Here is a 72,089-nt window from a genome sequence, read left to right on the forward strand (position 1 = left end):
TCCTTGAGTGAGTCCTGTCTTTCTGGTTATCCTCTTGCTCGTGATCTATAGAATGCTTGGGTTCTCCTTAATCCTCCTTACCAAGGACTTTTCATGGCCCCTCCTGGCTTTCCTAATGCCCTTGAGTTCTTTTCCAGCTCCTTTACAATCCTCAATTGCTCTGTTTGATTCTCGTTTCCTAAGGTTTACATACTTTTTATTCCTTTTTGACTAAATTCATCACTTCTCTCAACATCCAAATTTCTCTTACCTTTCCATCCTTGTCCTTTCTTCTTACTGGAACATAGTGTCTTATCCACCATGTGACTGTTTTCGGTCTGTCATGTGACATCAAGTCAAAATCATGGCCTTGTCCAGCTATCGATTAACATTTGACCTATTTATCCTGTGTGTGTGAACATTTTCATTGTTTCTGGGTGACTATGAGTTAAGCAGACCCATTCGGCTGCACCGTACACGGTAAATGATCTGTTCCAACCTCCCAGGTTTTAATTGAAACATATACTCATCTTGTGCTCTGTGCAGTTGGTCTTAAACAGCCTCCACGTGTCAGATCTTCCCAATAACTCTCCCGTTTCTGCCTAATGCATTCGTAATTTAAATGTTCCAATTTAAAATTCACCCACAAGGTTCATACTTAACCTCAACTATAGACATCTTAAACCTGAAGTTGTGATCACTGTTCCCCAACTGTTCACCCACTGAATGGTTGGTCACCTAGCCAGGTTCATCACCCAACACTAGGTCCAGTATTGCTCCTCTTCTTGTTGGACTATCTACATATTGATTTAAGAAATTTCCTGAATGCACCAAACAAATTCTGCCTATCTAAACCACTTGCACTGAGGATCCAGTTTATATTAGGGAAATTGAAGTCCCCCATGACAACAACCCAAATGCTTTACACCTTTCTTTAATTTGCCTGCATACATGTTCAGCAATCTCCCAGTAGCTATTGGGGGTCTGTAGTAACAATCCCATCAGAATGATTTCACTCAATTTTTGAGTTCCACCCATACAGAATCAGACAAGCCATTCATTATATCCCTTCTTGAGTGCAGCTTTGACCTTGTCCCTATTTAGTAGTATAACTCCCCTACCTCTTCTACCTCCTCTGTCTTTTCAAAAACATCAAAATCCTGGGATATTAAACAGCCATTCCTGTCTCTCTCTCTCAAACTAGTCTCTGTAATGCCACAACACCATTGTTCCATGTACATCAACTTTACCCACAATACTCCTGGCATTAAAATAGGCATCCGCTAGTCTCGTGAGACCATGGATTTGCGCCTTGGAAGGTTTCTAGAGTGCAGGCCTGGGCAGGGTTGTATGGGAGACTGACAGTTGCCCAAGCTGCAAGCCTTCCCCTCTCCACACCACCGATGTTGTCTAAGGGAAGGGCAATAGGACCCAAGCAGCTTGGCACCGGTGACGTCGCAGAGCAATGTGTTGTTAATGCCTTGCTCAAGGACACAACACACTGCCTCAGCTGAGGCTCAAACCAGTGACCTTCAGATCACTAGGCCGATGCTTTAACCACTAGGTTATGCGCCAATACTGGCATTGAAATATATACATTAAAACTATCTGAACCTTCATATCTCTTACTTTGCTCCTATCTGTTTTTACTGGCCCTGATATCTAACTTACTCTCCATCCCTTCACTTTCTGACCTGGTGTTCTGGTTCCCATCCCCCTGCCAAACTGGTTTAAACCCTCCCCAGTAGCACTTGAGAACCTCTCAGTGGAGTTACTGGTTGCCCTCCAGTTTAGGTGCAACCTGTCCCTATTGCACAGGTCACCCCCAGCCCCAGTAAAGGTTCCAACCTGAAACTCTGTTTCCTGCACTAGCTCCTCAGTCACTCATTCATGTGTACTATCATCCCATTCCTGCCCCAACTAGCATGTGGCACTGGGAGAAATCCAGAGATTACTGCCTTCAAGTTCTGCTCTTCAGTCTCTTCCCTGACTCCCTTTACTCACTGTGCAGGACCTCTTCCCCCTTTCTACCCATGTCATTGGTGCCAATGTGCATCATGACTGCTCACCCTTCCTCTTGAGAATCTTATGCAGTTAGATAGGAGACTTGGTAGGGGGATGGGCAGGATGTTCTGTGGCTGCAACTGTGCTGAGACATCCTGGACCCTAACACCTGGGAGGCAATACACCATCTTGGAGTCTCTTTTGCAGCCACAGAATATACCTGTCCATCCCCTATCAAGTCTCTTATCTATCTGACTTTACCCTAGTGCGACTAGCCTGGCTGCTGCTGCTGTACCCAGACATTCCCCCACCCCCCCCCAGCAGTATTTTAAGGGGTATCCTTGTTGCTGTGGGGTATTACCATAGGTGAACCCTGCAATGACTGCTTACTCATCTTACTTCTTCTGATGGTCACCCACTTGCTCTCTGAAGCCTACACTCCCGATGTGACCACCTGAATAAAAGTCTAATCTATGATGTTTTCAGCCTCCTAGTTGGTCTTGAGGAAATCCATCTCTAGTTCCTTGGTCTTGTCAGTCAAGAGCACTTCCTGCAGATGTAGTCATCAGGGTATCCTGCAACCCCACATCTCACAAAAGGAGCATTCCACTGCCTTAACTACCATCCTGCCTACATTTGTGACACTTCCTAAGCTTAAATTCTACAATCAAGTAAATTATTCCAAACCCTTGACTCCCCTGCTCTCGCTGACGCCTGTTGAGCCAAAGCCTGACCATTCTAACACTGGCCCACTCCAACAATGGCTGCTACCACAACGGGCACTCCATTTACAGCGCTTCTCCCTATAGATGCTGCCTGGCCTGCTGCGTTCCACCAGCATTTTGTGTATGTTACTCCACTTACACCTTGCTTCTTTTTGTTGGCTGTTGCAAAGTTACTAATAACTCAAGCAATCTCCAGCTATCCTTTTAAACCTTAGATATAAAGTCCACAAGGAACTACCTCCAACTCACTCCATATTCTCCTACTCCACAGACAGGTCCCGACAAGCCTTGGTCAAGTTTTAAATCTGACACTTAAAATCCACATGGAACTGTCTCCAACTCATTCCACAATCTCTCCCTCTGCAGACATCTGACAGTTTGGAAAATCTGTTAGTCTGACACCACTAAAGTCTCCAGTGTACCATTATCTGTAGTGTTTCTGTGATTGGTTGTGAGTTCAAAATTTAAACTGAAACTTCACTGAAGACACAGTGAAATGCTGCATTTTTGGAGCTGCAGTCTTGCAGATGAGATATTGAAACAAGGTCTTTTTGCATTTTGAAGTTTCTTCAATGTTCTAGCCACATATGATTTTCAACTAACACCACCAAAACAGGTAATCTACTTACATTCACACAGTTACTTGTAGGAAAACATTTCTCACAGATTGACTGCAGTCTTTCTAAGAATTTCATTGTACTTCAACAACTATAAAATATTTTGGGAGGTCCTGAGGTTGCAAAGGTACACAGTCATTTCTTTTTCCTCCTTTAGTTGATCAACATTGATTTTCCAAAGCCTAAAGATAAAGTTCAAGCAGATTTCCAAACTGCTGATAATTTTAAGCCCAGTTCCTAGTATTTATCACCATCTTGTATCACACATTATAAATTAGTAAACACGATGTTTGACAATATTTTGGACAATGTAAAAACAAGACAATGCTACAGTCTGCAGTGGGTTAATCATAGCTTTATTTACTTTGACACAGTCGATGGTGAAGCAATGCACATGACAAACTTCGGCTTAAATACTTGTACAATGCTGTCAGGTATCTGCTTTGGCTTAGACCGAGCACATAAACAAGGGTGTTAAAATAAGCTCACTTCTGAGGGCTACTCAAACCAAAAGAAAACCACAATAGTTTTGAAACAAAACATGGAAGTCAAAGTCTTTGCATTATTATTTATCAATAAGAGCCAGATTTCCACTGGCCATCCAAGTATGCTTCATGAAATGGGTGGGGTCTACAAAGGGGACAGGCTGGTTAAAACCTAACTTCTGCCATCTCTGCTCTACATAAGGCAAGATTGGCAAGAACAAGGCAATACTGTGTTGCATTCTTACTGTTCCCACAAAGTTGGAATTTATATTGATAAAGAGTAACCACCAGGGGTATGAAACACTCTCTGATTTATAGCTGTACTACATTCTAACTTCAAGCTGCTAGGAGGTTTAAATAAACTTTTTTTCTGAAAAAGCATTATTCTTTCCATTTTTAACTCTAACAATGATATTGTAAGATATAAGTTACAGAATAAACTTGCTTGTTTTCATAGAGCAACATGAACTATGCCTATGGAAGCAGATACAATGTGCAAAACTGCAATGGTAAAAGACAGTTTGCATTGGTCCAACTGTTTCATTGTGCTCCATTTTGTGTGGTCCTCTTCCTTACTGACTATAAACTTGAATTCCTGATGAAGGGTTTTGGCCCGAAATGTCGTCACTACCTCCTCCCATAGATGCTGTCTAGCCTGCTGAGTTCTGCCAGCATTTTGTGTTTTTATTTATTTCCAGCATCTGCCGATTCATTCATATAAACTTGATTTTCTTGTTTTTTTTAAAAGAACAATTTCCATCTCTTTCCTCCTCCAGCTAATGCTGCAGGCTTAACTCCTGATTTACAAAATCATCTGTGCCAAGTAACCGCCATACCACCTCCCAAATGGATATCAAGTAGCCATTCCCCAATAGTTATCCTAAACACTCACACTTTTCCACAGAGGATTTTGGAGAGCAATTAGGACCACGCAGTGAAGAAAATGTCTTTGGATTTGAGAAGTATAATCCAAGTCATTTGAATCATAGATCCAACCGACAGAAAAAGAAAGGCAGAGATTCGTACTATACTTGCAAAACAAACTTTCTTATAAACTTCGGAACTATAGCATTTCAGGGCTCTTAATTCAGAAGTGCAAAATGGAAGTAGCGCAAAATCAACATGAAAAGGTCAACAGATCTGAGTTTTCTTAAATCTTGAGCATCCAAATCGGAAACTTCAAGGAAGAGCAAGTATAAAGTGTGTTCAGCACATACTATTCCCATTGTAAGTCTTTCAATTATTTTGCAATTTGTATTAAAAGGTTAATAATGCTGAGCTCCTACCGTTTTACGTTTACATTCTATACTTAAATTTGATACTAATATTCCATTGGCTTACAAATACTCCCTATGTAAAAAATAAACTTTAAGACTGTATTACTCAGTTTATACTCAACATTATTAAACTTACAAATTTAAGGTCACAAGTAAAAATACTTGCAAAACTGTATAGTTATAAATTTCACAAAAATATTTATCACTTGCTACCAAACAAATGTTACAAAATAAATAATTGAGGTAAATCTTTCCTGCCTGACGAATTCTTCCCTTAGCAACACGTTGTCACTAAGAATAACCAACCGATCTTAAACAATGAATTTCAAAAGACCTGAGCTGATTATATAACCCCCCTTGGCATCTTCTTTAACGTCTGCAGATATCCAAATCTGAGGTTTCATTCCTTACATCCATTGGAGGCATCCGTTCAGTCACAGTCTCTGGTGTTCAAGATCCTGTGTCTTCCTGTAGTTGAACAAGCTTGATCAAAGAAAAATACAGAGTTCACTTAACATACAGAATTTCACAAGGGATAAGAGCATCTCTTCACAATTGTCTTTTGCCTTGCTCCCTTCTTAAAGAGTGCAGTGACATCTGCAATTTTCCACTCCTCCTAGAAAGATCACTATTAACTGCATACATAGTCTTTTCAGCTACCTTTTTCAGAACCCTGGGGTGTAGTCCATCTGGTCAAGATGACTTATCTACCTTCAGACCTTTCAGGTTCACAAGCACCTTCTCCTCAGTAACAGCAATCACACGCACTTCTGCTCCTGACACAGTCCAATTTCTGACATACTGCTGGTGTCTTCCATAGTGAAGACTGATGCAAAACACTTATTGAGTTTGTCTAACATTTCTTTGTCACCAATTACTACCTCAGCAGCATCATTTTCCAGCAGCCTAATATCTCATTTCACCTCTCTTATTCTATATATATTTGAAGAAGCTTGTGGTATCATCTTTTATATTATTTGTTAGTTTACCTTCATATTTCCAATCCTCTAGCTACCTACTAATTTTTGCTATATTGTATGCCCTATCTTTTGTTTTTATGCTGTCTTTGACTAACATTATCAGCCCTAACAGACACTACTGCTTGGCAAGGAAGCCGTGGGTGATTACAAACATAACCCTTTGCTTATTTATTAATTCAAGCTCTTGGAAGGCAAGTCTTTCAGCCATCTGAAAGCCCAACAAAATGGTTTGGGTGATATTGGCCCTTTCTGAACACTGGTTCATGAACCTATTTGTTCCTGAAGTATAATGATACTGAACTTGCAGCATTTTGCCATTTAGGGTTTTACTGGGGTTTGATCATGGATCTGGCATATTGCATTTTTGGATGATTTTCATCTATATACCAAGGTTAAGTACATGCCACAGAACACAACAGACATTCTCCAGCCACTGGATGAAGGTATAATTGCATCTTTTAAAGCATACTATATTTATAAAGGATTTTCTCAGGCTATTATAATATCGGTTTCAAAGCAGTACTGTACAAGTCCTTAAGTGAATTCTGGAAGTCACACAAGTACATTGCAAATGCACGCAAGGACTAAAGTAAAGTTGGTGTATGGAAGAAATGTTGTCTTAACGTTAACTTCCAATATTTTTTTAAGACAATAGAAAATATGAAGGAGAAACTGGTGGCTGCTGGTAATCAACCTCAGTATAAGAGTAACAAGGAGGACATCACTAACACAATGACAATCAGAGCTATGAAGACCTTAACGAACTGGAAAAACAGCTAGAAGTTGAAATCCCAGAACATGAAAAGGGATTCACTACAAAAGGGTTGGCAGCATTTCTGAAGAAATCTGTAGAATAGTTGGTAATGCTAGAACAGCAGGACCCTAACTTAGGAAGGTTGACCTAGGCCTGTAGAGGTACTAATGAGAGTATTTGCTACTATAAAGACATTTTAGAAAGGAGACTATTAAGACACAGGAGCAGAATTATACCATTTGGCCTATCAGGTCTGCTCCATCATTCCATCTTGGAATGCAGGATCTCCCAGTGGCCACCCATTTTAATTCCACTTCCCATTCTCCATTGTTGTGATGAGGCCACACTTAGGCTGGAGGAACACCTTATATTCCACATGGGTAACCTCTAACCTGATGGCATGAACATTGATTTCTCAAACTTCCGGTAATGCCCCCCCCCCCACCACCCCTTCACAATTTCCCATCCCCTTTTCCCTCTCTCACCTTATATCCTTACCTGCCCATCGACTCCCTCTGGTGCTCATCTCCACTTTTCTTTCTTCCATAGCGTTCTGTCTCTTTCACCAGTTAACGTCCCAGCTCTTTACTTCATCCTTCCCCCTTCAGATTTCACCTGATGCCTTATCTTTCCCCTCCCTTCACCTTTTAAATCTACTCATTCTTTTTTCTCCAATCCTGCTAAAGGGTTTCAGCCTGAAAAGTGGACAATACTCTTTTCCAAAGATGCTGCCTGGCTTGAGTTCCTCCAGCATTTTGAGTGTGTTGCTCGGATTTCCAGCATTTGCAGATTTTCTCGTTTGTGATCGGATTCCATTATGACTGATTTATTATCCCTCTCCGTAACCTTTGATGCCCTTACTAATCAAGAACCTATCAACCTCTGCTTTAAATATACCCAATGACTTGCTGAAAAACAGCAGTTCAATCTTCACTTGTTAAGATTTTTTTTATAAAGTTTGAAAGGACATCAGAACCAGTCACTTCCACCTCAGCTCAATGGAGATGTGGTTATCATATAGAGTGATTTTGTATAAGTGCAGACATATTTTCCAACTTATTAGCAAACTTGACTTGTTCCATAAAAGTGGAACACTTTAATAACCCAGGGACTACCTGCACATTCTCAATAGATGGAGCAGCCTATCCATGTACAAAAAACCCTGGCCACATTACAGGACATTAATAGTTCTGAAGACTGTGCTTAAAATTATTCTTTCAACTGGCTTGTATGTAGTCCTATAATGTGGGAATAAACAGTTCTTCATCAGGACTGGGAAGGAAGGGCAAAGAAGACAAAATAAGAAGGGGAGAAAGGAGGGGAGGAGTACAAACTAGCAGCTGAAAGGTGAGACGGAAGGTGGATGGGTGGGGAAGGGGGATGAAGAGAGAAACTAGGGGGTGATAGGTAAGGGACTAAAGATGGGACCATGATAAAAGGGGAAGAGCAGCATTGGAAGAAGGTGATGCACAGGTGAGAAGGGATGAGAGGAGTACCAGAATGGGGAATCGAAAAAGAGAGAAGGGAGAGTTGGGATATATAATATCAGAAGTTAGAAAAGTCAGTCAGAATTCAAGCCATCAGGTAGGAGGCCACCCAACAGAATATGAAGTGTTGCTCCTCCAGCCTGAGTGGGGCCTCGTTGTGGTAGTAGGGGAGTGCCATGGACCAACATGTGTGAATGTGAAGTGGAACTGAAATGGGTGGCGGATGGTACTCGATGAAAGGTCCCCCAATTTAAATGGGATGAATTTGATGTTCTACTGTTGCATAAAAATATATGAAACTCAGGGTAATAACTATTTAAGAACTTGATTGAATTCTTAATAAAATTAAAGAATCAAATTTATTTCTTCAGTTACTAAATAATGAATCTGTGCACACTGGAATTCTTTCGGGGTGGGGGGGAGTGCCGCAGAGATAAAATAGGATAATACGAGACAGAGAGAGAGCTGAGAATAAAATGACCATAGGGTACCGGGAGCTATACTGGCCCAAGAATACATAAGGGATGCGTGCAATAATGACAAATGACTTCAGATAGGTGACTCACTTTTCACTCTTTAAACCAGGGCATTGCTGGGAATATAAAAATGTGGTGTGGTTAGATAGGAATGTCAGTACATACTGTGTGTCATAATTATATCATTTGGGAGTGTGTGGAGACCTGTACAATACTAAATAACACGTCCAGCAGTAACTGTGTGCTTCGTGCAGTCTAGCTTAATGTTGCTGAGTTTAACAACATGAACATTACTTCATTATTCCTTCTTTTTGCACTGTTTACAATTGCAATCTATAGGATTTTATACCTTTGCACTGTACTGCCTCTGCAAAACAACAAATCTTACGCTATATATGACAGTGATAATAAACTTGAGTACGATTCTGAAGTTGAGTTCAGGTCACTCCAATGCCCCAGAGAGACAAAAACAATTTGATCTGGAAGCAATCACTCTTGTGCATTTAGTGGTTTAGATATGATTAATGGTTAGAGACGGGAGAATGTGGCTGCAAGTCAGGTGGGGATAAATACCCAGGATACAGAAGTATCAGCTTTTCATAGAATTAAACAGTATGGCAATAGGCCGTTTGGTCCTACAAGTCCACAATGACCATCAAACACTCATTTATCCTAATCTGATTTTGCTCTTATCCCCAGATTCTACCACTTACTTACAAGTGAAGAGTGATTTACAGAGGCCAATTAACCTACCCAGTCCCACATCTTTGAGGAGAGGGAATAGGAGCACCTCATGTTTGCAGGGAGAACATTCAAACTTGACACAGATGACACTGGAAGTCAAGACTGAAGCTGGGCTGCTGGATCTGTAAGGCAACTGCACCATTGTACTGAACAAGACACCTACATCAGCTACGCCCCCTCCCACCCAGTCCTCTGCAAGGACGCCATCACTTTCTCTCTGTTTCTCCATCTTCATTGTATCTGTCCTCAAGATGAGGCTTTCTACTCCTGACATCTGAAATGCCCTCTTTTTTCAGGAATATGGCTTTTCCTTACTGTGGTTGACGAAGCCTTCACTTCCATGTCCACCATTTCCTAAACTTCTCTGATCCAGCACCCATCAAAGATCCCCTGGTGCTCATTTTTTACTCGAAGAGCCTGCACATCCTGCACATCATCCACAACCAGTCAGAAGTTCTTGATTTTCGTTGGGACCAGTCTCTCCACAGTAGATGCAACAGTTGGGCCTCAATAGCCCTTTCAAGTGAGCCAGACATTCATGTGCACCTCCTCCAACCTCAACTACTGCATTTGGTGCTCATGACGTAGCCTCCTCCACATCAGTGACAACAACCACTGACCAGCCAACCACTTTACACTCTATCCTTCTTGACCAGCCTGTGCTCAAGGTGGCATGTCATTTCAACTCCCCTCCCCATCCCCACACTTACCTGTCTGCCCTCAGCCTTAGTCACTGCTAGATTCAGGCCTCACACAACTAGAAGAACAACATTTTATATTCTGCCTGGATAATCTACAAGCTAATAGTATGAATACTGAAATTTCCAATTTCAGGCAAACTGCAGGCTATGTTCCCTTCTTTCTCCCTCTGATCCTTGTGGTTAGTTACATCCCCTTTTCCAAGGCTCTTCCTCTACTACCTAGTTTCATTTCCCTTCCCACCTGTCATCCCACCCTAGTTCCCTTATCACCTTCCAGCATCTTCAGCTTATCTGAGATGGACGGAACCGGTGTAAAGTATCTATGTCTATGGAAGAAACAAATGGTCTATGGTTAGGAAGAGACTTCTGAGGATGATGTGAAATATTTGCAAAGAGATATTGTCAGCGAAATGGTAACAAATGAGGGGGTAATAGAGACACAGAAACAGGCTCTTGGGCTCAACACATACAGGGTGACTAAGGTATCTTCATGAGCTATTCCCCTTGTCTCCATTTGGCTCATATCCCTCTAAACATTTCCTACCCATAAGCCTGTCTAAGTGCTTTTTAAAATTTTTAAATTGAACCTGCCCCTACCACCTCCTCTAGCAAATGTAGACAATGCTCCATCTACAGTTCTCCGAAAATAAGGTAGACAAATAAAAGATAATTCTATGTGGTAGAAAGAATGGAAAGAAGTAGTATAGGAAGTGCTAATATACAGTGGTCTGCACTTACAGAAGGCAGAAAATTAACTGGAGGTCAAGTGGTCAGGAAGACAAATGATACACGAACTTTTATGCATAGGTGTTAAATTCCAAGGAAAATACATATTGCTGCAATTTAATGGGGTTTTGATCAGTCTACATCGGGACTGCCACATGGAATTCTGGTCCATGCAGCAGGAAACATGTACCAGCTTGCAGCCCCAATAGTAAAGGTTCATTAAAATTATTCTACTCGTGATGGGAATTTTGCAGAAGCACATACTGAGTATGATATGTTTGCACTGTTGAGGGTGATGTGACCTTTTTGATGTATGAATTATAAAAGGGATGATACTCAGGTTGGTGAGTCTGAAGCTAGAGCTATAAAATCAGAAGGGATGGACTATTTATGGTTGGGAAGAAAGTTGTTCAAAATTCTCTGTGCTGCAAATGCTCTGCCATGGAATGTACTTGAAGGTAGGATTGAAAGGAGTATGAGAACTGGAATGGAATGGAATGTTGGTAGGCTAAAGAATAAGTCATGTGCTTAATTAATGTCTGGGCCAGCTCAAGGAAACTTATGGCCCAATACTGATCACATTCCTTAAATTCTAATCCTTCAGTTTAAAAAGATCCATGTAGTGTCAATGTAGCCAAAAGCAGAAGCTAACCTGGTGCAATGAATGGAAACTTGGCACAGCGATTTGTTTCATCTACAGCAGGGTCCCAAGTTTTGTGCACAGGTTCAGTGAATTTCCAGTGTAGAATTTTTTTAAGCAGAAGAGGCTACAGAAAATTAATTTGTGTGAAAGTAATCAGCACTTAAAATTAGACAATCTTTCCTGCTGATTTGAATGCTTTTGGACGAATGCTTGTGTGAGAAGACACTCTACAACTTCTGGATTGAAAAAAAGATAAATGATAGATTAGATCCAGAAAGTAGAACTGTAACTTTTTCACTTCATCTGAGATTCACAGAGAACATAACAATAAGAAATTAAACTTGCTTTTCTCCTTCTGTCTTCAGGAGGGTTGAGGTCTTCTATGGACTCTGCAATTTGTTTGTTTAAGGTTTCTGGGAGAAGAAGTCCCAAAAATCCTCCTGACATTCCAGCAATCCCAAAGATGATGAATGGCATAGATGGATTCAAAGATTTCTGAAAATTAAAAATACTCACCTCAGTACTGTATTCAATTGTTAAAGCAGATGTAGCAAATTAACTTCAATTACATAGACACTTGTGTGCAGCAAAAATATTCCAAGACATTTCACAGGAGCATTAACAAACAAAACTTTAGGGCAGATGTAATTAAAATAACACTCAAGGTCACAGGCGTTATAACGCTGTTTTCTAAATTACTTTGTACCTAACTTAAATAGAAAATAATTCAACATCATTGCTTTTAAAATGACATTCCTCAAATAGTGGAAGAGTTATAAACCAACAATGAGTTATTAGATCAAAGACAGTCCAAAGTAAATTAAACCAGAGACAGAGCAATATTCTTTCCCTGCATGAGTAAAACTCAGTAATGAATCCAAGAATTAAAAACAGGGGAACACCAGGAACCAGTGCTGATAGAAACTCTAAGACATTGTAAAAAAAAATGACCCAGGATCAGAGTCTGTAATATTTAATTCAGATTCAGACTAGTTTATCACATGGGCATCGAAATATACAGTGAAATACGTCATTTGTGTAATCAACCAACAGAAGCTAACGATGTGACCTAATGATGTGCCCACAGCTCAGTACCATCTTGACTGGAAGTATTTAATAAAGATAAAAAAGCAAAACATAAGAAAGAGAAGCTAGAGTTATCATTAATGATAATATAATGGCAGTAGAAAAAGTAACAGCTATCAAGAGAACATCTGCTTTTGGAACTAATTATTGAAAATGAACTGAAGCAATTAAGAGAAGTAGAAGTAGGTGAGCATCTTGGCAATACTGCTTATACTATAAGGCAGTTCAAGCTATTATTTGAGAAGGAAATGAGCATTATAATGATGAGGTTAACTGATTGGATGGGCTGAGTTCACTGAGTATGCAAGTGGTAAGAGAAAGCAAGACTATGATCTTCTGGTAAGATGGCACACTCGGATGCAGCAGCCATTCTGAGTCCAATTAAAGGTGCATTTGTTCTTCTTTTACATCTTTTTTCACAATCACAAGTCACTGTCAGTTCAAGCTGACAGGAAGGTGACAGTATCTCAAATAACCACACGTTACAACAGTGATGTGCAGAAGAGCATCTCTGAACGCACAACACATTCAGCCTTGAAGTAGAAGTTCACACCGGGATCCACTCCTGTTGATAATGAAGTGGCCACTAAGAGTAGATGGATAAAATGATGAAAAGATAAGCATACTGAAGAGAAGGAACTAAAAGGTTATGGTGATTGAGGAGGAAGGATAGAACACATAAATACAAATTAAGCAATGGCAGGGACTGATAGGGTAAAATGCCTTGTTATTGTTCTGTTTATTCAATTAAATCACAGGCTCTGCACAGCTAATGAATGTCCAACTAATGTACATATGAGCAAGCATTCAGGAGACCAGGATGGTAAGACAGCTGCTGTTGAGTTGCAGGCCATGTCAGTCATTTGGGAACTTGGTTCACTACATTTGCAACTTGCAAATTGTGCGGGTTACAGCTCATAGGAACGGAACCCTGTTGTAACCTTGGGAGGACTGTATATGATTTAGGAAAAATTGTTGAGAGGTAGTTTCTACAGATGACAACCTAAACACTAAAAAAAGGTCTATATTCACTGATTTTTATTAAAGCTATGAGTAAGAATTTGGTTAAGAAACAAGTACTCAGGGTTAGCTTGTGTAGTTTATCATGCTCTACAAATTAATTGTGGGGATCTTGGAATTTCACTATCTGATTAACTGCAACTTTTAATGAAAAACAAATAACTTGCTCTGGGTTTAAATTTCAACTAATTTAGAAAATTACAGCAGAGGGTAGCATTCCACAATGATACATATGAAATCACACTGTGGCACAGAATAAGAATACAACGCGTTTTAAGATATCTTTGTTATTTTAACAATCATACAATCACAAAATTTTACAGCACGAGGCAGCTATTCACCCATGACGCCCCTTGTTAAGAGTGATAATCAGTATTCAACCTCTGGTCTATATTGGAAGCAAAGGCATTATATACCAGATCACAGCAATGTGTAAAAAAATTCTCACACCTCTTTGCCAATTAACTGTATTTCTTTTGGGTTCTCAACCTCCTGCCAATGGAAACAAATTCTCCCCATCTACTCTATAAAAACTCTTTAATTTTGAACACTGTTCACATTTAACATTGTTTCCAAAGTGATTAATTGATTGGTTGTCAGTTATGTCCGATGATGACTGGAGACTTTTTAAAGTGGAAAAGACACTGGGGCAGTTCCACACTCCTGACTTCAGAAGTCCCTGTCTAGTGGTACGAGTTGTTATCACAACTCTGGTCTTCCTTGATTGCAGTGGACGACCATGACTTCAGTGCCTTATCATGCCCTTTGCTCACCACGAAATGCAGCAGAACTGCCTTCCTGATCTCACTGTTACTCCCAAAGTACAGTGGCCCAAACTGGATACAGCAGTTCAACTGAGGTGTATTCACTTTTGTGTTAAATAAATTACTTCCACCAAAGTATAACGCCAATGTGCAATGGCAAATTATATAGAAGAAAATGTAAGACTAACCAGTGATGGCACGAAAGGTGCCAGAATCCCACCGATCCTGCACGACATGGAGCAGATTCCCAATCCAGCATTCCTGTATCAAAACAAAATCTGCATCAGCTCAAGGCAGGCTAAAACATTCAGATGGACAAAGCAGTTAATCACCTGGCAGGATGTGTTGCTCCAATTCCTAAAGGCAACATCTCAGATTTCAAAACACTTAATTCTGATCGGAAGTTCATGTTTTAAACTATGCACAAATACTTACAGATAACTGGACTTGAATCCTTTCTCCCCAACCAGCTATTAAATTATAAATAGGACTCATTGGTAGTTTAAATAAGAATGTCCCTCTCCTAATGGTTCCCTATTCAACCACTGAAAGTATATGATATGCTGAAGGACATTTGGTAAAAGGAACAGATGTGGAAGTAGACCATCGGATCCTTCAAGTCTGCTTTGTCATTCGTTCAAATCATGGCAGATCTTTATAGAGAATGGTGCAAAAAACAAAACAGACATCCAGTGAGCGGGAGTTCTGTGGGCAACAACACATTGTTAATGAGAGAGGTCAGAGGAAAATGGCCAGACTGGTTCAAGCCAAAAGAAATTCAGAGTGGGGAGGTTTCAGCTTAACAGGCTTGGGTGAGGCAAGTTGTGGAAGACACTAGCAATATGCTAGAACTTCAAGAATGTCAGGGGGTAGAAGTGAATGCAGTTGCTATCCCTAGGGAGAAGGTGCTTAGGAAGCTGAAAGGTCTAAAGGTAGATAAGTCACCTGAACCAGATGGACTACACCCCAGGGTTCTAAAAGAGGTAGCTGAAAAGATCATGGGGACATTAATGATCTTTCAAGAATAGATTCCGGTATGGTTCCAGAGGATTGGAAAATTGCATGCCAGTCCACTCTTCAAGAAGGCAGGGAGGCAGAAGAAAGGAAATTATAAGCCAGTTAGCTTGACTTTTGTTGTTGGGAAGATGTTGGAATTCTTTGTTGAGAATGAGGTTTTGGGATACTTGGAGTCACATGATAAAATGGACCAAAGTCAGTGTTGTTTCCTTAAGGAAAAACTTGTCTGACAAATCTGTTAGAATTCTTTGAGAAAATAACAAGCAGGATAGACAAAGGAGAATCAGTGGATGTTATGTATTTAAGATTTTCAGAAGGCCTTTGACAAGGTACCGCACATGAGGTGGCTTCACAAGGTAAGAGCAATGGAAAGTTTCTAGTAAGAATAGGAAATTAGCTGACTGGCAGAAGGCAAAGAGTGAGAATCAAAGGAGCCTTTTCTGGTTGGCTGCCAATGACTGTCCGCAGAGGTCTGTGTTGGGACTGCTTTTTTTATGTTATATGTCAATGATTTGGACAATGGAGTTGATGGCTTTGTGAGCAAGTTTGCAGATGATACAAAGAAAGGAGGAGGGGAAGGTAGTGTTGGGGACGCAGGGAGGATGCAGAAGGATAGATTAGGTGAATGGGCAAAGAAGTAACAGATGGAATACAGTGTCCGTAAGTATATGGTCATGCACTTTGGTAAGAGGAATAAAAGCATAGATTATTTTCAAGACGGGGAGAAAATTCAAAAATCTGAGGTGCAAAGGGACTTCAGAGTGCTCATGCAGGATTCCCTGAAGGCTAACTTGCAGGTAGAGTTTGTGGTGAGGAAGGCAAATGCAACGTTAGTTTTCATTTCAAGAGGACTCAAATATAAAAGCCAGTATGTACTGCTAAGGCTTTATAAGGCACTGGCAAGGCCTCGCTTGGTTTTGGACCCCTTTTCTGAGGAAGGATGTGCTGACATTGGAGGCGGTTTAGAGGAGGTTACGAGAATGATTCCGGGAATGAGATGGTCATCAAATGAGGAGTGTTTGATGGCTCTGGGCTTGTACTCGCTGGAATTCAGGAGAATAAGAGGGGATCTCATTGAATCCTACTGACTGTTGAAAAACCTAGATAGAGTAGATGTGGAGAGGTGGAGAGTTTATCTCCTATAATGGGTGACCCTAGGACAGAGGGCACAGCCTCAGAATAGAGGATGTCCATTTAGAATGGAGGGAAGAGAAATTTCTTTAGCCAGAGGGTGCTGAATCTGTGAAATTAAATGCTACATATGTCTGTTGAAGCCAGGTTACTGGGTGTACTTAAGGCAGAGGTTGATAGGTTCTTGAATAGTCAAGGTGTGAAAAGATATGGGAAAAAAGCAGAATGTGGTTGAGAGGGAAAATGGATCAGTCATGATGAAAATGAGGAACAGACTCAATGGGCTGAATTGCCTAATTTTGCTTCTAGTTTTATATTCTTCTGGAAGGTAACAATAACTATGTGTTACAACAGTGTAAGTGCCATGGTAACATGGCAATTAGCACAGTGGCTGTAACTTGGGTTCAATTATCACCACTGCCTGAAAGGAGTTTGTATGTTCTCCCTGTGACTGTGTGGGTTTCTGCTGGGTGTTCTGGTTTCCTCCCACATTCCAAAGACATACGGGTTAGTAGATTATTTGGTCACATGTGTGTAATTAGACAGCATGGTCTCATTTGGCCAGAAGGGCCTGTTACCATATCTCTAAATAAATAAATCTCTGAACAATTAGCATGTTAAACCTTGAAGTGGATGGGCTACAGTCTCTCTCTCTCTATCTATATATATATATATATTCTTATTGTGATCTCTTTTGTGGAGAACAAAATGTGTTACTCCGGATCCGATGCAGCACAAAAAGATCACAATAAGACCAAGAACAAAATAATAATAATAATAATAATAATAAAACACAATAAATACATAAGATAGCTTATATACATAGTGACTGTATGTCCATAAAGTGAAACTGGACCCAAGTCTCTGTATATAAGGTGCTGAAATTGATTGCTCTTTATACTTTTAATAAGGTATCAGTTTGATTAATGAGTCTTTAGCAACACTGAATTTGTAGTTTCACTAATGTATAACTTGTATTTTTAACGTCATTTTCACAGTACTGTATGTGGTGCTAGACGTCACCTACTGGTGGTAAAGCAATATAACAGTTACAAAACAATTTATCATCTTTCATTTTTCATTGGCTAAGTGTTAAATGCTCTATACATGTGAGTCTTCTAATAGGCCCTTCACTTATCTCAGGAATTTGCTTTAACTCAGAATAAACGTGTCTGTCTCTGCAAAAATTGTCATCTTAGTTTGCCTTTGTTCACGGTTCTTAGTTTCATGTGTCTGTGCCTGTTCCTTTGTTTAAATTTTCAATAAACAATCATGAAGCAACAAGTTTTCAACTCATTCTTGGATTCCTAACAGAACCTGTGGATCAAAAAATCACCAGATCTGACACAGGAAATGATAAAGTAGTGGTGTTTAGGGTGTGGACTGGTGGGTTAGTGGGTGGAGGTGTTGATCAGCCTTACAACTTGGGGAAAGTAACTGTTTTTGAGTCTGGTGGTCCTGGTGTGGATGCTACGTAGCCCTTTTATTAATGGGTTGGGACAAACAGTCTAGGAGCAGGGTGGGTGGGATCCTTCAAGCTGTTGCTGGCACGTTTTTGTATATATGCCCTTGATTGCGGATAGGCTGGTGCCAGTGATGTGTTGGAAGTTTTGACTACAGGTTGTAGAGCCTTCCTGTCCACTGCAGTGCAGTTTCTGTACCAAGCAGTGATGCAGCATGTCAGGATGCTCTCTACTGTGCATTGGTAGAATGATGTGAACATGGATGTACATAATCCAGCTTTTTTCAGCCTCCTCAGAAAGTAGAAGCTTTGGTGAGCTTTCTTGACTGTGTGCAATGTGTTCTGGGACCATAGGAGGATGTACAAGATGTCTGTTCCCAGGAGGTTGTACAAGATGTCTGTTCCCAGGAGTTTGACACGGCTTGCAATTTCCACTGTTGTATCACCAATGTAAAGAGGGATGTGAGTAGTACAAGTTCTCCTGAAATCAATAACCATCTTGTTTGTCCTGTTCACATCAAGGAAGAGATTTGCCTGGAACCAGGCCTCGAGGTGTCATTATTGTTGATGACCCCGAATACTTTCATATCTTTGGAAAACTTAACAATGTGATGACTTGGGTGTTTGGCCATGCTATCATGTGTCAGCAGTGTAAATCAATGGGCTCAGTACACAGCCTTGTGGGGCACCCATGTTGAGAATGGAGAGGAATGACCGGTTGTGCATCTTGACTGTCTGAGGTCTTTTGGTTAGGGTGTCCAACACCTAATGCACAGTGGTGTATTTAGATTGAGGAGTTGGAGTTTATTCACCAAGGTCTGTGGAACAATGATGTTGAATGGCAAACTGAAATCCAGGAAGAACATGCTGACATAAGTGTCCTTGATTTCTTGGTGTACTGGGGCCAGGTGCATGAAAGATGTTAAGGGTATCTGTCGTAAAGCAGTCCTGTCTGTGAGTGCCAAATGTGGCAGGAATGGAGTTTCTGGTATGTGCCATAACTAGCTGTTCAAAGCACTTCATGATGATCGTTGTCAGTAGTCGTTCAGCTCTGAAGTTGCAAAGTGTGCCTCTTCAGGCTCCTGTACCTCCTCTCTGATGTGGTTGACTAAATGCTGCGAGGTTGAGAAGAATGGAGATAACATTTTGTACAACAAACTACAATATTGTACAGGTAAAAACAGGCAGGGATTTGGGAGGTGACAACACATTCCTAGATCTGGAGCATCAGCACATCTCCAATTTGACGGAGGGAGGAACTCTCATCTTCATTAGCTCTTTTTACAGAATTACAGGGTTAATACCAAAACAATTTGTAGCTTGATCCCATCTGTTTACCACTGAACTGACATAAGGCCTCAAGTCACTTAAGATCTCATATCTGTGCATTACTTCAGTTATCAGACTGATTATGTACCTTCACACTGATCTTCGTGGACGCCTGGGAATTCAGGGATTTTAACCTATTCTTTCACCAGGCTTTCAAAGAGTAGACTACATTTTTTGGAATACATTTCAATCCATAGATTTCATCAGTTTATCAGCATGATACTTTCTTGTTGATTAAAATGAAGAATATTGAGCCATAATTCATCCCATAAAAGGAATTTATATCAAGCGCACTGTCCACATGTGGGTGCAGGAAATGCAGGTCTATCAGTGAAAGCCAAACTATTAAATAAGTATCAGAGATAGAGGCTCAGATGTAATAGAAAGTAATTACCATTGGCAGCAAATAACTAGCTCTGATCTCTTAAGGAGTTATTATTTCAAATAACATACTAATCTTAAAACTATTTCTACTTCCTCAGTAGAAAAAAGTTAGCTTGAATCCTTCACTCAGAAAACTTAATATGCTTTGCAAATAGAAAGAATGCTCACAGGAATTCAGCATTTATCTTCTACATGCTCAGGGTCAAAGTTCTATTTCTCAGCTCTGGTGAAACAAAACTTGAATGCTGAAAACTGATAGACATGAATAAGAAGTGTTACACATCCTGCTCTACTACCATATTTCTACTGGTGAAGTGAGACAAACCGAACTACTCAAACCTTCACAATTCAACATAACCAAGTGGAGTCAACACCAACCTCTCACCCGTTATCAATAAGATGATTAAATCATTATTGCACTATTGTGGGTGGTTTTGTACACAAATTGGCCGCCATGTTTCCTACACTGCAAAAGTGACCAAGTATTCGGGGAAGCCAGAAGCTGTGTGTGAAAGTCTTCTAGGTCGCTAAGGAAAATGCACTTGACTTGTATAATCACCCAGAATGAAAAGTACTAACCTGATCACAGTGGGATACAGTTCTGCAGTAAAAACATAAGCAATGTTAAAGGCCGCACTGACAGCCAACTTTCCACACAGAGCTACTGAAGCAACGTCCACCAAGAATCCCATGTCAAAATCTGGTCACAAAAATAAAACGTTTGTCTTTAGGTATGGGACAAATGGAGCTGGGTCACTAATCAGCAACGATCTCACAGAATGTCAGAACAGGATATAAAAGGACTGAATGTTCCCTGCCCCCCACCACCACCACCACATGACAATGTACACAGAACAATTATATTCATCTTTCAGTGGATTAAATGATAAAAGGCTCTTGTACCTGCTCCACTGTTACGGACGATATATCATTCTGCTCTGACTCCCTCATTCATTTCCCCACCACCTAACAATCTATTGTTCTTAGTCCGAGACTTTCCACAGGGAACCTTCCGTGATTCCCTTGTCCATCCCACTCATTTCCCTCCCGGCACATATCCCTTCAAGCGACAGAAATAGTACACCTGACTATTCAGATCCCTAATAGTGCGTCCAGGTGAGGAAACACTTCACCTGTGAATCTGGTGGGGTCACCTACTGTATCCGATGCTCCTGATGCAGATTCCTCTACAAATGACGTAAATTGAGGAACCATTTTGTAAAGCACTTCCACTCCATCTGCCAAAAGCAGAATTTCCCAGTGGCCAAACAGTTAAATTCCTCTCTCATTCCTGTTCCAATATGCTGGTCCATGGCCTCCTCTTCTGCCACGAGGCTTCTCTCAGGTCAGTGCAACATCTCATATTCTGTCTGGGTAATCTCCAACCTGATGGCATGAACATCGATTTCTTCTTCCAAAATTACATCTTCCCTTCACCTGCCCATCACTTCCCACTGGTGCCCCTCCATCTTCTCTTTGTCCTATGGCCCACCTCTCCTATCAGATTCTTTCTTCTCCAGCCCTTTACCTTTCCCACCCACCTGGATTCAACATTCATTTCCAGCTTGTCCTACTTCCCTGCACCACTTTTTTTTTTCTGATGTCTTTCCCCTTCTTTTCCAGCCCTGATGAAGGGTCTCAGCTCGAAATGTCAACTGTTTATTCATTTGCTGACTTGCTGAGTTCCTCCAGCCTTTTGTGTGTATTGCTCTGGATTTCCAGCATTTGCAGAATTACTTACGTTTTTGAAGGGAATAGCTATGCAGGCAGTGGCCACCCTGGTTAACATATTACAAAATTCTACAACTTCTGCTACGGTTCTTACACATTGGAGGACAACAGAAATGATCCCAGTACAGAAAGAGGGAGACAATGGGGAATTACTGACTTGAGTGAGTGAGCAACAACACAGCATAATACCGTCACTATGGGACACAAAAATCAAATATGCTGGAAATAGCCACAGCAGAATCTAATCGTGAACTTCTTATATTTTATTACCTACGGCATTAGACCACTGAGAATCAAAACTGTGAAAAGTATCCTCACCTTGTTTCTCCGGCACGAACATGGTACTTAAACAAGCAACGCCTGCAAACAGCAGAAATGCTGCCATTGTCTTACGCCTCCCTGACCTTGGTAAGGGGTAGAGTATGGAGTTGGGAGGGGAGAGAGAGAGAAAGAGAGGGAGGTGGGGGGGACAGTGGTGGGATGGTGGTAGGAAGGGGGTTGAGGAGGGGTGTGTGTATGTGTGTGGGGGGATGGGGGTGAGGGGGAGGAGGGGGGAGGTGAGGGGGGTGATGAGTGGGGTGGTGGGGGTGAGCAATCAAGTGTGATAGCGAGGGAGGGATTGAGAGTGGGAGCGAGAGGGAGAGATTATTCTGTGTTCCATTCAAACAACCCATCAAATAACATGAAAAGACTTCTGACACAGAAGATATACACATTTGAAAAACATGAAAAAGAATACTCAAATTCTCATGTAACCCAGTCACAGGTGATACCTGTAAACTTGCACTTGATAAAATTGTTCAATTGTTTCAAGTCAGACAAAAGGACAAAACAAAACTTGGCACCCAAGTTCTGATTTCTGATGACATGAAACCCCCATTTCTTTCTACAGATGCTACCTGATCTGCTGAGTAACTCCAGCATTTTCTATTTATTTTTTAGCTGGATCTGCGTTGAAAACAATTCTCCCTCTGATCCTCTCTAAATCTCTTAATCCTTACTTAAAGTCTGTGCCTTCTGGTTTTAGATACCTCAGTAATGGAGAAAGGTTTGTGACATTCAACCCTATCATGTCCCTCACCATATCCCCTTCTCAGTCTCCATCACTCCAAAGAAACAGCCTATCCGGCATGTGACATGAAATTTGTTAACTTAGCAGCAGCAGTTCAAGGCAATACATAATATAGAATATCAATTGTAGTAGGTGTATATTGAATAGATTAAAAATGGGCAAAAATCAGAAATATTGTATACTAAGAAAAAAGTGGGGTAGTGTCCAAGGGTTCAATGTCCATTTAGGAATCAGATGGCAGAGGGGAAGAAGCTGTTACTGAATCGCTGAGCATGTGCCTTCAGGCTTCTATACCTACCTGATGGTAACAGTGAGAAAACAGTGAGATTTTTTTTAATTGTTTTTGGAGAAGGAAGTCAGAGAATCGGAATGGGAGTGCGGCTGGAGCCATTTTGATTTTTTCTTCTTCTCATCCGAGTTAAGAGAGGCGGGACTGCACAGGCGTGCGACGTCGGGTAGTAAAGCGCAGAAGATTTAAAAAGGAACACAGCCTTATACAGTGGGCAGCAGAGTGAGCCAGGAGCAGAATGAAGGCTTAAGGGCTTTGGCTCAACAGGCTTAGGCGGAAACAGGCGAGGCAAGGGAGGTTTAGGTTTCAGTTTTTCCTGTTATTTGAGGAAAGGGGTAAGTATGAGTGTGAGGGCAGCTTGTTGTTCTTGGTGTCGGATGTGGGAGTTCTGGAGTCTCCTAGCCTCCCGGACATCCATATCTGTGCCAGGTGCGCCGAGCTGCAGCTCCCAAAGGACCGTGTTAGGGAACCGGAGCTGCAGCTCGATGACCTTCATCTGGTCAGGGAGAGTGAGGAGTTGATAGAGAGGAGTTACAGGCAGATGGTCACACCCGGGCCACGGGAGGCAGACAAGTGGGTCACGGTTAGAAGAGGGAAGGGGAAGAGTCAGGTACTAAAGAGTACCCCAGTGGCTGTACCCCCTTGACAATAAGTACTCCTGTTTGAGTACCGTTGGGGCGGGAAGGCCTACCTGGGGCAACCAACAGTGGCCATGCCTCTGGCACAGAGTCTAGCCCTGTAGCTCAGAAGGTTAGGGAAAGGAAGAGGAATGCAGTAGTAATAGGGGACTCGATAGTTAGGGGGGTCAGATAGGCGATTTTGTGTACGCTATCAGGAGACCCGGATGGTAGTTTGCCTCCCTGGTGGCAGGGTCCGGGATGTTTCTGATCACGTCCTGAAGTGGGAGGGTGAGGAGCCAGAGGTCATGGTACATATAGATACCAATGGCATAGGTAGGAAAAAGGAAGAGGTCTTGAAAGGAGAATATAGGGAGTTAGGAAGAGAGTTGAGAAGGACTGCAAAGGTAGTAATCTCTGGATTACTGCCTGTGCCACGCAACAGTGAGAGTAGGAATGGAATGAGGTGGAGGATAAATGCTTGGCTGAAGGATAGGAGCAGGGGACAGGGATTCAAGTTTCTGGATCATTGGGACCTCTTTTGGGGCAGGTGTGACTACAAAAAGGACAGGATGCACATGAAACCTAGGGGTACCAATATCCTGGCAGGGAGATTTGCAAAGCTTTGCGAAGCCTACTGGGAAGACTTTAAACTAGAATGTTTGGGGAGTGAGAATCAAATTGAAGAGACTAGGAGAGAGGAGGTTAGTTCACAAATAGAGAGAGCTAGTAGATAGTGTGTGAGGGAGGATAAGCAGGTGACAGAGAAGAGGAGCGCTCGGACCGAAGATGTAGGGGAGAAGGAAGAAAAAGATATTAAAGTTGTTTGCACCATTAGGGATAAACAGAGAGTAAGAGGTGGAAAGTTTCCTAAGTGTATCTATTTTAATGCTAGGAGCATTGTAAGAAAGATGAATGAGCTTAGAGCATGGATTGATACCTGGAAATATGATTTTGTAGCTATTAGTGAAACATGGTTGCAGGAGGGGTGTTATAGGCAACTAAATATTCCTGGATTTTGTTGCTTCAGGGGTGATAGAATCGGAGGGGCAAGAGGGGGAGGTGTTGCATTGCTTGTCAGAGAAAATATTACAGAGGTGCTCTAGCAGGATAGATCAGAGGGCTCGTCTAGGGAGACTATTTGGGTGGAATTGAGGAATGGGAAAGGTGTAGTAACACTTATAGGGGTGTATTATAGACCACCAATGGGGAGCGAGAATTGGAGGAGCAAATTTGTAAGGAGATAGCAGATATTTGTAGTAAGCACAAGGTTGTGATTGTGGAAGATTTTAATTTTCCACACATAGACTGGGAAGCCCATTCTGTAAAAGGGCTGGATGGTTTGGAGTTTGTAAAATGTGTGCAGGATAGTTTTTTGCAGCAATACATAGAGGTATCAACGAAAGAAGGGGCCATGTGGGATCTCCTGTTAGGGAATGAGATAGGTCAGGCAACGGAGGTATGTGTTGGGGAGCACTTCGAGTCCAGTGATCACAATGCCATTAGTTTCAATATAATTATGGAGAAGGATAGGACTGGACCCAGGGTTAAGATTTTTGATTGGAGAAAGGCTAACTTTGAGGAGACGCAAAAGGATTTAGGAGGAGTGGATTGGGACAATTTATGGGAAGGATGTAATCAAGAAATGGAGGTCATTTAAAGGTGAAATTTTGAGGGTACAGTATCTTCATGTTCCTGTTAGGTTGAAAGGAAAGGTTAAAAGTTTGAGAGAGCCATGGTTTTTCAAGGGATATTGGAAACTTGGTTCGGAAAAAGAAAGAAATCTACAATAAATATAGGCAGCATGGAGTAAATGAGGTGCTCAAGAAATATAAAGAATGTTAAAAGAATCTTAAGAAAGAAATTAGAAAAGCTAAAAGATACACGGTTGCTTTGGCAAGTAAGGTGAAAATAAATCCAAAGGGTTTCTACAGTTATATTAAAAGGTTAGTGAGGGATAAAATTTCAGAGTGGAAAGCTATGTGTGGAGCCAAAAGAGATGGGGGAGATTTTGAACAATTTCTTTTCTTCGGTATTCACTAAGGAGAAGGATATTGAATTGTGTAAGGTCAGGGAAACAAGTAGGGTAGTTATGGAAACTACGATGATTAAAGAAGATGAAGTACTGGCGCTTTTAAAGAATATAAAAGTGGATAAATCTCCGGGTCCTGACAGGATATTCCCTAGGACCTTGAGGGAAGTTAGTGTAGAAATAGCAGGGGCTCTGACAGAAATATTTCAAATATCATTAGAAACGGGGATGGTGCTGGAGGATTGGTGCATTGCTCATGCAGTTCCATTGTTTAAAAAAGGTTCTAAGAGTAAACCCAGCAATTACTGGCCTATCGGTTTGACGTCAGTGGAGAGTAAATTAATGGAAAGTATTCTTAGAGATAGTATATATAATTATCTGGATTGACAGGGTCTGATTAGGAACAGTCAACATGGATTTGTGCGTGGAAGGTCATGTTTGACAAATCTTATTGAATTTTTTGAAGAGGTTACGAGGAAAGTTGACGAGGGTAAAGCAGTGGATGTTGTCTATATGGACAAATAAGGCCTTTGACAAGGTTCCACACAGAAGGTTATTTAGGTAGGTTCAATCATTAAGTATTAATACTGACTTGAAAAATGGATTCAACAATGGCTGGATGGGAGATGCCAGAGAGTAGTGGTGGATAACTGTTTGTCAGGTTGGAGGCCGGTGACTAGTGGTGTGCCTCAGGGATCTGTACTGGGTCCAATGTCGTTTGTCATATACATTAATGGTCTGGATGATGGGGTGGTAAATTGGATTAGTAAGTATTCAGATGATACTAAGATAGGTGGCGTTGTAGATAATGAAGTAGGTTTTCAAAGCTTGCAGAGAGATTTAGTCCAGTTAGAAGAGTGGGCTGAAAGATGGCAGATGGAGTTTAATGCTGATAAGTGTGAGGTGCTACATTTTGGTAGGACTAATCAAAATAAGACATACATGATAAATGGTAGGGCACTGAGGAATACAGTAGAACAGAGTGATCTAGGAATAATGGTGCATAGTTCCCTGAAGGTGGAATCTCAGATGGGTAGGGTAGTGAAGAAAGCTTTTGGTATGCTGGCCTTTATAAATGAGTGCATTGAGTATAGGAGTCGGGATGTAATGTTAAAATTGTACAAGGCATTGGTGAGGCCAAATTTGGAGTATTGTGTACAGTTCTGGTCACCGAATTATAGGAAAGATGTCAACAAAATAGAGAGAATACAGAAGAGATTTACTAGAATGTTACCTGGGTTCCAGCACCTAAGTTACAGAGAAAGGTTGAACAAGTTAGGTCTTTATTCTTTGCAGCATAGAAGGTTGAGGGGGGACTTGATAGAAGTATTTAAAATTATGAGGGGGATAGATAGAGTTGACGTGGATGGGCTTTTTCCATTGAGAGTAGGGGAGATTCAAACAAGAGGACATGAGTTGAGAGTTAGGGGGCAAAAGTTTAGGGGTAACACGAGGGGGAATTTCTTTACTCAGAGAGTGGTAGCTGTGTGGAACGAGCTTCCAGTAGAAGTGGTAGAGGCAGGTTCAATTTTGTCATTTAAAAAAAAATTGGATAGTTATTTGGACAGGAAAGGAATGGAGGGTTATGGGCTGAGTGCAGGACGGTGGGACTAGGTGAGAGTAAGCATTTGGCATGGACTAGAAGGGCCGAGATGGTCTATTTCCATGGTGTAATTGTTATACGGTTATAAAAGGGCATGCCCTGGGTGCTGGAGGTCCTTAATAATGGATGCTGCCTTTCTGAGACACCACTCCTTGAATATGTCCTGGGTACTTTGTAGGCTAGTAACCAAGATGAAGCCAACTAAATTTATGACCTTCTGCAGCTTCCTTCAGTCCTGTGCAGTAGCCTCCCCTCCCCACTGTACCAGACAGTAATGCAGATTGTCAGAATGCTCTCCAGGTACATCTATAAAAGTCTTTTAATGTATTTGTTGACATGCCAAATCTCTTCAAACTCCTAATGAAGTATACCCACTGTCTTGCCTTCTTTACATCGATACGTTGGGACCAGGTTAGATCCTCCCTATTGCTCTGTGCATCTCATCAACTGATCAATACACTCCTGTCACCTAAGACTACACACTATTATTAACATCAACCACCTTCATGTCATCTGTGAACTTACTTGTCATAGCTCCATCAGCCACATCCCAATCTTTAATGTACATAACAAAACAGCAGAAGCCCCAGTACCAAAGTACACCACCAGTCACAGGATCCTACTCACAAGTGTAACACTGCACCATCACCCTCTGCCTCCATTTAACAAAGTGTTGGTTCCAATTTGCCACCAGTCCCACAAGCTCAAACTTTTTAGACCAGTTTCCCATGTGGGACCTTGTCAAAAGCCTTACTAAAGTCCAGATAGACTAAATTAACCACAATGCCCTCATTAACACACTTTAGTATCTTTTTCAAAAATTAAATTCAATTGATTAGACATGATCTCCTTCTAATGAACCTATGCTGACTATCCCTCATTAATCCCAAGATGGCTAAACAAACTCATTAGAATGAAGTTGCAGAATGAGTTTCCAGAAGGCAACATAGTAATTCTCTTTTAATTAGTGACCACTTGAACCTTGGGAGAATTAGAGCCCTTTTTATTCATAGCTGGCTATTTGTGTGCAGCCTGAAAATTAACAGATTAGTAATATTACTAGATTTACATGCACATCAAAGTGTGTGAAGCTGATTTCCCTTGTACAGATCAGTGATCTCTCTCTTGCAATACATTGTGACATGCTGCACAGATCCTCCAGTGGGGTTTGGAGCAGCTCTCTGATGTCTCCAGTGTTAGAAGCTTCCCCTTTAAATGGCATTCTAATGGAGAGCACATGTGGGTCGCAGACCTGTATTTCAGAGACTGACAAATGGCAATCATTCTCTGGATCAGTGAGTTCTAATTCCACAGCTCTGGAAAACAGCATTGTGCGATGACTGAAATCACAAGGAGCATCTCTGAGGCAGAGAAAGTGTCAGACATTGCAGCACAGATCCCAATGAGATTTGAAGTATGATTCTGGAATAAAATAGTACTATGTGTTTGGGTAAATCTATTAACTTGAGCACTGAGAATTAAACTTCCACTTAACGTGTTTAAATAGCATGGTTATGTGGAAATTAAGAACAGACAAAAGATACATGTTGCTTTTCTCCCCCCTACTTGTTCAAAGAGTGGAATTTCACCAACAAAACAGCTGAGTGGCCTGTATGTCATTTAGTCTGGTTAAGAGTAACACACATGGAGAACCTGGTCACGTGGGTCAACTTGGGCAAGGGTGGCAGAATGCCTACCTGAAAGATGTCAGTCAGAGGTATACAGTATGGAAACCTGCCCTCCACGATGACCAACTTGTCTACATAAGCTTGTCTTTTTCCATTTGTTTGGCCCATATCCTCTAAGCCTTTCCATTTCATGATCTGACTTAATGTCTTTGAAATGCTTTAATTGTACCATTCTCTGCCACTTCCTCTGGGAACTCGTTCCATATACTCACCACCCCGTGTGTGAAAAAACTGCCCCTCAGATCAATCTTAAACCTTTATTATCTTAAATGTCTGCCATCTAGTTTTGGAGTCCCCTAACCTGGGAAAAAGACCATGACCATTCACCTTATCTGTGCTCCTTATGATATTATGAACCTCTGTAGGTTACCTCTCAGTCTTGTATTCTTCAGGGAAAAATATCCCAATCTATTCAGTCTCCCTCCAATGTAGGCAGGATCAACAATAATCTTTTCTGCACTCTACAGCTTAATGAAATTTCTTATCCACAGATGACCAGAACTGCACACATTGTTCCAAGTGAGGTCTAACTCAAACCTTGTACACAAAATGGCCACTTTATTAGGTACACCTGTACACCTCATTATTGCAAATATCTAATCAGCCAATCAAGTGGTAGCAACTCAGTGCATAAAAGCATGCAGACATGGTCAACAGATTCAGTTGTTCAAAAGGGGAAGAAATGTGATCAAAGTGACTTTGACCATGGAATGATTGTTAGTGCTAGATGAGGTGGTTTAAGTATCTCAGAAACTGCTGATGTCCTTGGATTTTCATGCACAACAGTCTCAGTTTACAGAGAATGGTGTGACAAACAAAAAAGTATCCAGTGAGCAGCAGTTCTGTGGGTAAAAACATCTTGTTAATGAAAAAGGTCAGTGGAGACTGGTTCAAGATGACAGGAAGTTGAGAGTAACTCAAATAACCACAGCTTAAAATAGTATTGAGCAGAAAACCATCTCTCAGCATACAACACACTGAATCGTGAAGTGGATGAAACCTTGAAGCACACCAGGTTCCATTGCTGTACCTAATAAAGTGGCCACTGCGCACATAGCTGTAAACGCTGCAACTCTTGAACTCAGAGGTGGGATGTCAAAGAACAAATGGGTTTTTGTCTCAATCTGGTAGTTTCATGTCACCGCTAATAGTGTCGATTTTTATTAAAATGTATTTAATTGTTTCAAATTCCCAGAATTTTGAGGTAGATTAATGTCTCTGGATCAGAAGTCCAGATCTTTTGATATAGATCCAGCAACCTATCCACAAGGCTACCATATGCATAATGTATGAAGGAGTTTATAAGACAAGTCCCGAACAAACTCCCCTCAAAAACAAGTATAATCTTATCACTGTGATTTGCAGCATGCCATAACCCAACCCAATGAGAAACAGGGCAGTACAGGTACAATGGGCCTTTCTTTCCCCTATCTGGAGAACAAAAAACAACTGACATCTGCTCAGGCTGCTCTGTTGTTAAATCAGAAGCCACACTTATTCATTCCAGGTGGATAGTTTGACTCTTACCAGGATTTATCAATGAAGTAAAGGCACAAGGGGAATGCTGGCAATTCCACAAGACCATACATGGCGATGTTCAAGTAGCGGTTGCCTTTCAGCTCGCCGGCATTCAATGTCAAGCCGTAATATACAAGACTGCAAACGTACCTGGAATGAACAGATGATGAACAGATGTACCAACAAGCTTCGAACACATACTACAATAAGTGAGAGGGAATGCAGACTGATAAAAGGGCAAAAGGAATGGGGAAAAGGATGTTAGAGAGGGCAATGCTCTGATTCTGGAAAAGGCTGGGGTTCAGACAGTCAAGTGGGTTCTGGAGTGAAGGGCAGAGGAAGAGAAGAGAATAGGAAAGGCAAAAGGTTCAGAAGGTTTGAAGAAAATTGAGGCAGTAACATGAACTTTGGCAATGTCTCACATAGTAGCCTGATCAGAAAGTTAAGGCGCCTGGCATCCAAGGTGTTTTGCGAAACAAGATCCAAAACTGGCTTGGCGATAGCAGACAGAAAAAGACTAAATTTCTGACTGGAAGCTTGTAACCAATGGGATCCCAAAGGGGTTGGTGTTTGGACTTTTATTTTTTGCAAAATATGTAAATGACTTGGACAACCGTGTTTGTGATCTGGTACATAAGCTTGCTGATGACACCAAGATTGATGGAGTTGTAGAAAATCAGATGGTTGCCTAAGGAAACAAAAGGGCATATGTCAGCTGGAATGTTTAATGGAGAGGGCCAGAATCCAGGTAAAGTGTGAGGTCATCTAATGAACCCAGTCATCTGACTGGACACAGCAGAGCTGACAGAGGATATAATGCAGAGGCTGACTAGACACTGCAGGGTCCTTAGAAACACTGACATACAGAGGGATCTTGAAACATATGATCACAACTCCCTGAAAATGGCGACTCAGGTGGAAAGCGTAGTGAAGGTGCTTAGATTCATAGAAAGGAGCAATGAGTACAAGGGCGAGTATATCATGTTGCATTTATACACTGGTTAGGCTGCACTTGGTGTATTGTATGCAGTTCTACAGAAAGCATGTGGCTGCACTAGAAAAGAGTGCAGAAGAGATTCGCCAGGATGATTTGCCTAGGATTGCTCTCACTGGACTGCAAGCAGCTGAGGGATGACCTTAGAGGTTTATAATATTATGAGGGCCAGAGATAGATAGTTATAGTCAAAGCTAAGTGACTCTAAATCTAGAAGATGCACACAGAGTGGTTGGTAGATGGAACAAGCTGCCAGAGCTTGTGGAGGCTAATACAACAACAACATTTAAAAACTTTCAGATTGGTACATGGATAGCAAAGAAATAAAGGGATACAGGTTACGTGCAGGAAATAGGATTACCATTAACAGGCATCTCAGTGAGTCAGACTAAAGGGCCTGTTTCCATGCTGTACAACTCTGAGTAGAGGATTGAGCGGGGGAACAGGGAGAGAGAGGAAACCGTCTTACTCAGAGGGGAAGAGGGAAGAAACAATTCAGAGACAAAGTGAAACCTGACTTGTATTCTATCAGGAGAGGTGAGAAGATGGCAGCAGTCCCAGGGCAGGGCACAAATGGTGAAGCAAGGGGGGAACAGGAGGGAGAAGGTGAGAAATGACCAGGTGTTTAGGGGAGGAAAGAGGAAGGTTTTGAAGGAGGGTGGGGGGTGTAAGGATGGGCAGGAACTTGTAAAGTAAGGGATAGAGAAATGTGGAAGTTCTGGAATTGGAAAGGTATGGGCAAGTGAGGGACAGGAAAGTTGTGGAGCAAAAGGAAAGCTGGATGGAAGTGTGTGGGAGGAAACAAAAGAGGCTCCAGCATAAATGCCAGGTAGGGTGGTGGCTATGAAAGGGCAGAAGCAAGGAAGGGAGGTGGGTGGAATACCAAAAAGGTGTCAGGGGAAGAGGTCAGTAATATGTGGGGAGGGGATGGAAATGGGGGGAGTGGTGTGTGATGTGATGAAAGGCTCTCTTTAAACACACTACTGTCAACGTTTTGCTTTCACCCTACCCAAACAAGCAAAAGAAGTGGTGAAATATGGGGACAGAAGAGGCACCAAACAGCCTAAAATTCCACAGGAAAAGAGACTTTGTGACAGAATGGATTAACAAAATGTGATTTTTTTTTCTCTATTATTACAGTGGTTCAGTATTGTGTGGTGCAACATACTTACAAGACATACTGGATTTAGTTTGGAACGAAGTAAGAGGTGAGATCTCATTTTGCATTCAGTAAGAGATTACCTAGATTCAGTGCAACCTCATTTCCTCTTTATTTTTACTAATATACAAAGTGAGCTGTGGTCTGATGATCTGCAAGCAGTAGATCATGAAACATTGGCACTTCAAGCCTTTAAGACATGCTTCAGATCCAGCTGACTACACAATTATCTGCAAGTCTCTGCACAATATTCTTTTTATGGCCACTTACCATACATACATCAAGATGACACTTCTCCAGCGTAATACAGGATGTCTCACCAGCTCCATAAATCCATGAGCAGGTTGACCAACTTTCTTGGCTCCTGTACAGGGTTTTAGCTGAATGAAAATCTTCTCATTGCCATTCCTGTATGCAATACTTTGCAATACCTCCTCTGCTTCCTCAGTCCTCCCCTGAGAGTACAACCACCGTGGTGACTCTGGAATTGTTCTGTCAGAAAATTGACACCATTAATTTCAACTCATACAAGTGAGTTATGAATTACTTAATGGAACTGCCCAGTTTCTACCCTATTCACTGCCTGCTCAACCCTTACCCGTTTGAGATTTCAGCATTTTTTTTAGTGATAATTCAAGTTAAAGTTCACGTTATTGTCACGAATAACTGACAAAGTCATATTGTTAAAAGGTAAACAGTATAATGTTACTGGCACTTCATCATGATGAGGCCTGGGTGGTGGCAGGGAGTTCAGTAGTCTTACGGCCTAGGGTAACAGTTCTTGTCCTAATGCTACAGTACCTCCTACCCAATGGTAAGGGGTCAAAGAGATTGGTGGATGGATGGAAGGGATCATTGCCAATGCTAACAGTTTAAAACCAATACTAAATTGTTTTCTATGGATAGAAAACACATACAAGAGCATTAAGTTATGGCGATGTTAATCAGTGCTATTATATATTACATTATTTGTAGATGCAACAAACAGTTGGCTAGGCTAGTCTTTGTTGCTGTTTATAGTCTGCATGGCCTGTAAGCAACTTCCATATCTTTAGCAGAAAAGCTTTTTCTGGACATCATCCCTAATTCTATTTCCAAGGGAACTAACCTCCTATCCTATAAAACTCTTGAATACCCTCATCACTTCAATCTGATCTTCATCCTCCAGAGGAGTAATATTAACCTCTTCCCATAAACTAAGCTTATTTCTTTCTGGTGATACCTCACTGTATTTCCTCTGTGGCCAATATGTTTTCACTTAAGTCTGGTAATCTAAACCAAACAGAGCAATTCAGGTGGAATCTCATCAGGGTTTTATAGTCTTTACTTTGTAAAAGAAAAAGAGATTGAACAGAAGGAAGATTCCTAAAATGGTCAAAGATGAAATGAATGATGTTTGCTACTATAAAATATTACTATGAAAAAAGGGCTTCAAACGTGCTTGTCTTAATTTAGTTCCTCCTGCTCAGAATTAAACTCAGCACACCATCTCCCCCACCCCCCCCAAAGTCACGTGTTTTGGTTTGATTTATTCTGAGGCTGCTTATGTGAGTTTTCTTTGTGATTTTGAACTTCAACACATTTACCCTAGTAGTGAATTATAAAACAGTGCTCCAATCTGGGCACTATGCTACTGTGGTATTTACCATAATGTTATTACAGCACTAGCGACCTGGGTTCAATTCCCGCTGCAGTGCTTTAGGAGTTTTAAGTGTTCTCCCCATAACCACATGGGTTTCCACTGAAGGCTTCGGTTTCTACCTACATTCCAAAGATGTGCGGGTAGGTAGGTTAACTGATCACCTGGGTGTAATTGGTCAGCGTGGCCTGATTGGACCAGAAGCACTGTATCTCCAAATCAAAAGGTAAAACACACTTCAGCTTTCAACACAATGTGTGCATGTCAACTACCTTTAACAACATTTGCATGAAATACTTGAGATTGTTTACTACATTTGAAATTCTGTATAAATGCAAACTGTTGATTTAATAACTTATGGTAAACAGTGGTCAATTACTTGATTGTCTAATCAAGTTCATGTTTGTCATTCAATAGCATAATTGCACATCACCAAACAGAACAATGCACCCCCAAACCAAGGTGCACAACATAGTACGTACAACTTACATACAGCACATCAAGTAATATTACCATAATAAATTAACAAATAATAAGGTGCTAGTTAAAAAAATAAACAATATAAAGCTTGGGTGTTTCAGGAGACCAAGGTGGTGGCAGGAAGTTTAGCAGTCTCATGCTGGGAGAAGTTGTTTCCTGTCTTAACAGTCCCTGTCCTAATGCTACAGTATGATGGTTAGGGGGTCAATGAGATTGTTGGACAGATGGGAGGGATCACTGACAATGCTAAGGGCCCTGTGTACACAGCACTCCTGATAAATAGCTCAGATGGACACATGAGAGACGCTGAAGATCTTTTCAGAAGTCCTCGATGCAATGTTATTATAAATGCAATCACCAGTGGCATGTGTCTATCGAGACAAAGAGGATAGGATGTAGGACCTAAGTATTTGCTTTTTAGATTGAAAAATATCCAGATGATGCAAAACCGTAAATGAGTTACATGAAAGACTGCAAAAAGGCTGCAAAGAGATATCGGCAGACTTAGCGAGTTGGAAAGATGGCAACAGATGGAGCATGATGTGAGCTTTAATATAGAGCAGAAGTCCATAAGTCCATTCAGCTCATTGTCTGCTCCACCATTCAATCATTCCTGATTTATTAGGCCTCTCAACCCCACAGAATACTTTTCAAACAAGTAAATTTTGGTGAATAACATTAGTGTGCCAGTTGACAAGAAGCATGAAAATAACAAGCGAACATAGCAAGCAATTAAAATTCAAAAGGTGTGTGAGTTTTTGTTGAAATGGGTTGGAGCACAAAACTAAGGCTGACTTGCTGCAATTGCTAATGGCCTAGTTGATACTACATTTGGAATATCACATGCAGTTATGTGCACCTTACCTATATAAGGAATTACTTGGAGATATCATGAAAGGAATCCACAATGTCCTTTGTGTAAGATGCAGAACTTTGGGAGACCTCTCATTTCCTTGATACATCTGCACAAAATGCACTAAGCTGCAGCTCCTTAGAGACCCTGTTAAGGAACTGGAGAGGCAGCTGGATGACCTTTGGCTCATACGGATAAATGAGGAGGTGATGGAGAGGAACTACAAGGAAGTAGTCACTCCTAAGTTTCAGGAGGCAGGTACCTGGGTGACTGTCAGGAAAGGGAAAGGGGAGTAGGCAGCCAGTGCAGAGTACCCCTGTGGCCATTCCCCTCAATAATAAGTATAACACTTTGAATCCTGTTGGGGAGGGGGGGGGGGTGAAATGACCTACTGGGAGAAGCCACAGCAACCTGATCTCTGGCATAGACTCTGTCTCCGTGGCTCAGAAGGGAAGGGAGGAGAAGGGGAGTGCAACACTGACAGGAGATTCCATAATCAGAAGAGCAGACAGCAGATTCTGTGGATGTGAAAGAGACACCCAGATGGTATGTTGCCTCCCTGGTGCCAGGGATGTCTCAGGTCGGCCCACAGTATCCTAAAGGGGGAAGGTGTACAACTGGAAATCATGGTACACATTAGTAGGAAAAGAGATGGGGTGCTGAAGAGAGAATACAGGGAGTTAGGTAGAAAGCTGACAAGTAGGACCTCAAAGGTTGTAATCACCAGATTACTGCCTGTGCCACATGCCAGTGAGGGTGATAGGATGATTGATCGGATGGATGCATGGCTAAAGAATTGGTGTGGGGTGGGGTGTAATGTTATGGCAATCATGGGATATTTCAATATGAAGGTAGCTTAGCTTAAGCCCATCACCTCTATTGAGGCATAAACCACCAACAGCAGATTGCCAGAGTCATCTCTCCTGGTTCAGTCTTTCAAGTTATCCCAGGTGTATCTCATCTTCTTCCTCCACCAGGATGAGATCTTTGGAGCTTCTATTGGTGTTTCTATACCACTGAGTTTTTACAGGATACGGTTGCTATGCTCATGCCCAACCCATCACCTTTCAAAGCCAGGCTTGGGACCATCCATGGTGGAGTTCAATACGTAAGAAGATGGGGAAAATCAGGGTGGTGCAAGATCCCAAGAGAAGGAATTTGTAAAATGCCTACGAGATGGTTTTTTAAAGCAGCTTGTGATTGAGCCCATTAGAGGAATGACAATTCTGGATTGGATGTTATGTAATAACCAAGATTTGATTAGAGAGTTTAAGGTAAAAGAACCCTTAGGAGGCAGTAATCATACTATGATAGAATTCACCCTAATTGGATACATCAGTACTACAGTGGAGTAAAGAGAATTACAGAGGCATGAGATAGGAGCTGGCCAAAATTGAATAGCTACATCCCAAAAATGAAGAAGTATTCTAAAGAGGAGAGTTGAAGCAACCATGACTGACAAGGGAAGTTAAAGACAGAATAAAAACAAAAGAAAGGGCATAAATTAGTAAAAATTAGTGGGAAAATAAAGGAATGGGAAGCTTTTAAAAACCAAAAGAAAGCAGCTAAAAGGGTCATAGAGATATGAAAATAAGCTAGTCGATAGTATAAAAGAGAGGTATAAAAGTAGCCCCCTCCTTTGTGAGAATCGCAAGATTGCTATTAATTCGGGTCTGGGACCCAGGAAATGAGAGAGGATTCTCAAGGTTGGAATGTGCCCTGTCCTCAGCCAGACAAAGCCACGGATAACAGCCATTGTCTCTTGGAGACGGAATTGTGTATTGAGTACTGTGCTATTTGTTGAAGCCCTCGGGGTGACCTGAGTGGGCTGGTTGAGAGATTGCATCATCGTAACCTGATTGACATCTGAGACCCCTTGAGTAAGGATAAAAGAGGGTCTGGGGAACAACCCCTTTAGACGCACCAGGAGAAATGCTAGAAATCCCGTGACAGCGTTTTAATAGCGACTGCCGGTGGTGACTCGTGTGTGTGTCCATCCTTGCCCGGATGACGAGTCTTCCACGGAATGGCTTAGCTAAAGGACTGGCTACACAAACAGAATTCTTGAAGGATCGACATCATAAAAAGGAAAAAGCTGGCAAGTTTCTAAAATCTCTCTCTTGACTCCAACCAAAGGCTGCAGCCTGAATGAACTAAGTGACTTTGATATTTCCATCGGACAATACATTATCCCCTAGACAACGATAGAGCTTATTTCTTATTGATTATCATTCTACCCGCACTTTTAGATTTAGTATTGATGACGTGTAGTATCTGTATGTTTGCATTGATATCATTTTTGCGTATTTTTACCAATAAATACTGTTAAAAAATAGTACCATCAGACTTCAACGGACCTCTATATCTTTGCTGGTAAGTGACCCAGTTACGGGGTTCGTAACAGAGAACAGAAAAAGCTTTTTTTTCAGATATAAAAGGTGTAAAAGAGAGGCAAGAGTGGATATCAGATTGCTGGAAAATGACTCTGGAGAGGTAGTAATGGGGGACAAAGAAATGGCGGATGAACTTAGTAAGCATTTGGTATCAGCCTTCATGGTGGAAGACAACTAGCAGAATGCCAGAAATGTGAGTGTGTCAGGGGCAGAAGTGAATGTCATTGCTATCACTAAGGAGAAGGTGCTTGGGAAACTGAAAAGTCTGAAGACAGATTGGTCACTTGGACCAGGATTCTGAAAGACGTAGCTGAAGAGATTATGCAAGCAATAGTAATGATCTTTCAAGATTTACTATATTCTGGAATGGTTCCAGGGGACTAGAAAATTGCAAATGTCATCTAACTCTTAAAGAAGAGAGGGAAGCAGTAGAAAGGAAATTATAGGCCAGTTAGTCTGGCTACAGTGGTTGAAAAGACATTGGAATCTATTATTAAGAGGCACATGACCAAATAGGCTGAATTCAGCAGGGGAAATCTTGCCTGACAAATCTGTTGGAATTCTTTGAGGAAATATCAGACAGGATAGACAAAGGAGAGTCAGCAGATGTTTATTTAGATTTTCAGAAGGCCTTTGACAAGGTGCCATACATGAGTCTGCTTAACAAGATTAGAGCCCCAGGTATTACAGGAAAAATACTAACATGGATAGATTGACTGACTGGCAGGAATCAAAGAGTGTCCTCTTCTGGTTGACTGCCAGTGGTGCTCTGCATGGATCCGTATTTGGACTGCTTCTTTTCACATTATATGCCAATGATATGGATGAAGGAATTTATAGCTCTGAGGTCAAGTTTGCAGACAATATGAAGATAGGTGGAGGGGCAGGTAGCGTTAAGGAAACAGAGAGTCTGCAGAAGATAGTAGACAGATTAGGAGAATGGGCAAAGAAGTGCCAGATGGAATATAGTGTAGGAAGTGTCTGGTCATACACACGATAGAAAGAATAAAGGTGTGGACTATTGTCTAAATGAGGAAAGAAAATCAAAAATCTTAGGTGAAAAGGGACGTGGGAGCCCTTGTACAGGATTCTCTAAAGGTTAACTTGCAGGTTGAGTTGGTAGTAAGGAAGGCAAATGCAATGTTGGCATTTATTTCAAAAGGATGACTAGAATACAAAAAGCAAGAATATAATCCTGAAGCTTTAGGAGGCATTGGTCAGACAACACTTGGAGTATTGTAAGCAGTTTTGGGGCCCCTTATCCAGGAAGTGATGTGCCGGCATTGGAGAGACTCCAGAAGTTCACAAGAATGATCCCAGCAATGAGAGGGTTAACATATGAGATGCGTTTAATGGCCCTGGGTTTGTACTCGCTGGAGTTTAGAAGAGTAAGAGGTTATCTCACTAAAACCTACAGAATATTGTAAGGCCTAGATAGACTGGATGTGGAGAATATGTTTCCTATAGTAGCGGAATGTAGGACCAGAGGGCACAGCCTCAGAATGGAGGGATATCCATTTAGAACAGAGATGAGGGAAGTTTTCTTTAGCCATAGGGCAGTGAACCTGTGAAATTAATTGCCACAAATGGCTGTGCAGGCCAGGTCATGGGGTATATTTAAGGTAGAGATTTAAAGATACTTGACAACACACACAAAATGATGGAGGAATTCAGCAGGCCAGGCAGCATCTGTGGAAAAGAGTAAACAGTCGACGATTCGAGCCAAGACCCTTCAGAAATAAAGAGCTGGGAAGTTGATCAATGAATGAGTTTCTGGACTGGAGAAGGAGTCTGATAGGAGAGGAAGAAAGAAAAAGGGAGAGGAGGGAGGCAATGGTCAGGCAAGGAGATAGGTGAGAGGGAAAAGTGGGTGGGGAATGGTGGAGAAAGAGGGGCATTACCAGAACTTCGAGAAATCGATGATCATACCATCCGGTTGAAGGCTACCCAAACGGAATATAAGGTTTTGTTCCTCCAACCTGACCATGGTTTCATCACAACAGCGGAGGAGACCATGGATAGACATATTGGAATGGGAATGGGAAGTGGAATTAAAATTGGTGGCCACTGAGCGATCCTGCTTTTTCTGGCGGGCGAAGCATAGGTGCTCAGTGAAGCGGTCTCCCAATCTACATCAGATCTCACTGGAGGTCACACTGGGAGCACTGAACACAATACGTGACCCCAAAAGACTCACAAAAAGCTCATTTATCAACATTCCTCAAAATATGAAACAGCAGCTACTGTCAAATCTGTTTAAGCCTTTAAATCACAACTTACATGAAAAAGAAGAAAAACAGAACTCCAGGGAAATTGGCTGCAGCGGTGAGAACACGCCAATCCCTGATGAAATAACCAATGACAGCAAACGCTGCGATTCCAAATGCAAACACCAAATTGGTGAGTGACCCTGAATTAAAACAAAAATCTTAATTTAAAATAAATTCAATTCTTGCTCAGTGAACAGTGCACAAATCCCTCTGTTGAGTTTACAACATTCATCTTGAAGAATGCTTCACAACTTAAAGATTTATAATGGAATTTGAATGAGAAAGATATGGATTTAATGCATTAAGTGGGAGTTGAATCGATAGGCCTGATGGTGAAAATACATGTAATGGAACAAAGGGCTGTGTGGATCAGCATCTGAATGTGGAAAAATGTGAGGTCTTCGAAAATAAAAATGTGGAGTACATGGAGAGAGTTATGGAGAGAGTTCATAAAGTGCTGGTGTTCAGAAAGTCCCAAATGCCTTTTATGCAAAAATCCCTACAAATTAACGTGTTGGTACAGCAGAAAAATACAAGGTCTTCATTGCAAGGGAATTTGAATGTAAGAGTAAAGACATCTTCCTGCAATTATATGCTGCCCTAGTGAGGTAACAGCTGAAAAACCTGAGATAGATTTAGCCTTCTATGTATAGAAGAGTGTACTTGCAACTGAGTGCAACAAAAATTTACCAGGGTGATCCCTCTGAAGGGGAGACTAATGTGGCCAGAGGATAAATTAAACTAATTTAATTGAATGGTAGAGTGTGCATAAGGGCCAAACAGCTTCCTCCTGGCTCTGTGGTCCAGAACTTTTAGAGAGCGAACATGGGAGACAGATAGGCTAAATGGCCTGGAGATCTCCTACCTCAAGTCTGTTCCAACTAATATGGCTGTGGGATACAAGCAAGAATTACTACATTCAGAGCACAAACTTCACAATGATCAGGGAAAATAAAATCATAATGGAAGAACAATCAAATATTTGAATAACAGTGCACTGCTGACCTCTTACCTCCAAATACCTCAAGCTGACTAGCAGCAGGTGTGAAGAAAGTAAATATAACTCCATTATATAGGCGGAGGGAAAGAGATAATAGAGAATTGCAAACAAATTAATCATAGGAAAATGATGGATAATGGTAACTAGGCAATTTGAAAACAATAGGACTGGAGATAACCAACACTGATTTATGATAAAGTTTGACAAGACTTTGAGAGTAAATTAGGGGAAACCAGCAGATGTTTTTAAAATTTTAAAGGCATTTAATAAAATACCATGCCAGAGATTATTTTTTAAAACTTAGAACATGGAATGGGGTAATATACTGGCCTGGATTAAAGCTGTGACTAATGGGGTGTTGAAAGGACCTGACAGTCAATAGCTTCACTAAGCCACTGAGGTCATCTATGCTCAGTTAAAAACACTATTACACAACCTTCAAGCAACACACACAAAATGCTGGCAGAACACACAGGCCAGGCAGCATCTATAAGGAGAAGCACTGTCGATATTTCGGGCCGAGACCCTTTGTCAGGACAGTCCTGATGAAGGGTCTCGGCCCGGAACGTCGACAGTGCTTCTCCTTATAGATGCTGCCTGGCCTGCTATGTTCCACCAGCATTTTGTATGTGTTGCTTGAATTTCCAGCATCTGCAGATTTCCTTGTGTTTGCTTTTGAAATTACATAACTTTACAGATTTTCACTTATCTTTGAATTTAATATTCAAACAATGGGAAACCTCTCCACCTGTTAAAGCCCAATAGGATTTGCCCACAAATTCCTGTGTCAGTACAAAAGCCACCAGGGACATTCCACCATTCACAAACCCAACAAGAAGTCGCATCAAGGCAAAGATTTCATAATTAGGAGCGGCTGCTGTAATGAACCCAAATACGACATCAAGGAATAAGCCTGGAAGAAATAAAAATATGGTTTGAAACATTTATTTCAACTTGATCATCCAAGAAGTAAATCAGATTAATAAGCAGCCTGCTCAGTTTTCACTGAAGTAAATGTTTCATTTGCTCAGGACATTTAACAATACAGGTCTTCCCAAACATGTAGATAATCTAACTTAATGCACAGTCTGCACATACGAATTAGTGTTGACAAGACCCGTGGAACAGATTTGCCAGCTGCTGTGTGAGAACTCAGTCTGCAGCTGCATTTCTGAATTGTGAACTCAAAAGTTCAAGGTACATTCACTATCAAAGTATGTATATAATATATAACCTTGAGATTCATCTCCTTACAGGCAGCTACAGAGCAAGAAACCCAAAAGGAATCCATTAAAAAAAATCCAACAAGCACCCAATTTGGGGGGTGGGGAGAAGGTGTGGGGGGGGGGGAGCGGTGAGGGGTGAATGGGAAGAGTGGGGGGGTGAGAAAAACACAAATTGTACAAACAAAAAAAGCAAGCAAACAGCATTCAGAACGAAAGTGAGTCCATGGACACGAAGCCCAAACCAGCCCGAGCATGCCCACAGCCTCAGCCTACAACAGTGGAGCAAAACTTAGCAGAAATGCAGATACAAAATCTGGAGCAGCCAGATAAGGTCCACAGCAACAGCCTCAATGCAGCAGAGCAAAGCAAATGTTGCAGTGCAGCGAGCAGTATGGCCCAACCCTCATCTCCAGTCTCAACACGCTGCCTTTTCAGTCATCTGGCCTGGCACTTAAATCGTCAGGTCATTCCTCACCCCGAGACCTGGGTCTTGCCGCATTGATACACTCTGGGTCTGGAACCCACCACCATATTCTGGCCCATATCCAACCTATCCTAATCAGCCCAGCACTTAGATCGATTAACTGTCCAGGCCACAAAAAGTTCTCAAGAACAGAACACTGCCATCATCTGCGGACTCCATGTGGCCAGAGAGGTCACTGACCTTAATTATCGACTGCTTTTCCCTCTTCAGATGCCATCTGACCTACTGGCTTTTATAATACAGCAACTGCTTATCCTAGGCTTGGAGATTTCAGGTGGTCCGATAAGGTCAACACGAGCAGCAGTCTAGCAACAACGAGCAGCCGTCCTGAACATCCTCCAGCAAAGATAGCAGCCAATCACTCTGCACATTTATTACAGTGCTAGAGAGAAAAGGTCAGATTTCTTCATCCAGATCCCCAAAAAGAATATTAAGCAAATCTAAAGATGATCTGGCCTAAAGTCCTGCAGGAATGCTTTATCGCTAAGGCATTCATCACCCAATCTCAGTATCCTTGTTTGGACCAAGGTTGCAACAGGTCTTGAGCCAAATGGCCTTGCCAAAACTCAAGCAGCAGTAGAGGTAATGGCAAGTATAATTTGACAAAACTGTCAACAATACCTTCCATCGCTCTGCTGACAATGAAAGGCTGGATGGCAACGAGTGTGACTGCACATGACTACTTTTAATGGATGAGATTAAACTTGGTAACTTTCCACATTGGCATTGGTGTACTAGAACTGTGTGCTTATCAGCAATATTAGTACAGGAACAAAGAACTACAGTAATAAAGTCTTCCTTCATTCAATGCACTCAGCTATTTCTTGCTGTTACTTAGAGTGAATGATTGGCTCTCATGTTAGTGGGGACCTTGTGAGGACGCAAAGATGAAAAATCCAATCAGTGTCTCATCTTCAGCAGTCACACGACTGAGTGAGGGTGGGAAATATTACTTGGATTTCTTCCTCCTAATAAGTGTGCAACTGACAACCACCATTCTAGATTGGATGTGGCAAGATAGTAGAGCTCTGATATGAAGAATTGCTTAATTTTCCTGAGGCAAGTTGCTTATATTGTACCACATGACAGGGTTGGAGTTTTATCAGCTTGGTGCCTGATTGTTATTATTCCTGACATACCTTTCTACCTTCACTTGGGGAAGGCCCCCTCACTTACCACTATTGGCAGAATGAGGGATATGCCATAATGTTTCCAATCATTGTAGAATACTATTTTGCTGCTGCCAACAGCTTACAGTGCCTCATGGTTATCTGGTTTTGAGCTGGCAGATGTGCTCCAAATCAATTATCATAACAGCAATCACAAACACAAGAGATTCTGAGTATACTGGAAATCCAGAGCAACACATACAAAACACTGGGGGAACTCAGGTCAGGCAGCTTCTATGGAGAGGAATAAACAGTCAGCCGAGACCCTTCATTAGGAATCATAATGACAATGTGCTCAGTGACAATCCACATGGACTATATGGTAGTCAGTCCTACTCATTGTCATGGACAGACGTATCCACAGGTGGGAATGAGGCCAAGTGAATATATCATACAGGATGACTCTCCCATCACCTGACACAGTCAGTGGAGAAACTTTGTTTGAGAGTTACCCAGTGGTGCTACAACAACCGACTTGCTGATGGATATCTCAGTGGCCTCACTGTTCTTAGTGCATCTTCCAATCCACTTTCAATGCGACTCATACACTTATTAGCCGAGGAAAGGTGCTGAAAGGTAATGTGGGGGTTTCTTTGTCCATACTTGAACTAAGACATCACAGGCTCCAGAGTAAATGTTAAGGGGCCATGGAGTACTTTCACCTCAAACAGGTATGTCCTTTTTGAGCATACACTAACTCAGCTTCTGCTCTACTGATCATCAGCTCAGTTCCCTTAATTTGGAAGCATTGTCATGGAGCAATATGGCACAGAGAAAAGCCCTTCAGCCCATCTAATGCATACTAAACTATAATTCTGCCTAGCTCCATTGAACCACACTTGGAGCAGAGCTCTCCATGTACTTCTCGAACTTCTCTTAAACGTTATGCTTAAACCTGCATCCGCCACTTCCTCAGGCAGCTCATTCCACACTCAAATGTTTCATTTGGAAGACAGACTGCACTGGAGTGACACTGCAGAGACCGAATTGGATGGCCAGGTTGATGCCAGCTTCTGCTTTATTCTTAATTAATTTAATCTGACTCAGCTGAAGAGTTTGTTCTGTCATTTCAAAGTACAGTTACACAGAAACCAGATTGCTTTGGGGTCTTGTGAACTGGATGAGGACAGATTCCCTTTCCTGAAAGGTATTAATAAACCAGATGAGTTTTTAATGACAATCTGATAGCGTCACACTGATCATTGTTAAGAATGCTTTTTAATACAGATTTATATGATTTGTTAAATTTAAAAGTCCTGTACATTCAATCACAAAGAGAAAATCTGCAGATGCCTGGAAATCCAAGAAATACACACAAAATGCCGAAGGAACTCAGCAGGCCAGGCAGCATCTATGGAAAAGAGTACAGTCGACATTTCGGGCTGAAACCCTTCAGCAGGTCTGGAGAAAAAAAGATGAGGAGTCGGAGTTAAAAGGTGAGGGAAGGGAGAAGCACAAGGTGATTGGTGAGACCAGGAGGGGAAGGAGTGAAATAAAGAGTTGGGAAGTTGATTGGTGAAAGAGTTATAGGACTGGAGAAGAGGGAGTCTGATTGGAGAGGACAGAAGGCCATGGAAGAAAGAAAAAGGGGGAGGAGCACCAGAGGGAGGTGATGGACAGGTAAGGAGATAAAGTGAGAGAGGGAAGTGGGGACGGAGAATGGCGAAGGGTGGGGAGGCATTACTAGAAGCTCAAGAAATCGATGTTCATGCCATCAGGTTGGAGGCTACCCAGATAGAATATAAGGTGTTGTTCCTCCAGCCTGAGTGTGGCCTTATCCTGAGAGTAGAGGAGGCCACGGATAGACATTTCGGAATGTCATGATGAGGCCTTACTCAGGTTGGAGGAACAACACCTTATATTCTGTCAGCTCTTTACTTCACCTCCCGTTTTTTTTTTGTCCAGACCTGCTAAAGGGTCTTGGCCCGAAATGTTGACTGTACTCTATTCTATAGATGCTGCATGGCCTGCTGAGCTCCTTCAGCAGTATATGAGAGTCCTGTATCCAGTAACTTAACTATAGCATCATTATTCCAAAAGGCTTTTTAACTTATTTTTAGACTTAATCCAATCAAATCCTTTCTTTAAAGCTTAAAACTAACAGTTGTATTTTCAAATATAGTAAATAAGTGAACTGCTGCAATTACCTACAAAGTAATAGTGGCTATACTTCCAAGTATTTCATGGTTGTTAAGCTCTTTAGGGCGTCCTGTGAAATGTACTACATAAATGCAATTTCTTTCTTGCCATCTAGAATTAAATAGAAGATGCACAACATCACTGGTGGCACAATTATTTTGGAAAAAAAAATGAAAGCTGAAATTCTTCCAAGAGATCCAAACAGCACACTGTGATATTGCATGGAATCCTCCATCAATCCATAGAATCAAGGGTCAATTCCTAAAATCCAGCTGAAAAACGCATTTCAAATGGATGTGCTTTTAAATCAATCAGTTCAAAGCTTCAAATCGAAAAGCTACAAATGCCAAAAATCTGAAATACCCTTTGGTTTGTTTAATCTGAAAAAACTTCTCGATCTCAGTGTACTCCAGCTTCCTATCTTTGATGCAGAATTCCAAATCTTCACTATCTTGCAGGAATAATTTCTTCCCAACTCTGTCCTTCATGGCCAGTCTGTTTTTTTGAGACTGAACCCTTGGTTTTAGATAAGCAGCCAAAGGAAACATCATCCCTGCATCTATCTCGTCAGGTCCCAAACAAAGAGATCTCATATCATTAAATTAAATCTGATAAATTTCCCTTCATATGACAACCCCTGAATACACCCTCAACACTCCCATCAGGGAATCACTTTGATGAATTTCTGCTATATTCTCTTAAACAGAAATATAACTCTCCCTGAGTAGTGAGACCACACCTGTATACAGCATTTCAAATGTGCTCTCACTAGGACCCCAAATAAATGGAGCAACACAACCTCCCATTCTTCTAAACTCCAAAGAGTTTAGGCTTAGCCTGTTCAACCTTTCCTCAGAACATGACTTCATCCCAAAAATCAACCTTGTAAATGTTTTCTTAACTTTATCCAATACAAGCATATCCCTACTTAAACAGGAAAACTAAAGCTGTATGCGGTGCTCCAAGTGTGGTATCACCAACATCCTGAACAGTTGCTGCAAGACTTCCCTACATTCATACTCCACTCCTTTTGAAATTAAGGCCAATTTCCATTCACCTTCCTAACTCCTGGCTGCTCTTAATTTTCTGTTTCATGTATGAGTACAAACAAACCCCTCTGTATAACAGAATTCCAGTCTCTCCCCGTTCAAATTAGATTCCATTTTCCTATTTCCCTCCCAAAATAGATAACTTCACATATCCTTCATTATACTCCATCTGTCAAATTTATGTCCACTAACTTAAAGTACAAGTACTCCTCGACAAATTCTTGTGTCCTTCTCAAAATTTGCTTTCACACCCACCATCACTCCTCAGCAAACTAGGCAATAATGATAGTCCCTTCATTTAAGTCATCAATATATGCAGTAGATTGTAAGTAACTGTAGATTGTAGATTGTAATAACCAGCATCCCATAGCTGCAGAAGTAAAATCTACCTCTTCAATTGCACATTTGGTAACCTGCCTATGCACCTCCTGCTGTGACCTGACGTGAGATCCTATTCTTTAATACTCTTGTAAAGTGCTCTGGACCTTTTAACAATTCTATATAAATGTTCATTGCATTTACTGTGGGAAGCTCAATCTGCTTGAGTTAAATTAATTAAATGCCACAAGCAAAAGGAAACGTTTTATTCATATACTTGCTGTGTCCATCCTGGGGCAGAAATGGATAGCACCTCTGCTGAGAGGGCTTGTCACGGCCAGTCTGAGGCAGCTCCCCAGCAGACACTTAGCTCTATCTGTGGCTCAAAGCAGTTATCTGCGTGCGACAGCAGCCACATCCCAGTACACTGCTTTGACAGATGGGCGAAAACAGGTGAGGCTAGCAGTGGGCCTCATTCCCTGGTGAGGTAGGGACATGCTTGTCCTAGCATGTAAAGTCAGCCACGGTGCACTGGACAGATGAGATAAAGTAAGATCTAATCGTCAGGAAGGTGGTTCTGCAATGCTTCACAAAAACCAAAGGGTATAAGACAAAGAAGTAGTCACGGCCATCCACTCCAACCAAGGAAGACGCCAGTTGTAACGATTACTTGTACAAATAGACCCAGGTGTCCAAGGTCAAGAGAGTGGATCTGCCCCAGTACACTTTAAAAACTCACCCACACAGGTTTCTTCATGCTGTGCACGTCATCTAAGAACTGCACAAATCTAACTGGCAAAGTCAGATATGATGGGCAACCAATCATAATCGTCAAATCATCCATACACAACAAATTATTTAGAGCTTTTTACTACAATTATATTAAGCACTTAAACTCACCTATAAGGAAGATAGGTTTTCTGCCAAATTGGTCAGACAATGGTCCAAATAAGATGTTGCCAAAGAGCAAGCCCAAGAAGAACAAGGATCCAGCCAAGTTTACTTTATACGCTTCTTGTCTGATTAAATACCACTGTTGGCATATAAAAAATAACATTCTTATTGAAAATGTGAATTACTGGCAATTGAATGCAGTATCTCCAAGAAACCTCTGAAGGGAAATAAGTTCAAAAGTGCATCGGAGCAAGCAGGGAAGAAAACATTATTTCAGCAAAAGCATAAAGGTACCACAAGTCCAAGAAACAACCACACAGTATTTAATGTGTTGATGGCTACTTTTAATCAACTACACTCACCCTCTCTTGCCAAAGGGAAGCCAAATAAATTCAGGTTAATACATCACAATTATGCTGTCTTGACAAGCTGGGATTGTTATTTATTATTAAACTATTATCCACAGTTGATTGCAACTTTAATGCCCCTGAGCCCATTGCAAAGGCTCAGAACACAACACTTAATGCACTTGGTAACTTACTGTTTAGTGACAGATTAAAGGTAACATTCACTTTTGCAGGTCTGTGCTTGAACACTGCCAGTGACTGTTTAGGAGTTTATAAACACAATAGAATATTGAGCCATTAGCCTCCATAGCTATATGTGATATACTTGATGATTAAATCACTTCATCTCATGCGATCATCCAGCAACATCTGGGGACTAAATTCCAATTATCCATTATCCTCTATGTGATAAAAAAAAAATTTTAAGTTGGAAATTACACAGTGTTGTTCAGGACTCCCCTACATAAAAAATATTATCTGCCTGTACTTATCAAATTCTATCTTGAGTACCTGAATGTTATCATCCCTTAATCTTCCATATTTAAAGGAATGCAGTGAGTATTAAACAATGTCCTCAACTCAACCCTTTAAAGATCAGAATCAAGTTCATTATCAGTACAGTGCATCATGAAATTTGTTTTGCAGCTTCAGTACAAGGCAATACACAAAATACACTGTAAGCTTTAATAAATAATAACAGTGCTAAAGAGGAATAGGGAGGTAGTGTTCATGGACCATTCAGAAATCTGGAAAAAAAGAAACCATTCCTAAAACATAGGCCTGTGTGTCTTTTATTGATAAACATAGGTATCGCTGCTTCCAGGTGCTCCAAAGCCAAGTAGAAAACCAGTGAGATTGCATTAACTGTAGGCCTGTTGTGGCAGAGGGTAAATTGCAATGAGTCCAGGTGCTTGGTCAGAAGTTGATTCTAAACATGACCACCCTTTCAAAGTACTTCCTCACAGATGTGAATGCTACTGAGTGATAGTCATTGAGGCAGCTCACCCTTCTTTTCTTGAGCACTGGTATGATTTGATGTCCTTTTGAAGCAGGTAAAGATGTGAAAGGCTGAAGATGTCAGGTATAGAATTTTATAAATTTATCAACAAGCAAAACTGACAACCAGACATAAAATCAGAATTTTAAAGGTTGTATATGCCTTTTAGTGAAGATAGAAAGACTGATTATCTGCTGTCTCATTTTCCAATAGCAACAATTAGATGGCAAGGGTTTGCTACATATCAGAGTGACACAGAGAGATACAAGAGGCTGCAGATGCTGAGATCTGGAGCAACAATCAATCTGCTGGAGGAACTCAGCAGGGTGAGTGGGATCTGTGAGGGGGGGGAGAAGGAATTTTTGACACTTTGGGTCAAATCCCTGTGTCAGGACTGAGAGTGGAGAAGGGAGTAAATTGGCAGAATAGAGGAGAGGGGTTGAGTGATGAGACAGTGGCCCCAGGTGATTGATGGACACCACAAGGAGGGATGGGCAATGACAGGTAATTAAGCCCAATAGGAGAGAGTCGGATGGCAATGGAAGACAGAGTCAGGTGGATGACTGATGGAGGCATAGAGCAAGGGTGATAATGGGGACTACTAGGAGGGGAGATGAGAAAAACACAAAGGCTATCAGTGCTGGAATCTGATAAGGAACCATGAGAATGGGAACCATTAAGGGAGAGGTGAAAGACAGATGTAACCAAGACAAGGAATATGGGTGCGAGTGGGAGCTCGTGAGTGATATGTGTGGGTAGTAAATGGATCGAAACAGGAGGAACAAAAAGAAACAAAAACAGGTGACAGAAGGATCGGGGAATGGACCAAGGATCAACTTTATTCGCCATATTCAGTACATATACACGTATTAGGAATTTGTCGTAGTGTGATGGTCAGGGTGTGCCATGCAACAAAAAACAACAAATTTCAACAATTGTATAGAATAAAGAATGATATAAAAAGAGGTTAAAGAATGGATATGGAATAAAATGTGCATAAATACTGTATTTACAATGTGAGTAGCATTATAAAAAAGTGGTTTAAGGTGTCTACAGTGCAGTGATGGAGGTAATAAATAAGGGGTGGGGGAGCTAACTAGAATGACTAACAATCTGAGGGCTGAAACTTTGAGGAATGGGAAAGAGGACAAAAATGAAAGAACCAAAGGATGATTGACAGCAGATGCTGAGTGGGGGGGGAAATAGAAATAATATAATGACATCCCAACTTCACTCAAGTTTTCCAATAAAATCAAAACATTTTTACAGCTTACAAAATAGCCAATGCCCATTTGCCCTCCCTGTCACATAAAACCCTGCAAATGTTTAAATGGCTTCCCCCTTTGGTGCCTTAGCAGGGTCTAGCTCGGTTATGAGGCCCCTGTGATCACCAGACTGGCTGGCACTTACTGTACAGAACAAACAGCAACAGCAAATATGGCCCATCAACCAGCAATCCAAGCAGTAAGGGGAGAGGAGAAATCCTGAATGGAATTAGGACTTTCAACAATACAGTCAACAGAAAATTCAAACAAGTTACACAATCCTTGTTTACCTCAGTTACTATGGAAGTGAAATCTTCCTCAAATACGACATACTTAACAAGTTCTTCATGTGCGCTGGGCACTTCCTGTGAGATTATCTTGTAGTCAGGCTGGGCTCCCACCAACACAATCAGCATTGACTGACAAGCAACGTAAATCTGTAAACACATCACACCAACTTGTCACATTGTTAATGTCACTACCTATTAACTATCAGGTTAATCTGTTAACTAGCCATCTACCAGCAAGGGACCTCGCTGATAACAAGCTGGGTAATGAACAGGCTGTTGTTAGATAGTCACGTTGCTTTTGTCCATGAACGTACACAACAGTCACTCGCTACAGTAACCAAACATCCACAATATTGTAATAAATTACATCAAGCACACAGTAAGACTCTTGAGAAAGAATGAAATAAGCTTTGTTCGTTTTGTAGGAATGAATGTATGTTACATACATCAGACTTCTGAATTGATTAACACTATGGGAGATCATTTATACGTACAGGTGTCTGTAAGTCAGATATTTGTAATCCAGCGACAATCTAAGCTGATAAATTATGGGAAATTCCTCCCATCAGTGCAGCAGAGAGTAAGCAGAGGAACCCCTCGCTTAGCCAAACTGATGAACAATTCACTCAACTGGCATCAACGAGATCTTAAGACTCTTTCCCCTCTCCCCCCCACCTTCTCATTCAGGCTTTTGCCTCTTTCCTTTTCAGTCCTGATGTAGGTGAAATGTCCACTGTTTACTCCTCTCCAAAGATGCTGCCTGAGTGAATTCCTCCAGCATTTTGTGTTGCTTCGGATTTTCAGCATTCGCTGAATCTCATGTTTGTGAACATAAGGATCCTTCCTTTTGGCAGATTCAAGCACTATCTTCCACACCACCCGATATGTGAACACGAGATGTACAGTATCAGAGATCCATCCCTCAGCTGGTGCATCAGGGATCCAACCTTCTGTGGGATGGAGAACAAACATAAAAAAACACCCCTTTTTCCCCTCAGTAAGTGTAATATAGCAGGGTAAATGCGATAGGAATGCTATGAGAAGAATAAACGGGGAGAGATACTTCTACAGCAATCTTCAATGTGATGGTGCTTTCTCCTGCCGTCAGTGAGACTGGGAGAAGACTTCACAAGGATCTGTTCCCCCAGTCAGTACAATTATCGTGGCAGAGAATCAACCATTCACACCAAGAAGGGACATCTGAGAGAAAATGACATGAAGCAACTCATATCTCAGCCAGATGACGGGGGTGGGGGGCATTGTGATAGGATATGACCCCAGTCAGTGCGACACAGAGTAAATGTAACAGTAATTCCTCTCTCGCACAGTAAAAGTGACATGGATATCAAAATTAGGCTTAATATCACCAGCATATGTTGTGAAATGTGTCCCACAGATAAAGACTACAAAGACCTCAGTAAACACGACTGAGATTGCTTCCCCCATTCTGAATCAGCATAGCAAAGAGAAAACATGATAGGGTTGGCTCCCTCAGCGGATAACAATCCTTCCTTTTTACAGTGTAACAGAGAATAAACATGGCTGGGGCCCCTCCCTCCTTCGGTGTACACGAGGACAAATGCGAAAGGGATTCCTCGCTGAGTCAACGTGATAGACACCAAACGTGGCACTGATCTGCCCCCGTGTCAGTGTAAGGACAATAAATACATCCTTCCCACCGGGGAATGGCGATGACACAGATCTGGCTCTCACACTGTGTGACAGGAATAAATACATCAGGGACGCTCCTTCAGGCAACACCAGTGATCGTGACAGAGAAATGCCCTCAGTCAGTATAATAGAAAATATACACAGGAGTCCATCCCTCCACCAGAAACAAACACAGAAAAGGCTGAAAATAGATCAAGCAGTATCTTGTGAAGAGAAAAACGGACAGAAAATTTCAGGTCAAAGACTCTTCATCAATTCTGATGAAGCGTTTTCCACTGGAAAACTGAACTCTGTTTCACTTTCCTCAGATTATTCCAGAATTTGCAGCAACAACTAAAATGGTGGAGGACCTCAGCAGGACATAGATGCTACCTGACCTACTGAGTTCCTTGAGCATTTTGTGCATTGCTCTGGATGTCCAGCGTCCGCAGAATCTTATATTTGTGTATCAGATATCTAGATTCCGTACTCTATCTTTCATTTTTTTTTTATCACGTTACAGAGCACCATGGTACCCGTGGGTAGAAAGGTGAAGCCATCCATGAGCTGGAGTTCATTGGAAATGAGGAAGCAAGGGAATTAGTGAGGCTTCCTGACTGGATTTTTCCTTTGGTAGCAGTGGTTTACTACAGGGGATTGTAGAACAGGAGTTGGGATGAGGCCTGGTTGCTGGTGGGGGTTGCACTCTTGACAGTGTGGTTGGTGTTTCAGACTGTGAGTTTTTTGACCAGTCTGTCAGAAAGTATGGTGGGCTCCACTGGGGAATGAAAGGCAAGAGGCGATGCTGACCAGAGCAATAGTTTTAAGGGTAGGAGGGGCTGTGACATGGTGATAGAGGTCACCATGCTGAGATATCCGTGAATGAAGTTGGGGTATCAGGATTTGGGAGAGGTGAGGTGGCAAAAGGTGTTGATGGTTGTTTAGTTTGATGGAGAACAGGGAGATGTTGCAGGAGCGGAGGGGAGCAATGGGTGGAGGTGCTGGAGATTGAGGTAGGTATCCGTGGATTGGTAATGGGGGAGAACACACAATACGTTGGAGGAACCAGCAAGTCAGGCAGCATCAAAGGAAAAAAATTTTGTCAACCGTTTCGGGCCCGATCACATTAGCTCCTCCTCTTGCACACCCCACTTGGGGCCTTCTGCCTACTCTGGTTGTTTACATCTCTAACTGACAACGGGGCATTAACCTCTGACCCAAGATCTACAAAGCAAACTGTTCTGGTGGGCCTGTTGTTTCTGCCTCCTCTTGCCCTACTGAAATCATGCTCAGTTCCAATTTGTCCCTTTCGGTTCAGTCCAAACCCACTTACGTCCATGACACACTGTATGCTCTCTGTCACTTCAACATCTTCCGGTCCCCCTGAACCCGACCACCTTAGTTCAAAGACACTCAACCCCGATGTTTCTGTGTTTGCTGCGCAGGATTTCCACCACCTACAAAATCTCTTGTGTTTTCTTTTTCAGTGACGGAAGTGTGGGTTAGGGTGGGGAGGGGAGTGGGTGAAAGGGTGGGGAGAAAGGGGGAAGGCTGGAGGGGGAGGGGTGAAGGCAGGGGGAAGACTGGGGAGTGGGAGGAAGAGGCTGGGGAAGGGGGGAAGCCAGGGGTTGGAGGGACGGGGGGGCAGGGGTTGGGGAGGAGATAGTGTAGGGTAGGGTGAGGGAGGGGTAGGCGGGGAGTACCGGCAGCCGTCCATCACACAAAAGACAAGCGGAGTGGCTTCCTCTACCATATGGATGATTACAGTTCCTTTTTCTTGGACGGACTGAAGCTGAGACAGGCGCCCTCCCCTCCCTGGGTTACCGTAGGATACGGGCTCTCCCACCTGCAGAAGGCCAAAGATGAACGTCAGCCGCTTCTGGTAGCTCCCGAACTCGCCAACCGATACCAACGATCCGTCCACGTCCATCGCTCTCGGTGCAGCGCAGCTCCGGCAGAGGGCGACAGCGTCCTCACAGGCTGAGCCGAGTATTACAACACCCCCCCCCCCCCCCCCCCGCACAGAGCCGGACACGGTACTGACACCCCTCGCCCATATAACGCCGCCACAGGGCAAACACGGTATTACACCCACCTAGAGCGCCGCTTCAAACCCGGTGAAGCGTTACCTTCCGCAGACAGTGCCCCCAACAGACAGAATATAGTGTTACACCGCCGCAACAGGCCGATAGGGGCGTTACACTCCACTCACACCGCCTCTAGAGGGTGGGCGGAGCGTTACAACCCATCCTCAGGGCTGCTCCAATCTGTGCGCTGTATCTGTCACACCGTAACCACAGGGCGTCGGGCCTAACATTGCAGCCTCGTCGGGACAGCGCCCTAGCAGGGTTAACTTGATTTATTTCCCCGAAACACAAGAGCCACAGAGCTAATGAGGTCTTCAGCCGCTTCTAGTAGGTCCCGAACTCGCCGACCGACACCAGCGTTCATCCGTAGCGGGCGGCGGCACCCTCACAGGCTGGGTGCGGCAGCCAGAGGCGGCGGCACTGGTTGATTGGATTATTGAACTAATTTATTAATTTGTGCACTTTTCGAATTATTATTCCAGCCGTTATAGTAGGTTTGGATCAATTATTTGCAATGCTGATTAAAACATAAAATTTCAAGGAGACTTTCAGCACATCTCTTTTCTAACATAAAGTAACTAGGGAATTGTGTTGCAGGCACAGAACATTTTTGAACATTTACTTAGCTCACCCTTCAAGTACAGTTGCGTGTAATCTGAACAGCAATGCATGAAATGTCGGATTGAAATCTTGAATGGAGAATCCTACAAAAGAGTGAATACGGCCCCGTCCATCACGGGTAAAGCCCTCCCCATCATTGAGCGATACGTTGTCGCAGGAGAGCAGCATCCATCATCAGGGACCCCACCGCCCAGGACATGCTCTCTTCTCTCATCAGACTCACACCACCAGGTTCATGAGGCTCTTGAACCTTCACTTGTACCATCATTGAAATTTTCCCACAATCTGAGTTACAAAGAAAGGTTGGATAGGTTAAGACTTTATTCCCTGGAGCGTAGAAGAATGAGGGGAGATTTGATAGAGATATATAAAATTATGATGGGTATAGATAGGGTGAATGCAAGCAGGCTTTTTCCACTGAGGCTAGGGGGAGAAAAAAAAAACAGGACATGGGTGAAGGGGGAAAAGTTTAAAGGGAACATTGTGGTGGAGGGCTTCTTCACACAGAGAGCGGTGGGAGTGTGGAATGAGCTGCCAGCTGAAATGGTAAATGCGGGCTCACTTTTAACATTTAAGAAAAATTGGACAGGTACATGGATGAGAGGTGTATGGAGGAATATGGGCCAGCAGCAGGCCAGTGGGACTAGGCAGAAAAATGGTTCGACACAGCCAAGAAGGACCAAAAGGCCTGTTTCTGTGCTGTAATGTTCTATGGTTCTAACTCGATGACTCATCTCCTTTTCTCGATTTTTTCTATTATTCTTTCTTTCTTTTTGCATCTACAGTTCATTATCCTTTTGCACACTAGCTGAACTAACCAACTCGGTGATTTTTTCATTGATTAAGTGAAGGTTTTTATTCTGTTATAGATTTATTGAGAAATGAATCAAAGTTTATATATGACATACATACTGTACTTTGATAGTATATTTACTTTGAACTTTTCAACATCTTGACTGAGATTTTGCAGAATTAGTGAATTTGAACTATGTACCAACATTTGTCCAAGTATTTTTGCATCATCAGTGGGATGGGAGAGCTTCCGGAGGATTGGAGAGTTGCAAATGTTGTTCCTTTATTCAAGAAAGTGAGTAGAGATAGTCCAAGAAATTATAAACCAGTGAGTCTTACCTCACTGGTTGGTAAGTTGATGAAGATCCTGAGAGGCAGGATTTATGAACATTTGGTGAAGTATCATATGCTTAGGAATAGTCAGCATGACTTTGTCAAGGGCAGGTCATGCCTTACAAGCCTGATTTAATTTTTTGAGGATGTGACTAAACACATTGATGAAGGAAGAGCTGTAGATGTAGTGTATATGATTATATCAAGGCATTTGATAAGGTACCCCATGCAAGGCTTATTGAGAAAGTAAGGAAGAGGCATAGGATCCAAGGGGACATTGCTTTGTGGGTCCAGAACTAGCTTGCCCACAGAAGGCAAAGAGTGGTTGTAGACAGGTCATATTCTGCATGGTGGTTAGTGACCAGTGATGTGCCTCAAGAATCTGTTCTGGAACCCCTACTCTTCGTGATTTTTATAAATGACCTGGATGAGGAAGTGGAGGGATGGGTTAGTAAGTTTGCCAATGACACAAAGGTTGGAAGTGTTGTGGATAAGTGTGGAGGGCTGTCAGAGGTTACAGCAGGACATTGATAGGATGCAAAACTGGGCTGAGAAGTGGCAGAAGGAGTTCAATCTAGATAAGTGTGAAGTGGTTCATTTTGGTAGGTCAAATAATATGGCAGAATATAGTATTAATGGTAAGACAGTCTTAATTAATGGTAATGGCAGTGCGGAGAATCAGAGGGATCTTGGGGTCCGAGTCCACAGAATGCTTAAAGCAGCTGTGCAGGTTGACACTGTGGTTAAGAAGGCATACGGTGTATTGGCCTTCATCAATCATGAAATTGAATTTAGGAGCAAAGAGGTAATGTTGTGGCTATATAGGAGCCTGGTCAGACCCCACTTGGAGTACTGTGTTCAGTTCTGGTCGCCTCACTACAGGAAGGATGTGGAAACTATAGAAAGGGTGTAGAGATTTACAAGGATGTTGCCTGGATTGGGGAGCATGCCTTATGAGAATAGGTTGAGTGAACTTGGCCTTTTCTCCTTGGAGTAACAGAGAATGAGGTGACCTGATAGAGGTGTATAAGATGATGAGAGGTATTGATCATATGGATAGTCAGAGGCTTTTTTCCCAGGGCTGAAATGGTTGCCACAAGTTTAAGGTGCTGGGTTGTAGGTATAGAGATGTCAGGGGTAAACTTTTTTTACTCAGAGTGGTGAGTGCATGGAATGGGCTGCCAGCAATGGTGGTGGAGGCGGATACAATAGGGTCTTAAGAGACTTTTGGATAGGTACATAGAGCTTAGAAACATAGGGGACTATAGGTAAGCTTAGTAATTTCTAAGGTAGGGACATGTTCAGCACAACTTAGTGGGCTGAAGGGCCTGTATTGTGCTGTAGGTTTTCTGTGTTTTTGTTTTCTATGCAACTGCTCTTACTTTGACTCAGGTTTACTGGCTTGTTGAACCAGCATGTACAGTACTGAGCAAAGGTCTCAAGTACATGTATATCACTAGGGTACCAAAGTCTCAACAATATTGTAGTAATTTTATGTATTACACTTCTTCTGCAGCAACAGCAGCAGTACAACATCCATATGTGAGTGATGATAAATCCGATATGGCAATGGGTCTCTATTGTGGACTGAGAGAGAGGAAAGGGGCAGGGAGAGGGCAATTCTGGTTAGGAAAGGGAGAGGGGAGAGCTGCAAGCACTAGAGACATTTTGTAATGTTCAATAAACCAATGGTATGGACCTGGCCTGATGTCTCCAGGCTGGGTGTGTTTACACCATTCCCCTGCCCCTAGCAATCCTCCTCTGCCACCGGTCCCAGACCCTTCCTGCGGCACTCCACCTTTGCCATTCCCAACATTTACAAACTCACTTTCTGCTCCATGTTGACAAATACAGTACTGTGTGAAAATCTTAGGCACCCTAGCTATACATGTATGTGATTAAGAGTTTTGCACAGTGCCATACAAGGCTTGGTGAAGCTGAAGACAGGATTGTAACAAGTCGATGACAACCAAGACTCAAGGTAACTTTATAATTTTTCTTACACTGTTGACAAAGCTCTCAAGGAGAATATGTAAATATCACAGAGTCAGGCCCCTCACCTGAGGATTGAACCTAGAACCATGTTTGTCTTCCACACCACTGAAATCATGTACCAGCAATGTTCTGCTCTGCTATTTTTAAATCTTTTGCAATTACATTCTCTACATCAGTGGTTTAAGTTGCTCTCCAGATGTTGGATGCCTTCACAACAGCATGCAATCAGCAATTAAATCTCTCCCAAGACCAACTGTTTCTCAGTTGGGTCTATATCTACAACTTCTGACTTAACCTCCCATCCTCCCAGCACAAGCACAGCTCCACCTTCACCCAACCAGGCATCACAGCTGCATCTAGTACTTATTGAAGGCAGTAATAGAACAAGTACTGGTTAATTAATTTTAGAACACAAGATTACTAACCAAAGAAAAACAAATGAAAGACTGCACAGGTTATCAATAATTTCCAGCAGCTTTAGCCTTCATACTGTTGAAATACTCTGGCCCATGTTCCTCATAGTCCAGTTTGTTAATACAACCTTACAGATAGAATGGGGGGGGGGGCAGTGGAAAGGCATCATAAATCAAAGCAAGAAATGTCTACTGGTGGGCAGAACCAAGAGAAGGGTAGTTTTGATTGACAGCATAATTAGCCAAGCCCAACAAAAACAGAAGGGCAAGTAGTATGTGGCTTTGACATCTTGCCCACCCAAAACAAGAGATTCATGGTGAGGAGTTTCAGGGAAGAGTCTACTAACTATTTTATACCTATATACAAATATAAAGCGATATAACCAGGTAATACTGGGGTGCATGGATCAGGAGAAAGAAGAGTCCTACCACAATCTTCTGTAATCTTGGCAAACTCAAGGAGCAATATTGCTTTTGCTGTTCCTCTTGTATTCTTTTGTAGAACTTCCCAGAATGAAAGAGTCCAAATCTTAGTATTGACTTTCTGCATATTCTCCATTGCTAAAGTGTACTAATTACTAGCAGAAGAAAGCCAGAGATAAAGAAAAACGTGCACTGCCAGCTGTACCAGTGGTTGACAATGTGGAGAGGAACAACTGATGAGCAGGAACCACCTCTAATAAATCCAAGTGTTTTGAACAATAGACCCAAGTTGTCTCACCTGCTGACTGGCAACTAATGTCACAACTACCAATACATAAGCTTTTCAGGTGGAAAGGTTGCTTACCAATCACTGACCCAATCAGCACACCACTGGGAGTGAGGAATCTTCCAGGGTTTGTATCATTAGGCATCTTATGTTGATTGCTGTTGAGATCTTGGGTTCCTCAAGCAAAAGGAAGATCCAAAACCATAGTGGAATGGTAGTGGCACAAGTTCTATTGCATGGCCTTACTTATTAACTTTTGTGTTAGAAATCACTGAGGTAAATTGCCAAATGCAGGCCATGATACAGTGAGTGGTAGCCTCAGCCATCTCAAAAACCTTAAAGATATATTGAAAAATGTTCAGAAACCAGGTTTATTGCTGATTTTCACATTTTTTATTTCCTAAGGCAAAGGCTTACAGCAGTGTAGTGGTTAATTACCAAACCAGCAACCAGCAACAAGAACCTTTGACCACTAATGTTAACACGGTTGCTGAATGTCACTCAGTATTAGTCATTAGGTATACGAGGAACGTGTAACACTACATGACAATGCAGGCCCTTCACCCTATGATGTCATGTCAGCCTTTTAACCTTCCCCAAGATCAATCTAACTCACATTTTACTTTTATCCAGGCAAGTCCCTTAAATATCCCTATACTATCTGCCTCTACCACCCTCCGTGATAGGGTATTCCATGCACTCAGCACTGTAAAACACTTACTCTGACATCCCCTCTAAACTCTGCTTCAATCACCTTAAAATTATACCTCCTGATATTAGCCATTTCTACCCTGGGAAAATGCCTCTGGCAATTGACTAGATCTATAGACCTCTATCAAGTCACCTCTCATCCTCCTTTGCTCCAAAGGGAAAAGCCCTAGCTCACTATCTAGCAAATGTGGAGAAGACAAAAAGGCCAATCTCAGCAACTCATTTGATTTCAGGAAGCTTTCCATCCATACCTAGAGTGGCCAGTGTCACCATAGATCCATCAAAGTGCTTGGCCTCCAACTGCTTATATTTAGGGTTGGTATCAAAGCTAAGCCCACATTCCATAGACAAGTAATACACATTTTTAGGATGTCTCCAAATGGAGATCAAGGTTCCCAAAACAAAAACAAATCAACCAAAGAATCTCAGTAGATACTGAATTATAACACCCACTCTAATAAAGGAAGATGATGGGCAGGAAATCAGATTCTAACTCTGGTACATTGAAGAGACATCCTACGTCAATGACAACTTCATTTTGGTAATAGATTAAAAGGATGACAACCTCATACTTTACAGTCTACTTGATTATATTCTACTTCTAGACCCACATATTGGCATTTTTTTAAACCCATAATAAATTTCTCTAGTGAATCTAGCAAGATTCTGAGCTATGCAGGAACCAGTCATCCTTTCTGAACCATAATACAGAGGAGCAAAATGAGGCCATTCAGCTTATCGAAACTGCTCTGCCATTCCATCATGACTGATTTAGTATCCCCCTTAACCCCATTCTCCTGTTTTCTCCATAACATTTGACACCTATATTAAATCGCCAACCTATCAACCTCCATTTAATTGTAGCCAATGACTTGGCTTCCACAATGAATTCCACAGATTTCACCACCCTCGGGCTAAAGAAACTCCTCATCTCTGTTCTGCATGAATGTCCCTCTATTCTGAGGTTGTGCCCTCTGGTCCTAAACTCCCTCAATATAGGAAATATCCTTTCATATATACTATCTAGGCCTTTCAATGGGTTTCATTAACACCCCCTCATTTTCCAGCAAATACAGGCCCACAGCCTCCAAAAGCTCCTCCTACATTAATCCTTTCATTCCCAGAATTACTCTTGTGAGTCTCTGAAACCTCTCCAATGCCAGGACACCTTCTCTTAGATAAGGGGGTCAAAACTGCTTACAATACTCTGCAGTCTAACCAATGCCTTATAAAGCCTCAGCATTATATCCTTATATTTATATTCTGGACCTCTCGAAATGAATGCTAACATTGCATTTGCCTTCCTCACCACCATCTCAACCTGCAAGTTAACCTTTAAGAAATCCTGCAGAAGGACTCCCAAGTCCCTTTGCACTTCTAACATTGGAATTTTCTCCATACTATGCCTTTTTCCTTCTACCAAGGTACATGACCATGCACTTCCCTACACTCTATTCCATCTGCCACTTTGCCCATCCTCCAACTGTGCCTTAAGTACTTCTGAAGACTCCCTGCTTCCTCAACAGTACCTGTCCCTCCATCTACTTTTGTATCATCCACAAACTTGGCCACAAAGCCATCAATCCTGTCATCCAAATCATTGGAATATAAATATGAAAAGAATTGGTCCCAACACAGACCTTTGTAGAAAACCACTAGTCACCAGCAGCCAGAAAAGACTCCCTTTATTTCGACTCTTTACCAATCAGCCAATGCTATACCCATACTAGTATCTTTCCTGTAATACCAGGGTCTCTCATCTTGTTAAGCAACTTCAATGTGTGGTACCTTGTCAAAGGCCTTCTGAAAATCCACATACATAACATCCACTGATTCTCCTTTGTCTATCCTGTCTGTGATTTCCTCAAATTCCAACAGATTTGTCAGGCAAGACTTCCCTTTGAGGAAATCATGCTGGCTTTGGCCTATGTTATCATGCATCTCAATGTACCCGAAACCACGTCCTTAACAATAGACTCCAACACTTTCCATCCACTGGGATCAGACAAACTGGCCTACAATTTCCTTCCTTCTGTCTCCCTCCCTTCTTAAAGAGTGTAATGACATTAGCAATTTTCCAGTGCCCAACCAATCCAAAATCTAGTGACTCTTGAAAGATCACTCCTAAATTCTTCACAATCTCTTCAACTACCCCTTTCAGAACCCTGGAGTGTAATCCATCTAGTCCAGGTCTATCCTCGGACCTTTCAGTTTCCCAAGCACAAACTCTTCAGCTAATAGCAACTATACTCAATTCTGCCCCCTGACACTCTCAAATTTCTAGTATAATGCAGAACAATCAGTATTTCAAAAGTCAGTGGATTATTGGAGTTTTACTCTAGTTGGCTTTTGCTGTTTCACCAGTTGCATTAAGGAAAAAGAAACAAAAACAACTAGGATACTTTGCCATTAAGATAGTTTTGCTGAACCCCATTCACTGGTTATGAAACAGGAGCAAGTGGGCTTGATTAAATGTGTCATCTGAGGAGATATGACAGTAACAAGAATAGGAAATGTTCTGTTGGGGTGGGAGAGGGTAGGGAATGTCCTTTAAGAATAGCATCAGCATCCTATAGGCCAGCAAGATGACATTAATAGCAAGTAGATTGCTTCTGCATAGGACCATAAAACACGAGTAGAATTAGGCCATTTAGCCTACTCTGCCATTCCACCAAGGCTGATCTATTTTCCTCTCAATCCCATTCTGCCTTCTTCATGTAACCTTTGATGCCCTGACCTATCAACCTCTGTTTTAAATCTGCTCTATGACTTTGCCTCCACAGCCATCAGTGGCAATGAATTCCACACATTCACTACTTTCAGGCTAAAGAAATTCCTCCTCTCTTGTCTAAACGGATGTCCTTCTATTCTGAGGCTGCACCCTCTGGTCCGGCACTCTCCCACTATTGGAAACATCCACTCTATGTAGACTTTTCAAACTATATACTGATGTGCAAGAACAGACTTTTTTTAATGTACATGCTGGAAATCTAAAAACAAATTGTCAAAAATGCTCAGATCACACAGCATCTTTGGAAAGAGAAAGTAAATACTTCCAATTTAAAGATGCTTCACAAGAACTCTATATGATCAATCCTTGGGTATGTTGATCGTTAATGCAAATGATGCATTTCACTGTATGTACACACAAAATTCATAACAATGAATACTGCTTTACATTGCATTCCCAACCACCGGGTAGATATTGTCTAAATTTAGACCATTTAAAATGCTTTAAATGTAACAATCAGAAAAAATTTATTACAATAAAGGTTTAAAGTCCTGCACCAACCTGTACACTTTTGCAGCTCTGCTGCGATCTACATATCAAAATACAGTTAAAAATGTCTGTTGTTAAAATTTGACAACCAGGTAAAGCCGCTCACCAACATTTACCTGAATGTTGGAATCCAAGAACACAAACATCTTGAATTCACAAGTAGTTGCTACTGAATTGTACTCAGTATATTCCACATTTAAAAAAGGTAAAAAGTTGGGGGGAAAATATCACACAGCTTACACCGACAGATAAAATAAAGGCACCCATTAAACCTATACAAAATTTATAAAAACATGCAATTAATGTTTAAAAACTAAATATTTAAACATACTCAATGTCTGAAGAATTCTACCTGAAAGACACTTATAAATGGTTTTACATATAAGCCCAAAGTTACGAAATCATGACTGAAATGTGGTCCTTAGTGTTAAGTGCAAGAAAGTGCATTATTCTGTGACAAATTAATACTTGTTTTTTTTTTAAATCACAGCTCAAATTCAATTTTCCATAAGCTTCTCCGTAATTCAGAATTCAAGTTTTTCAAATCTTCTCCTCAGACTCTTTATCTCTTCTCCTGATTTGTAAGAATATATCTGTGGATGATTTGTCAATATTGGATTTCAGTTTCAAGCCCAATCATCACGGGACTGTGACAATAAATGCAGTCCTCCGTCATTGGGCCAACTCAGCAGGATGAGTCAAACAACAAAGTCATATACATCGGAAACAGCAAACCTCAGCTTTCTGAAAATTAGAAAAATATTGACAAATGACACTGTATATTGCCAAGTTAGGATCAAAAAGATTATCCAAAGCATTTTATCCTGGGATATAACTACATTGTGGCCGCTTCTTAGGTCTCAATTTCAAGGATCCATACCGAACCTAGAACAAATCAAAACCAAAATCAACTTAATATATTTTAAACAAAATACACAAATGTTCAATTTATAGCAACTAATGTCAGACAAGTAAATTGAGTCTAAAAATTGCTAACAGCTCATTCTTTATTTCCTCCATTTTTATCCAATTGTTCTTTAAAGCAGGTGTTGAGGATGGCACTGAATCAGAGAACTGCCATAACTCTACATGAAACCAAGTTGAAGAGATTAAATAGAAGTGACCAAAACTATGAGAATCATTGACCAAATGGGATAAAAAGAACCTACTGCCAGAGGAATTGAAGACAGATGCAAAGACTCAAAAGAATGGTGAAAATAAACAGTGGAGTTAGTAACAAGCAGATTTTAAAAAACATTTAGAAAGAAATTGAAAACAAAATTTACCTGCAATATTTTTCAAGAAATAAACACTGAAACAGGGAGGGCAGAAGTCTATAATTACAGATTACCAAAAGTACTTACCTCTTTACGGTGGCCTTTCCGTTTCACTTTAAGGCTCTGTGATCGTTGAAGGTGCTTTTGTGTGACCACCTCATCATCAGAATGAGCACTGTTTTGCTCAATCTCTGATCGATCCTCACTATCCACATCATCATAATCAAAATGCCTGGCTAAAAAACAAAAGAAATGGCACATTAATACATCCTGCAATTCCCTTCAAATTTGTGTGCACATTTAAGTGGGGGAGGTGTTAGGAAAAAAAAATGTATACAAAATTAGGTGAAGACATCCAAATAAATACTCAGTATTTAACAGCCATGTACCAATATGTTTGTTCACCAGGGGGCAACACCACCTCAGTGGCACACAAGGAAGCTCACACAACCAGATGCACCAAATTAAAAGACTAGATTACAAACAGAGCAGTAAATGAGGGGGTAAGATGAGATCAAAAGGATTCATTACATTTCTTTTACAGACCCCCTCCCCATTTTAATCAAGGTAAACAAAATTTCTCTGTACTAATGCTTTCATGCCTCCAACAGATTAATTTCCACTTCAGTGGAGGTTTATCAAATTTTCCCTTCGTTTTCCCCATTTTGCAAACGTCTGCATGTTAATCAAAGCAAAGAAACTGTTCCTTCCAGTGAACAAGCACAGTGTCTCATTTAACAAAAATTGCTTCTAAGTGAAAATGAAAGGTTGGAATAAATGAGTCCTTCTCATACTAGTAACTGTAGCCAGTGGGCCTCAGCTATTCACGATCTACAATCAATGATATGACTGAATCAATTGTAACATCTCCACATTTACTAAAAACACTAAAACGGGAACTTAGTACAGATGAGGATGCAAAGAAGCTTCAAGGCAATGTTGACAAGTTGAGAAAAACAAATGCTGAGTATTTCTTAGTGACTGGTTGGAAATTATTGATATTCAGAGTGAACAGAGTGTCTGACTTACACAAAGCAGTAAAAGACAGTATGCAAGTTCAACAGGCAATTAGGACGTCAAATGGTATGCTTGCCTTTATTTCACAAGGATATGAATACAGAGTAAAGTTCTTTTGTATAATTGTAGCAAGGTCTTGCTAAGATAACACTTGGAATATTGGGGATGGAATTTTAAAATCGCCTTCTTCACCTTTCATAAGTGCAATTAAAACGCAGCCATCTGTTTCCTGGGATGGTGGGTCTACCACATGGCAAGAGACCTGAAACGTTAGACATCTTTAGGTTTTAGAAGAATGAGGAATGACGAGCCAATAGCCACAGGGAAGAATGTTACCCTGGAATCAGAGTCTCAAGGTCATTTAGAACCAAAATGAGAAGAAATTTCTTTACTGACTGGGTGAAATCTTTTCAATTCTCTACCAGGATGCAAAGGTTCAGTTATTAACTGCATTCAAAAAGAAACTTGATAGTTTTCTAGATATTAAAAGAATTACTGGATTATGGGATAGAGCAGGAAAATAAATTTTCAAGTAGAAGATAAAGCTGTGATCTTACTGAATGCAGAACAGGTTCAAGCAGTTGAATGGCATCTTATTTCTTCTATTACTTAGATGGACAACTTGCTTGAAAGTCATATCATTTGCAAATTCAGTATCCGTGAAAATTTCAACTTGAAATTTTCAAGGCCGATGGAAGTGAAGGTAGTTAAATACAAAAAAAAGTCACATATCACTCAGCTTATTAATGAATTTCGAGCATGATTCCAATTCAGAAACAAAGTCAAATTCATTACAAACCACTGTACTTTTCAATTCCTGACTGACCACATTGTACATTCAGCCCACAATATCTGTGCCAAACATGATGCCAAAATAAACTAATTTCATGTGCCTGAATATGGTCTACATCTCTCCATTCCATGAGACATAGCAGCAGAGTTAAGCCATCTGGCTGAATGAGTCTGCTCTGCCATTCAATCATGGCTGATCCTTTTATTTTTCTCTCCTCCTCAATCTCTGTTCCTGGCCTTTGACCTTTGATGCCATGTCTAATCAAGAACCTATCAATCTCTGCCTTAAATATACCCAATGGCCTGCCCTCCACAGCTGCACATGGTCACAAATCCCACAAATTCACCACCCTTTAGCTGGAGAAATTTCTATGCAGCTGTTTTGAAAGGACACCCCTCTATCCTGAGGCTGTGCCCTCTTGTCCTAGACTCTCCCACCATGGGAAACATCTTTTTCACATCTAACCTGTCTAGGCCTTTCAACATTCGAAAAGTTTCAATGAGATCCTCCCTCATTCTTCTGAATTCCAGCGTGTACAGACCCAGAGCCATCAAACATTCTTCAGATGATAACCCTTTCAATCCTGGAATCATCTTTGTGAACCTCCTCTGGACACTCTCCAATGCCAGCACATCTTTTCTAAGATGAGGGTCCCAAAACTGTTCACAATACTCAAGGTGAGGAAGGCCTCACTAGTTCCTTAAGCCTCAACATCACATCCTTGCTCTTGTATTCTAGACCTCTTGAAATGAATGCCAACATGGCACTTGCCTTCCTCACCACCTAGTTAACCTTTAGGGACTTCTGCACAAGGACTCCCAAGATCCTCTGCATCTCAGGTTCCTGTATTTTCTCCCCATTTGGAAAATAGTTCGCACATTTATTTCTAACACCAAAGTGCATGACAGTGCATTTTCTAACACTGTATTTCATTTACCAACTTTCTTGCCCATTGTCCTAATCTGTCTGTCCCTCTGCATCCTACCTGTTTCCTCAACACTACCTGCCCCTCCACCAATCTTTGCATCATCTGCAAACCTGGCAACAAAGCCATCTAGTCCATCATCTAAATCATTAATGTACAGCATTAAAAGAAGCAGTCCCAACACCAAACCCTACAGAACACCACTAGTCACTGGCAGCCAACCAGAAAAGGATCCTCTTATTCCCACTCACTGCCTCCTACCAATCAGCCAATGCTCTATCCATGCCAATAACTTTCCGGTAATACCATGGGCTCTTAACTTGGTGAGCAGCCTGATGTGTGCACCTTGTCAAAGGCCTTCCGAAAGTCCAAATACACATCAACTGAATCCCCTTTATCTATCCTACTTGTAATCTCCTCAAAGAATTCCAACAGGTTAGTCAGGCAGGATTTTCCCTGAAGGAAACCATGCTGACTTTGTACTATCTTGTTCTGTGACACCAGCTACACCATCACAACATCCTTAACAATTGACTCCAACACCTTCCCAACCACAGAGGCAAGGCCAACTGGTGTATAACTTCCTTTCTACTGCCTTCCTCCTTTCTTAAAGGGTGGAGTAACATTTGCAATTTTCCATTCCTCTGCCATCATGCCAGAGTCCAATGATTTTTGAAAGATCATTTCTAATGCTACTACAAATCTCTTACACTACCTTTTTCAGAGCCCTAGAGTGCAGTTCCTCTGGCCAGGGTGACTTGGATACCTTTAGGTCTTTCAACTTTTTGAGCACCTTCTCTCTTTTAATAATAACTGCACCCACTTCTCTTCCTTCACACACAACATCAGGCATACTGGTAGTGTCTTCAACAGCAAAGACTGATGCAAAATATTTAGTTCATCAGTCCTCTCCTTGTCCCGTTATTATTTCTCCTGCTTCATTTTCTAACAGTCCTACATCCACTCTCATCTCTCTTATTTATAACATACTTGAAAAAACTACTACTATCCAATTCGATATTATTTGCTAGCTTGCTTTCATATTTCATCTTTTCCCTTCTAATGATTTTTTAAGTTGCTCTCTGCAGGTTTTTAAAAACTTTCCAATCCTCTATCTTCTCACTGGTTTTTGCTTTGTTGTATGACCTTTCTTTTGCCTTTGCAATAGCTTTGACTTTTCTTGTCAGCCACAGTTGTACTATTTTACCATTTGAGTATTTCTTCATTTTTGGAATACACATGTCCTGCACCTTCCTAAGGGTTCTTTTACTTTAAGCTCCTTAATCGCCTCTGGTTCATTACATAATAGCCAGTTCAGTATAGCTGATCTCCTAGTAGGCTCAATGACAAACTGCTCTAATAAGCTATCTCTCTTAGGCATTCAACAAACTCACTCTCTTGAGATCCATTACCAACCTGATTTTCCCCAATTGACCTGCATGCTAAAATCTCCCATGACTACCATAATATTGCCTTTTTGACATGCCTATTCTATTTCCTGTTGTAATCTATCATCCATCTCCCAGCCACTGTTGGGAGGCCTGTATATAACGGCCATCAACATCCTTTTTACCCTTGTAGTTTCTTAACTCAACCCACAAGGATGCCATTCTTTACCAGTAGTCACACCACCCCTCTGCCTACCGTCCTATCCCTCCAATAAAACGTGTAACCTTGGACATTCAGCTCCAAACTACAATCATCCTTCAGCCATGATTCAGTGAAGGTCACAACATCATCCCTGGCAATCTGTAATATTGCAACAAGATCATCCTCTATTTCTTACACTACGCACATTTAGATACAATACCTTGAGTACCGTAATTGCTATCCTTTCTGATTCTGCATCCATAATGATTTGATACGCAGCGTACTGGCTGCAACCAAGTCCTACCAACTGCCTGCCTTTCCTGACAGTCTGACTGCACGCTATCTTTACTTTTTTACCATCTGTCCTATCCTGAGTCTTTTCACTCTGGTTCCCACCCTCCAGCCAAGTTATTTTAAACCCTCCCCAACAGCTCTAACAAACCCCCTTAAGGTTCAGGTGTAACACATCACTTCTGAGCAGGTCATACCTCCCCCAGAAGAGATATCACTGTTCCAAGAACCTGAAACCCTACCCCCTGCACCAGCTTCTCAACCACACATTTATCTGCCAAATCATCCTGTTTTTACCCCCACTGGAGCTTGTTCATATGCCTGTCTAAATGCATCTCAAATGTTGTTATCATATCTGCTTCCACCTTCCCCAAGAACAATCAAGGCACCCACCCCCATGTCAAAACAAAACTTCTCAATAAATCTCCTTTACACTTAACCCTTCCCACTTTAAATGCAAGTGCTCTGATATTTGACACTTCCACTCTGAGAAAAGGCTCTGACCATCCACTCTATTTAGACCTGTCATCATTTTATTTATTTCTGGCAGGTTGCCCCTCAGCTACCAGTGCTCTACTCCGATCTCTCCATATAGCTAATACGAGTTATTAACACACACATGTCACCACAGACCACCTAGAGATTAATTTTCTTACTGCCATTCACAGGAAAAATAAACTATAACAGAATATGTGAAAACTATACATAACAAAGACCAAACAACCAATGTGTGAAATACAAATCGTGCAAATCACAAAGTAAATAAATAATACAGTCCTTGAAAGTGAGCCTGTAGGTTGCAAAGTCCTATCCAATCCAGGCAACATTCAAGTTCCTCTCCATACCCTCTCCAAAGCCTCCACAACAATGTGTCTCTGTAAATGAGATGACCCGAACTGCACGTAATACTTCAAATGAGGCTTCGCCAGCAAGTTTTATGCAGCTGTGCAAGTTTTATCCAAATGTGGCCTAAGCAAAGTCTTGTGCAGCTTCAGACCTTCATTTTCACTTTTCCTTGCATTGGCAATTTAAGACCCTGTAACTATCCTTATAAATCAACAACATAAAAACTCAGGCACGATGCTTGGGATCTGTAGTTCTGACAAGCTGTGAACAATTACGTGGTATGGTAGTATAGTGATTAGCACAAGGCTTTACAACGCCAGATTGAGGTTCAATTCCCACCACTATCCGTAAGTTTCCACGCAAGCTTTCTCCAGGTGCTCCGGTTTCCTCCCACATTTCAAAGGTGTATGGTCAGGGTTAGAAGACTGCAGGCATACTATGATGGCACCAGAACATGGCAACACTCAACAGGCTTCCCCCAGCAAATCCTTGGACTGTGTTGGTCACTGACACAAACTAAAACCAAGCTGCACAAACATCACATTACCTTGTGGAAGGTTTAATTGCTTTTAATCACTTACCAAAATCCTCTTTAGGCAACTGCTTCATCTTCTTTCTGGTATCTGCATCACCAGTTAACGAGCGGTGTCCTACAGGCTCATCACCTTGTATGGCTGTTAAGTCATGCATACTTAAACTCCGCAGCTTCTCAGTGATTGCACCTTGACTCTGCACAGAAAGAAAACTTCATCAGAACTTTCACTTTCAAATGAATGCATTCATTTTGGAAAAATATTTAGAAATTGTTAAACATCAATTGCAAACAAAAAAAATGAGTGTTCTTTCTTTGGATGTGATGGGCATCAAGCTGGAGAAACAAGAAATGTATGAGTTTAATTTCCTATTGGTTTGGAATTAGCCAGAGTCAACAGGGCCATTACAGAAAAATAATGATCTCAAATTGAGGAAAGGCAACTAAGTATCTTTGGTTGTCCTCCAGCTGTTATTCAGGGACCACTGAGTGTTAAACCTATCAGTACAGGTTGAGAATAAAAGAGTCAGAATCAGATGTTTTAGCCACATGATTGAAGTACCCAATCACAGAATAGATATGGTCAAGGGATAACCACACAGCCATCATGGGCAAGAACAATTCATCAGTTTATTCAATGATGAGGAATCCAAAAGGAGCTACACTCATCTTGGATAACAAGCACCATTTCAGAATTTTTTCCCAAATTGCTTACCAACATACAGAAGAGTGGATTTTGTCACAATAAAGTTCACGTGAAACAGCCTTTCCTCACCACCATCCAGACAATATTCCAAACCAGATGTTCGTGAGAAATGAAAGAATAAGCACAAGCAAGAAGAAAGCAGCTTATTTGCATGCAGTTTTTCTGCCATTGGCACCATTAACAAGATCTAAGCATGTCTAGATAAAAAGCAGAG

The 72,089-nt window shown here is 41.5% G+C and overlaps 2 protein-coding genes across 7 annotated transcripts in view; both read right to left on the reverse strand.

Annotated features, from left to right (window-relative positions):
* Positions 1 to 3,665: 3,665 nt before the first annotated feature.
* Positions 3,666 to 54,941, reverse strand: slc22a15 (solute carrier family 22 member 15). Of its 5 annotated transcripts, none has more exons than XR_009507423.1 (14): positions 54,804 to 54,941; positions 51,308 to 51,454; positions 48,415 to 48,547; positions 41,878 to 42,042; positions 40,140 to 40,269; positions 32,765 to 32,986; positions 30,351 to 30,491; positions 21,841 to 21,926; positions 20,371 to 20,491; positions 14,657 to 14,729; positions 11,944 to 12,093; positions 11,608 to 11,834; positions 7,320 to 10,555; positions 3,666 to 5,570 (listed from the first exon to the last, which is right to left on the reverse strand). XR_009507423.1 is itself a non-coding variant. In XM_059947345.1 (12 exons), the coding sequence occupies exons 1-12, from the start codon at positions 54,885 to 54,887 to the stop codon at positions 5,538 to 5,540; spliced, it is 1,470 nt and encodes a 489-aa protein (XP_059803328.1). In that variant the 5' UTR covers positions 54,888 to 54,941; the 3' UTR covers positions 3,666 to 5,537. The 5 variants fall into 5 exon arrangements, 2 of the variants coding, with proteins under 2 accessions (XP_059803328.1, XP_059803327.1); XR_009507424.1 differs by having other exon boundaries at positions 7,307 to 10,555; XR_009507425.1 differs by lacking the exon at positions 11,608 to 11,834.
* An 8,910-nt stretch (positions 54,942 to 63,851) lies between these two features.
* Positions 63,852 to 72,089, reverse strand: part of reep3b (receptor accessory protein 3b) — a 72,284-nt gene continuing 64,046 nt past the window's right edge. For both annotated transcript variants that reach the window (XM_059947350.1, XM_059947349.1), the window contains 3 exons: positions 71,219 to 71,366; positions 65,263 to 65,411; positions 63,852 to 64,783 (listed from right to left, as the gene is read on the reverse strand). In XM_059947350.1, coding sequence (XP_059803333.1) covers positions 64,718 to 64,783; positions 65,263 to 65,411; positions 71,219 to 71,366 — 363 coding nt within the window. In that variant the 3' untranslated portion in view covers positions 63,852 to 64,717. The remainder of the gene's footprint in view (positions 64,784 to 65,262; positions 65,412 to 71,218; positions 71,367 to 72,089) is intronic.

This window comes from Hypanus sabinus, chromosome 22 (genome assembly GCF_030144855.1).
Source record: "Hypanus sabinus isolate sHypSab1 chromosome 22, sHypSab1.hap1, whole genome shotgun sequence".
Taxonomy (NCBI): Eukaryota; Metazoa; Chordata; class Chondrichthyes; order Myliobatiformes; family Dasyatidae; genus Hypanus; species Hypanus sabinus.

Bases quoted from the DNA above. Each gene is read 5' to 3' on its own strand.
- slc22a15 (XM_059947344.1), bottom strand. From the start codon at position 54,887: ATGGACGTGGACGGATCGTTGGTATCGGTTGGCGAGTTCGGGAGCTAC. The intron at 21,927-30,350 runs GTAAGAGTCAAA...CCCCTTACCAAG, and splicing joins TACTTCATTGATAAATCCTG to GTCAGGGAGGCGTAAGACAA. The intron at 12,094-14,656 runs GTTAGTCTTACA...TTTAATTTTCAG, and splicing joins CACCTTTCGTGCCATCACTG to AAATCTTTGAATCCATCTAT.